This window comes from Notamacropus eugenii, chromosome 3, assembly GCF_028372415.1.
Source record: "Notamacropus eugenii isolate mMacEug1 chromosome 3, mMacEug1.pri_v2, whole genome shotgun sequence".
NCBI lineage: Eukaryota > Metazoa > Chordata > Mammalia > Diprotodontia > Macropodidae > Notamacropus > Notamacropus eugenii.
The window spans coordinates 429,059,100-429,122,651 of NC_092874.1; the positions used below are offsets into that span (position 1 = coordinate 429,059,100).

General features: G+C 41.1%; 1 long non-coding RNA gene across 3 annotated transcripts; it reads right to left on the reverse strand.

Moving 5' to 3' along the window:
• Positions 1 to 20,020: 20,020 nt before the first annotated feature.
• Positions 20,021 to 60,382, reverse strand: LOC140497425 (uncharacterized). Of its 3 annotated transcripts, none has more exons than XR_011964681.1 (6): positions 59,247 to 60,382; positions 51,449 to 51,562; positions 36,550 to 39,415; positions 34,396 to 34,587; positions 34,092 to 34,192; positions 20,021 to 20,289 (listed from the first exon to the last, which is right to left on the reverse strand). It is a non-coding gene; the product is annotated as an uncharacterized lncRNA (long non-coding RNA). The 3 variants fall into 3 exon arrangements; XR_011964683.1 differs by having other exon boundaries at positions 59,243 to 60,382; XR_011964682.1 differs by lacking the exon at positions 36,550 to 39,415.
• Between the last annotated feature and the right edge of the window lie 3,170 nt (positions 60,383 to 63,552).

Genomic DNA, 63,552 nt, shown 5'->3' on the forward strand with positions numbered 1-63,552 from the left:
GCTAGACATCATATTTCTAGACTTAAAATAAAACCACCCAGATCTCTTAGGACCAGAGGGCAAAATAGAAATGAAAACAACGTACTGGTCACTTCGTGAAAGAAAACCCCAACGGAAAACTCCCAGGAACATGAGAGCTCAAATCCAGAGCTCTTAGGTCAAAGAAGGAAAATACTATAAGCAGCCAGTAAGAAAGAATTTAAATATCAAGTAGCCACAACTAGGATCACACACTATTTAGCAGCCACTGATGCAGAGGGACAGAGCACAAGGGATATATTCCAGGAGTCAAAGCCTTACGACAATATTAATAATAGCTAATCCTTATATAGTGCTTGCTATGTGCTACGCTTAGCACTGTTGAACCAAGCACTTTACAACTATTATCTCATTTGGTGCTCACAACAGCACTGGGAAGTAAATGCTATAATTATTCCCATTTTACAGATCAGAAAACTAAGGCAAGCAAAGATTAAGTGACTTGTGCAGGGTCACACAGCCAGTAAGTGTTTGAGGCTGGAATTGAATTCAGGTCTTCCTGACTCCAAGCCTGGCGCTCTGTACACTGCCACCTGGCTGTCCTGAGAAGCTGTCCAGCAAAACTAGGTATAATGTTGCAAGAGAAGAAAATGGATTCTTAATGAAATAAAGCATTGTCGACAATAACAAAGCTGCAGAGAAACTTTTAAGTTCAAGTACAGGAATGAAGGGAAATATTAAAAGGAAACTATGAAGGAACAATGATAAAGGGCAAGGATAAACAGACATGAAGTGCTTACATTTAAATGTGGGGAGATGATACATGTGTGCCCTCTGAACTGTTGGCTCTTAGAGGGAATGTAAATAGACAAGGTCTGGGAGTGATTCTGCTCTGTCTTGTTGATCATAGGAAAAGAATGGAAAGGGAGAAGAGGAGAAATACACGGGGGTGGGGATGGGGAGGGGAAGGAGGGTTAGGGGATGTTAGGGGATATTATCTCGCATAATCAGGGTGCACAAGCAGACATCTCTGCAAACAAGAAAGAGACAGTGCAGGAAATGGCTGGCACTTGAACTTCACTGTCTTCTAAACTGGTCAAAGAGGGGATGATATACACACACACAGAGTTGGGGGCAGAAAAACATTACACTCAGCAGTGGAAAAGGAAGGAAAGGGGAGAAGAGGGGAGAGGGAATTAGAGGGAAGGTAGTTTAAGAAATAGCACCCACCTCGCAGGGTTGTTATGAGAATAAAAAAGGTAGTCATTGCAAAGCGATTAATGCAGCACCTGGCACATGATAAGCAGTACGTAAATGTCATTATATTATAATCATTATATTATGGTCATTGGAAGGATTAGCACTAGGCAAAGCAAATTCTAAAGATGTAGAAAAAAATGTATAACTCTTTTTGGAGTGACAATTGAGGGAATGCCCATAATTGGGGAATGGGTGAACAAGTTCTGATATATAAATGTTATGGAATACAATTGTGCTGAACTCTTGTCTGTGTGATGACCAGCTAGGATTCCAGAAGGCTGAAACATGCTGTCTACCTCCTGGTAACAAGGTGAAGAACTCAGTGCAAAATAAGACAAAGGGTTTTTAGGTCATTGCTAATGTGAAAATTTGTTTTGATTGACTGTACATGTGTGTAAGATATAATATATTTATACATATATGTGTGTTTATACAATACAGACATTACATGTATAGACTTGTGTTCTCAGTGGGGTTGCTTAATACCACCGAGAGGAGCATGTTCTCCTGCAACCCAGGTCAGCCTCAGTTTAGACAGAAGAATCTGGCTCGACCATATTGAAGATGACATAGTTAGTCATCATAACTTTACCTGCTGACATGTTTGTTGAACAAATGAAAGAAAGAGCAAATGAGAGAATGAAGAAATGAATGATGATGAGATGAATGGACAAATAAAGTAGAAAAAGTTGTTCTGTGTCATCATCCCACTTCTCTACCTTCTGCTGTTCCCTAATATTCACCATAAAGACCAGTTCTGGCTAAAAGGAATGGAAGACTTCCTCTTCTTCCAGAAGTACCTGCATTCTCCTAGGATTAAACAACAGAGAAATGAAAAGTCTCCTTGACCCAAAGGAATGAATCTACTAGCAGTAGATGTCTGTGGTCAGGAAACCCGCCTCTTCTCTTCAGATCCCTCCTGCCCCCAGATACTGTAAGGTGGCCACCTGCTTTGCCTGAAGGAAGGCTGGTCCTGTTCACTATCTTTTACATTACCAAATCTTCCCCTTTCTGTGGTATGGGAGACATGGGAGACCCTAGCACAGGACCACCCAGAATGGTGTGCCTCCATCAAAGAACTCTGTGATTCAAGCAAAATATCAGTAGCTCAAAGGAAAGAGGAAATGCACAAATTTAGAGACATCTCCACTACAAATGGTCACATGGACTATTTGTGCCAGACTTGGGGCAGAGCCTTCCAAGTTCATATTGGTCTCATCAACCACAGTTGGACACACTGCACATTGACCCCAGCATAGTGATGTCATTCTGGTCCTCTTCAAGAATGAAGGATAACAATCAATCTATTACCAAGTCATCCCTTTCCTGTGGTATGTCATGTGATTTTTTTTCTTGGAAGGGGGTCTCAGGGAAGCAGGAAAGAAACCTGATACATGTCTCCTCTCAAGGGCACATGCAAAAAATATGTTCTCAAGCACATGCATACAAATACTTGCACAGGTAAAGACATACTCACATTAACTTTTATATACACCGACATTCATGTTTGTAGATATATTTGTGTATACACAATGTGTGTCCAATGTGAATGCATATATAGAAATCAATAATATTTAGATAGGGAAAATAATGCATGTATATGAATATGGAAAAGATGTGTTTGTAGACATGCAAACACACACATGAACATGCATGCCCAATGAATGTATACATGCACATATGTCCACATAAAGCAGAGGCATTCATGCTCACACATACAGAAGACCCTGAGCCTATACAGATGTACACATGCCCACAGAGATGTTCGCAGACACACACGTAGAAGAAGGAACCCAATGCGAAGCAGTGGAAACGATTTCCTGGGGTGCGAGTGGAGTTTGTTTTGGCTGGAGGATCTGTCCCCACTCAGACACACAAGTTCTCTCTTGACCATCACTTTCCCTTTTGTATTCATTGACAAAGCTGTGTTTGTTTTTCCTGGGGCTGACAGAGCCCCACTCCAGTAGAAGCAGCTCACAAGAGGCCCTCTTAGCTATCATACATCTCCAGTTACCACCTGGCTACCTGGAAAACACACAGAACGAGGAGTCGGGAGACCTGGAATCTGGCCTTGGCTCTGGCTTTCATGAGCTGTGTAGGGGAAATGCCTTCAATTTAATTCAACAAACATGTTTTGAGTTGGAAGAGAGAAACCTTGGAACATAGAAAGTCAAAGCCCTGAGCCAAGAGACAGAAAAAAGAAGAGACGGCATGTTTGCTGCCCTTGATCATCTTGCCTTCTCCTCTCAACTTTCCCATTGGAAAAATGAGGGTGGTTACATTAGGCAGCATCTGACATCTTTCCTGGCTCTAATGTTCTAAGTCCAATGGTCTTTTTATGGTTCCTACTGGCTCTTACCTTCTAAGTTCCAAAGCCCTTTCTGACTCTGAGGTCCTTTCCAATCTCTACATTTATGTTCTAAGGTCTCTTCCAACTCTGGCACTCCATGTTCTAAGGTCCCATCTAGCTCTGACACTCCATGTTCTAAACCCCCTTCCATATTGGCCACTCAGCGTTTTAAACCCCCTTCCAGATCATCCAATCCACATTCTAAAATCCTTTTCAACTTTAATAGATTATATTCCAGCTCAGTCACTCCATGTTCGAAGGCATCTTCTAGCTCTGACAGTCTATGTTCTAGAGACTCTCCCTATTTTGACATTCTGTGAGTCTTTTAAGTGCATAGATAGGAGTATAACAGCTGCTACTGTTTGTCCTTCATTCTCAAAGAGGACCATGACATCAGAAAGGTGATGCTGTAACATGCAAGTGAATTGGATTTAAGTGAGGCAGGATTGTGCAAAATCACCATCCTCACTTTCTCCTCTGGAACCATCTGGGTCCAGTGGCAAGATATAGGTCAGAATTACTGGAGATGCCTCCCCTATATTACAGCACTTACTAGGGGGATGGGGATGGGGTAAGACAGAGGTTCTATAAGGGTCTGGTCCTTCTATGCGGAAATACTACAGCAGTGTCAAAGAACCTATCATATGTGAGACCCACAGGAGATACAAAAGATAGATTGACACAGTTGGAGACCCTCAAGACTTGGGAAGATCTTGAGAGGCCCTCTAGTCCAAATGATTAAAATTTAAAAGATATTAAATTAAAATAAACAGCCCCACCAATATAGAAATCCCTCTCTCTTTCTCTGCCCCACATGCCTGAGAGGTTTATCCAGCTTTTGCTTGAGGATCTCTGATTAGGAAGAACCCACTACTTCTCCAAAGCATCAGCCTATCCCATTTTGAGTTAGTTCTGACTGTGGGAAAATTTTTCTTTCCCTTGAACTGAAATCTAGCTCTGTTCCACCTCCACCCACTGCTTCTAGCTCTTCCTTCTGGGTCTAGGCAGAACAAAATTGATTCCTTTTCCATGTGACAGCCCCCCAAGCAAGCTCAAGGTCTGGGGTGGGGTTAGGGAAAAACAGTATGTATGCAAAATTATTGTAAAATTATAAAACAGACAGGATGTGACATGTAGAGTAAGATATCCACACAAAACACTGTGGCTTGGTGGAAGAAGGAGTGGAATACCAACAGTTGAAGATTTGGGGGAAGGGCATTCTGGGCAGAAGGAATTACATTAGCAAAGACATGGAAGTGGGAAAGCTGACATTGTGTTCAGGGCATTGGTGAGTAGATTATTTTGGTTGGAGCATAGAAAATGTATAGAAGAATGCGATAATGTTAGAAAGGGATATAGGGCTTTGAATGCCACAATTAGATATCTTGGCTTCCTGTAGAATGTAATGGGAAAGTTCTTAAGCAAAGGTCAGGCTTTAGAAGGGTGGGTTCTGCACATAGTGCTTAGAGCAGTGGTCATGTCCATAGAGCGAGACCTGAGGCTCAGGGTAGTGTCAAGAGCACTGAGTTTGAAATCAGATGACCTGAATTCCAATTCTAGCTTTCCAACTTGTTCCCTGAGTGTCTCTAGTACGTAATCTAACCTTTAGGCCCCACTAAATGGGAGGGGGTCTGTCAAGTGTCTTCCAGCTGGATGATCATTTTGGGTGTGAATGCTGATAAAGGAAAGCAAGGGGTCCGCAGAGAAGAATCTTCTCTGAAAACAGGTTGGGCCAGAGAGGAATCACAGGCCAGTGGGGACAGGAAATGGAGGTCTAGATTGTGGGGGAAGAAGACAATCAAACAATCCACTGATTTCAAAGTCCTGCCAACCTTTGAGATAGTTTCCAACCTAGAGACAGAAGTAACCAGATATATGTCACCAATTGATGAATGAGCCAAAGATATCAGCTGATGAGTCAAAGAACATACAAAGAAGGGAGGGAACAAACATGAGAAGTCTCCTCAACACCTGAAGGGTCTTGCAACACCTCCTGCTTACAACAGCAAGGATTTTCACCTTTGGGCAAATGCTTGTCAACAGGAAGGCTTCTCCAGGCACTCAAGGGCTTTGGAAGAGGCCCACCCCACAGGTGGATGTAGAATTGGGAACTAAAGAGAACTTTAGGATGGCAGAGTCAAAGAAGGGCAGTGTCAGCCAAGCCTGGCCCACCCTTTCTGGGGGCTTGTAATACCTCTTTCTGTCCAGCAGAAAGAGGCCTCATCAAAGGCTGTCAACAAGAATGATTTTCTCAATCCCCAAAGACCAGAGCCCTACCTATTGTAACTCTGAAACAGGAAGTTCTCTGTCCTCTCTTTTCCCCCACAAGGCTGGTTAGAGACTTTTCTACTATGCCCTGCCCCGCATAGGGAAATGAGGACCAGGAGGGATGAAGACCCTGTTTCTCAATAACTCAGTAATACCAACACAGCTACGTTGACTCACTGCTGGCCAGAATTTCTTCTCTGGATCGCATGTTCCTCCACCATAACATGAAAAGGCTGACTTGGATGAGGATTTGGGGGAACTAGGTCCAAATCCTGATTTTTCTGCTTACTCCATGTGTGCCCTTGGGTCTCCATTTTCTCCTATGTAAAATAAGGTCGTTGGACTAATTATGGTCTTCTAGGGTCTTTTCTAACTCTGTAGCCTTGTTCTCTGCCTAAGCTGGACATGAAATTGGATCAAGCAATCAGGTTATAGAGAGAGGCATGTTCTAAGATCTTATGGTTCAAGTCAAATCAAGATAACCAGCATTTATTAAGTAAGAAAAGGTATGACACATTATGTATGTAAGTAGAAAGAGGATAAATGAAAAAGTAGGTATAAGGTCATTGGGACTGTGGTATACAATTGTGATGGAATACTATTGTGCTGTAAGAAATGATGAGGGTGATGATTTCAGAAAAACTTGAGAAGACTTATATGAACTAATGCAAAGTGAAGTGAGCAGAACCGGGAGAAGTTTGTACCACAGTAACACCAATATTGTACAATGATTAACTGTGAATGACTTAGCTATTCTCAGCAATACAAAGCTCTAACACAATCTTGAAGAACCCATGATGAACAATGCTATATTCATCTCACTTCCAGAAAAAGAATTGATCTTGTCTGAATACAGATCAAGACATACTTTTCTTTATTTTTGTCTGTTTTCTCCTGCAACAACGTTAATATGGACATGTTTTGCATGATTACACATGTATAACCTATATCAAATCACTTACTGTCTTAGGGAGGGGGAATGGGGAAGGGAAAGGAGATGGGGAGCGAATTTGGAGCTTGAAATTTTTTAAAAATGAAGGATGAAAATTATTATTACATGTAATTGAAAATAAAACATGAAAATTTAGGAAAAAATAAGGTTAGTGCCTTTCTGCTTAAAAAAAAATAAGGTCATTAGGATGGTAGGAGATTTAGGAAAGGATTCATGTAGAAAGTAGTACTTGAGTTGAATCTTGAGGAGAGGAATTCTATGAGTCAGAGGTGAAGAGAAAGTGTATTCTGGGCATGGGCCACCACAGCCAGTATAAAGGCAAGGAGATGGAAGATGAAGTGTTACCTTTAAAGAGCAGAGAGAAAGTCAGTGTGACTTGAGCATAGAGTGTGAGCAGGGGAGAAATGAGGTTGGAAAGATAAGTTAAGGCTTCTAATAAGTGTTGGAGATACAACTGGAACCTAATGGGTAGTGTTAATGGGTAGTCTTTGAATCTTCTCCTCTCTTATACAGATTGCGAAATTAAGGAATGAAGTGGATGAGTAAATAGTTTGGTGGTGGCAAGTCCAAGTTTTCCAGTTTCTAGCCTACCTGTGAGACAGGCCATGCAGATGAGGAGAAGTTATGTTAGCTATTATATTTAGAAAGGTCAAGTTAAAAGCAGAAAAGTACAGCAGAAAGAAACAGTCAGAAGGTTTGGGCTTGAATCCTGCCTCTGACATCTACCAGCTGTGTGACCTAGAGCAAAGCCCTTTAACCTCTCTGGGCCTCAGTTTCCTCATTCATAAATAAGGAGGTTGCAGTAGATGACCAGTGAAGTTCCTTTCAGCTCTACCATAGACCCATTATCCTTGTCCCCTACAACACACTCAAGGTCGCACAGTTCTTATGTGTTTGAGTCAGGGTTCAAATGGATTTGTCACTCATTCCAGGTACATCACTGCTAGTTTAACACCATGATGCCTTGCCAACACACTCTCCTTTCCTCGTCCAAACTCAATTAGAATGTCATGACATTCCGTGAAAGAAGGTGGGAGATTTGGGGTGGCTGCTCTTCTATTTTATCTGGGTGATCTTGATCAAGTCACTGTAGCTACTATGGGCCTTGGTTTTCCCCACCTGCAAAATGGGCATTGTGTACTAGAGCGACTCCATGGATTAATGGCTAAGGCACTGGGCTGGGAGTCAGGAAGACTGGAATTCAGAGCTATAGCAAGGTGAATTATTGGTGTGGTCTAGAAGCATTCATGGACATCATCTTCTGTGTGATGCCTTCTCTGCTCAGATCCTCTACCTCCTTCTCTAGAAGCACGTTCCACTAGACCCTTACTGCGAGATGCTGGGCAAGTCATTTCATTTCTCTGTGCCTCCAGTTCTTCATCTGTAAAACAAGGGGATTGGGACTGAAGGCCTTGAAGGGTCTTTCTAGGTCTGTGTCTATGAACTTATATCCTTGAAGCAAAAGGTTTTGTTTTCCAAATGGCCTTGAGGTTTCAGCCCCAAGAGAGGAGGTGAAGTTTGTGGTCTGGCAGGAAAGATGGCAGCCATCTCCGCCATGCCACTTCTCAGGGGCTGTAGTCTCCTGGCCTCCCTGGAGCCCAGAGGTTGGCAAGAAGAGAATCTAGAATTCCATCTCTTCTCTCAGAGAGGTATTTCATCAGTTACCCAACTGTTCTGAAATGTGCTTTCAGCCAAATTGTGAAAGGCCCAGGAAAGCAGAGGCAAAGGGTGAGTTTGGCAATTCCTTCTACCTCCCCTTCTCCTTCCACTCTTCCCCCACCCCCATCTCCCTAGTGCTGGGGATGAGGAAATGGAATGGGGTCACCAAAGAGCTCTAAGGTGGCCACAGCATGTGTCTAAGGGGAAAGGGGATGTCTGTGTTTGTACTGACTGGAATGTACTTGCACATCTCAACACAAAGAGGTATAAATGTATGCACATACAACACCCTTTCCCAATGGATAGGGAGGGAGCAAAAGAAACAGAGAGACAGGCAGACAGATAGACAGAAGCAGAGAGGGATAGGCAGAGAAAATGGGGGGAGAGGGAGAGAAAGAGAGAGATAGAGATAAAGGATAAGGAGAAAGAGAGAGAGAGAACAGGAGGAGCAGCAGGAGGAGAAAGTCAGAGAAAGGAAGGAAAGGGAAAGGAAGGGAAGGGAAGAGAGAGGCAGAGAAAGACAGAGAGAGAGGTAGAGGATATTGAGAGAGGAAGAGAAAAAGCAGAGAGAGAGAGACGGAGACAGAGACAGAGAGAGACAGAGACAGAGACAGAGAAACAGAGAGAGACAGAGAGAGAGAAAGACATACACTTAGGTCCTGATTAACAAGAATAAAGAATCTGAAATGGTCATAAGTATTCAAATTCTCTTTATTTCCCTATTTGAAATTATACTTATACAAAATATGGTAACTGGTTCCAGCCCAGTGGAAATACACAGCATAGATTTGAACAATGAGATCACTTAACCCAGGCCATCTGCCTCTTAAGTCCAAGGCTCTTCCCATTATACCACATTGCCTCTCAAGAACCAAGGCATTTAAAAATTAAAAGAACTGAAGAAGTGAATGAGTTTCAGAAGCCTGGGTCTTCTTGGTGGCTCAGCTTAAGCCGCTGCCTCACCTGATTCCTTCCTACAAATGGGATGCCAGACTTCCTGGGAATGACAGTGTTGGCCTTGATTTTAAAGAGTAGATCACACTCATGCTTTTGTGAGTTGCTGGAAAATATTGATGCCCTCATGATACCCTTTCCCCTGAAAGGTGCTTACCAGAGTCTTCTGGCTTTGTCAAGTGGCTGGGATCAGAGGTAGGAGATATGGATTTAAGTCCTGCCTCAGACCCTAAGGATCAAAAGGGCTGGAAGGACCTCAGAGGGCATCTATTCTGATGTCCTCATTTTCCAGATTGGGGAAACTGATGCCCAAAGAGATGAGGTGAGTTGATTCACGGTACGTAGGTAGTTGCTGTTAAAGGCAAGATTAGAACTCAGGTTTCCTGACTCCAGAGTCAACTCATTCTAGAGATCAAAGACTAGTTAATTCTTTCCGAGGCTCTGTTTTATCATCTGTCAAAAGAGCAATCATACCATTGTCACTTGCTACGTTAAGGAGTTGTTGTGGGGAAAGTACTTTGGAAAGTTTAAAGTTCTTTAGAAATGAGAGTGACCATCAGGATCTTACGTTTATACCTCCTCACCAAGAGATGGTCCCATCTGAGCTATCATTTGAACAAACAGGAGTAGATATAAAGTAGATATAAACTAGGTGGTACAGTGGATAGAGTGCCAGGCTTGGAGTCAGGAAGACCTGAGTTCAAATCTGACTCCAGACACTGATTAGCTGTGTGACCCTGGGCAAATCACTGCACCCTGTTTGCCTCAGTTTCCTCATCTGTAAAATAAGCTGGAGAAGGAAATGGCAAACTACTCCAGTATCTTTGCCAGGAAAACCCCAAATGGTGTCATAAAATGCCCAACTAAAAGAAAGAGGAGACAAAGACTTCATCCTCACTTTGGCACTCCCTGAGTCTTGTTGCCCCACCTGTACAATGTGTGCTTTGAAACCTTTCTCAAAGACCAAAACCATTCACTGGATGATTCCCCTCAGGCAAGATAGCAGTGACTAGACTGTTGAACATGAAATTGGCAAGATCAGGGTTTGAATCCTGCTCGTCACTTGATAGCAAACCCTTTGGTCTTCAGTTTTCTCATCTGTAAAATGGGGATGATGATATTCATCAAACCTACCTCATGGGGCAGTTGTGAGGATAGAAGGACACACAAAGAGAGGGGATAGACTTAAGTCAGAGAAACTAATTAGGGGGTTATTGTAACAGTCTGGATGAAAGGTAAAGAGGGCTCACACCAGGGTGGTGATCATGGGAGCTGAGAGAAGGAGATGTAGAAGACATTATGGAAATAGAAAGAGTGAGATTTGACCACTGATCAGCTCAGGTGAGTGAGAGTGAGTTTTCAATAGTAACACTGACATTGCAAATGTGGGGAACTGAAGGGATGGTGCCCTAAAATGGAAGTTTTTCTGGGGAAAGATCTCAGTTCAGTTTTGGACATAGATTTTGAGCTTATGGGGATCTTAGAGATTATCTAGTCAAGCCCTCATTTTATCAATTAGGAAACTGATGCTCAGAAAGGTTAAAAGTAAGTGTATAACACAAAATTCAGATTCCTATCTTCTTGATTCCAGGGCCAGAACTCTATCCACTGCCTCATGGGACAGCAGCCTCTTTGTGCTGGGATGGAAATGGTTTGGGGGAATCTGTCCAGTTCCAAATGTCCAATAAGCCTTTGGTGATGTGGGATGGGAGATCAGGAGACCAGGATTATATGGGAATCATCTACATAGCCCTGGTCATTGAATTCATAGGGCCTGGTGAGGTCACCAAGTGAGGGCTGAGAGAGGAAAAAGGGTTTAGAAAGATATGAGATGATGAAGAGATGAGATGAGTATGTAAAGTGCTTTGCAAACTTTAAAATGCTATATAAATGTTAGTTATTATTTTTACAGCATAAGAGACCCTCTAAATGTGTATACTGCAATAGCTTAAAACTGTATTATGACTTTTGGAACTGTGTGTAAGTGTGTGTGTGTGCGTGTGTGTGTGTGTGTGTGTGTGTGTGTGTGTGTGTGTGTGTGTGTGTGTGTAGCCAGAATTATAGATATTCTTAAGGCATCAAATGCTTATGACCATGTAGTTAGCTCCTGTTCTGGGTCCTAGGAGTAGGATAAAAAGACAATAAAAGGAAAAATTATAATGTCCCAGAATCTCAAAGTTGGAGGTCAAATGTGGGACAATGTGCCCAAGTTTTCACCCAGTCTTATATGAAGAAATGCCGTGCTCCACAGCAGCTATGGATGTATTAAGACACAGTATGATATGAGATATAGATCACTGATTTTGGAGTCAGGAGCTGTGGCTTTGAATTCTGCTTCAAACCTTTACTAGCTGGTGCAGAGCCAAGATGGCAGAGTAGAAAGATGCACCTACTCTAGCTCTTCCCCCGCAGCCCATAAAATACCTGTAAAAAATAACTCTAAACAAATTCTAGAGCAGCAGAAGCCACAAAATGACAGAGTGAAAGAGATTTCTAGCCCAAAGCAGCCTGGAAGGCTGACAGGAAAGGTCTATTGCATGGGGCGAAGAGTGGAGTGCAGCCCACAGAACCCAGTCCAGCCTTGGCTACACAGCACCAGCAGGAACAGAACCAAAACAGACCTTGGAGTGGCATCCCCAGAAGCAGCAGTGGTTGTCAGATCCCTCAACCCACAAACTTCAAAAAGATAGCTTCAAAGGTCAGTGAGAAAGCGTTTTCACCTGGGTGAGAAGGGAGCATGGTCCTCCCCTAGCCCCAGTTCCAGATGGTGGCGGCAGCAGCAGAATTCACTTTTGGAACCTTCGGACCAAAGATCCTTAGGGAACTGAGCCACTTATCTGGGTCTCAGCCCTGAGTGGTGGTCCTGAAGTAAAGAGGAGTGCTGACTGGCATGGTGGAGCTGGTGGAGGCTCTGGAAAGAGAATTCTACTTACAGATCCTGAGCAGAAAAGCTTTGGTAGCTCCCAAACCAGAGTGCAGGCCAAGAGAGGAGTAAACTCCTCTCCCTTGTCTGTGCCACCTTGGAGGAACTGAGAACTTACAAGTCCCCCAAAGTATACCCCCTCTTGAAAAATGGCTCAAAAGTCAAGTAACTGACTGAGAAAATGCCCAAAAAGGGAAAAAATAAGACTATAGAAAGTTACTTTCTTGGTGAACAGGTATTTTCTTCCATCCTTTTGAATGAGGAAGAACAATTCTTAGCATCAGAGGAGGACATAAAAGTCAAGGCTTCTGTATCCAAAACCTCCAAAATAAATGTTCAATGGTCTTAAGCCATGGAAGAGTTCAAAAAGGATTTTGAAAACAAAGTAAGAGAGGTGGAGGAAAAACTGGGAAGAGAAATGAGAGTGCTGCAAGAAAATCATGAAAAGCGAGTCAACAGTTTGCTAAAGGAGACCCCAAAAATGCTGAAGAAAATAACACTTTTAAAAATAGCCTAACTCAATTGGTGAAAGAGGTTCAAAAAGCCAATGAGGAGAAGAAAGCTTTAAAAAGCAGAATTAGCCAAATGGAAAAGGAGGTTCAAAAGCTCACTGAAGAAAATAGTTCTTTAACAATTAGCATGGAGCAGATGGAAGCTAATTACTTTATAAGAAACCAAGAAATTACAAAACAAAACCAAAAGAATGAAAAAGTACAAGATGATGTGAAGCATTTCATTGGAAAAACAGCTGACCTGGAAAATAGATCTAGGAGAGACAATTTAAAAATTATGTGTCTTCCTGAAAGCCATGATCAAAAAAAGAGCCTAGACATCATCTTTCATGAAGTTATCAAGGAAAACTTCCCTGATATTCTAGAATCAGAGGGTAAAGTAAATATTGAAAGAATCCACCAATCACCTCCTGAAAGAGATCCAAAAAGAGAAACTCCCAGGAACATTGTGGCCAAATTCCAGAGTTCCCAGGTCAAGGAGAAAATATTGCAAGCAGCTAGAAAGAAACAATTTGTGTATTGTGGAAATACAATCACGATAACACAAGATCTAGCAGCTTCTATATTAAGGGATTTAAGGGCTTAGAATATGATATTCCAGAAGTCCAAGGAACTAGGATTAAAACCAAGAATCACCTACCCAGCAAAACTAAGTGTAATACTTCAGGGGAAAAAATGGTCATTCAATGAAATAGAGAACTTTTAAGCATTCTTGATGAAAAGACTAGAGCTGAATAGAAAATTTGACTTTCAAACACAAGAATCAAGAGAAGCATGAAAAAGTTAACAGGAAAGAGAAATCATAAGGAACTTACTAAAGTTAAACTGTTTACATTCCTACATGGAAAGATAATATTTGTAACTCTCGAAACTTTTCTCAGTATTTGAGTAGTTGGAGGGATTATGCACACACATACACACACACACACACACATGCACACATATATAGACAGAGAGCACAGGGTGAGTTGAATAGAAAGGGATGATATCTAAAAAAATAAAATTAATGGATGAGAGGAATATATTGGGAGGAGAAAGGGAGAAATGGAAGGGTTCGAATTATCTCTCATAAAAAAGGCAAGAAAAAGTTTTTTCAGTGGAAGGGAAAAGGGGGGGGCAAGAGGGAAAAAGTAAAGCTTACTCTCATTACATTTGGCTTATGGAAGAAATAACATGCCTACTCAATTTGGTATGAAAATCTATCTTACACTACAGGAAAGTAGGGGAGAAGGGGATAAGTTGGGTGGGGGGGATGATGGAAGGAAGGTCAAATGAGAGGAGGAAGCAATTAGAAGTAAACACTTTTGGGGAGGGACAAGGTCAAAAGAGAGAATAGAATAAATGGGGGCAGGATAGGATGGAGAGAAATATAGTTAGTTTTATACAACATGACTATTATGGAAGTCATTTGCAAAACTACCCATATATAGCCTATATTGAATTGCTTGCCTTCTCAGTGGGGATGGGTGGAGAGGGAGGAAGGGAGAAAAGTTGGAACTCAAAGTTTTAGGAAAGAATGTTGAGAAATGTTATTGCATACAACTGGGAAATAAGAAATATAGATAATGGGATATAGAAATCTATCTTGCCCTACAAGAAAAGAGAGAGGATAGGGATAAGGGAAGGGAGGGGTGTGATAGAAGGGAGGGCATATTGAGGGAAGGGGTAATCAGAATGTATGGCATTTGGGGGTGGGAGGAGGGGAGAGATGAGAAAATTTGGAACTCAAAATTTTGTGGAAATGAATGTTGAAAACTAAAAATAAATAAATATTAAAAATAAGATAAAAATAATAAAAAGAAGAAACAAACCTTTATGAGCTCTGGGACCCTGTGCAAGACACTGAAACTCTCTGGGTCTCAGTTTCTGCATCCTCATAATGGGGACAATAATCCTTACATGATCTACCCTATAGGGCTGTTGGGAAGGGAAAAGATCCATAGAGGCAATGGAAAACATAATGGCTCTGGGGTCAGAGGACCTGGATTCAAATCTCACCTCTCACACTTAACACTTGGTCACTTAAGCATCCCAGGCTTCTGCTTTCTCATCTGTCAAAAGAAAGGGCTGGTCTGGATAGCCTACCTTTTGGCTCTAGTTCTATGTTCCTATGTGACCTGGGGCAGGTTCCCAAGGCCTCAGTTTACCCTTCTGTAAAATGAGAGGTTTGGACTATATAGCCTCTGAGGTTGTCTCTTGCTCTATCTCTGTAATCTTGTGTGCTATCAAAATGAGCATGATTATAATTATTAAGGGGATGCAACTTACATTGTAAACTCTTTACAACTGCAAACTGTCACTTTATAGTTTACAATGCATTTTGCCTTAAAACAACCCTGTGTTTTGGTGGAGCAGGTATTTTTGTTCCCCATATACAGATGAGGAAACTGAGGCTCAGAGAAGGAACAGCTCCCAACTACATCCAACTAGTAAGAAGTGGCAGAGAGAATTTGAACTCATTAGTTCGAGTATCAGATGACATTGTATGGTGAGCCCTGAAAACTGTGAGATGTGAGAGGTCTAGGAAAGCATCCAAGGGGAGATAGGAATAGTTAGTCCTTAGCAGATGAGGATAGGACGAAAGGACGGAAGGTACTTTAAGAGTGGGCAAGATGGCAGCATAGTACGAACTACTTCTAGTTACGGAATCATGAAATACAGAATTCTGATATTACATGGAATGTTGGAAAGTTTAAGCTGAGAGGGACCCACTTATGTTACAGAGGAAAAGACTTAGATCCAAAACAGAGAAATGATAAGGCCAAGGTCACATTTCAAGGAAAAAGGAAGGATAGTTGAGGTACCATGTTGTTTCCAATCCTTTCTGGAAAGCAGGTTTTGAAGAGTAGGGAGATGGGGGGAAAAGTGTATGAAAGCTCTTTGCCCCCAAAGTGGGGAAGGAAAGTCTAGGGTCATGGAAGTTAGCTTCTGTTGACTTAACAGTTTTATTCCATTGAACCAGCCCCGTCTGGAGAGCTGTGTTCCTAGCATCTTTGTCCTGGTACAAACTGTACCTTATGAAACTCTTCCCCTCACAGGATCTGAAACAGACCCCTATCCCATTGAGAGCTTCTGCTGACCTCTGTCCAGCCATGACTTTGTCCGTCAATTCAATGGTTCCCCTAAAACACAATCCCTGCTGCCCATAGTCTGAGTGTCAGCAAATGGGGGGAAAGGGATTGCCCTTGCATTCTGGCCTGGTTTTGGCTTCAAGTCCCCAAGGTTTCTCAATGTGTTACGGGATGTTGCAATGTCCTGGGTCCCTAGCAACTCTAAACACCCTTGTCAGCAACTTTTTTAAACTGTCCCCAGCACTACTGACTACTGTTATAGAGTCCTAAAGAGCTCAGCAAGGACAAAAAGCCTTCCAACCCTACAGGAATGTCTCACAAATGATGGGATTTCAGCTACTGCTTCAGGCCAACGGGGAAGTATTTGGGGACCGTTATCTTCCTGGGGCCCATTGAATTGTAACATGAAATAAAAAATGATCGTGGCTCTGACACCCTTTACACAGAGAACAGACTCATCAGGCCACAAACCCATTAGAATGTCAAGGCTGGCCAGGAAGCTTAGAGAGCATCTAGTAACTAGTCCAAACTCCTCATTTTACAGGGTCTACCGAGGCCCAGAGGAGATGTGACTTTCTCAGTCCCACAACGAGTGAAGAGTAGAGCTGTAATGAGAGCCCACATTTCTTGGCTTCCAACTTGCTTCACTAGCCACCATTAGCAACACAGCACAATTAAGAATGAGAATCGAGATGGGAGACTTCCTACTTCAGCCCATCCGGTGACTACAAAATGTATTGTTTTCATTCAGGAGACAAATCATCCCATTCCCTTGGGCTGCAGTAATGCTTGGCTATGTTTTCTGTGAGTATCTGAGCAGCTTCCTCTCCTCTTCCTCTCAGGAGAATTGGGTCACTTTAGTTCTTGAGTAATAAACAGACGATCACTTTGTTTGAATACTTCCTGTCCCTTAAATCTGGATGTGCCATATTCTGTGTGCATGTGCGTGCATGCTCACATGCACTGTAGATTTATGGCAACTCTCTTAATTGTGGAAGAATAATTAGCCACACCTGAAATGTCCTTACCTTCACACTCAGTTACTGTGTCTTTATTTGGTTAAGCACCCCTGTCTGGAGGACAGGCTGCCAAGAATATCTGAGTCTCAGAGTTAAGATAGGACCTTAGATACCATCTCATGTAACACCCTTTAAGGTCTGCAAAGTGTTTTACAAGTATTATCTCATTTGATCCTAACAACCCTGGGAGGCTGGTGCTGTTATTATCCCTATTTTTACAGTTGAGGAAACTGAGGCAGAAAGAAGTTACTTGCTCAGGATCACAGTGCTAGTAAGTGTCTGAGGCTGAATTTGAACTCAAGTCTTCCTGACTCCAGGTACAGCATTATAAACACCAAGCCATCTAGCTGACACCAAGGCAGAGATTAAGTGACTTGCTCAGGGCCACACAACTAAGCTAGTATATGTCTGATGCTGTATTTGAACTCAGGTCTTCCTGACTCTAGATGCAGCGCTCTGTGCACTGTGGAATATCAACGGTAACTGTTTCCCTTTGGAACCCTGAGGTCTTCCCCTCCCAGCTTGATTTTTTTCTTTTCTTTTTTTTCTAATTAAAGGGGCCATCCCTTGACTCACTTCTAACACATACATACATACATACATACATACATATATATACACACACACGTGTGTGTGTGCAAATTTATTTATTTTTCAGTTTTCAACATTCACTCACTTCCACAAAGTTTTAAATTTCAAATTTTCTCCCTATCTCCCCTCTACTCACATCCAGGATAGTGTATATTCTAATTGCCCTTTCCTCCAATCTGTCATCCCTTCTATCACTGCCCCCCCCCCCATCCGCTTATCCCCTTCCCTTCTATTTTCCTGTAGGGTAAGATAGATTTCTATACTCCACTGTTTACATAACTTATTTCCTAATTGTATGTAAAAACAACCTCTAACATTCATTTTTAAAGCTTTGAGTTCCACATTCTCTCCCTTCCCCCCTCTCTACCCACCCTCATTGAGAAGGCAAGCAATTCGATATAGGTTATACATGTGTGGTCATGCAAAAGACTTCTGTAACAGTCATGTTGTGAAAGATTAGCTATATTTCTCTCTATCCTGTCCCATCCTCCATTTATTCTATTCTCTTCTTTGACCTGTTTGCTTCCCGTTACCCCTTGCCCCAATATGCCATTCCTTCTATTATTCCCCCTCTCTTATCCCCTTTCTCCCTGCTTTGCTGTAGGGTAAGATAAACTTCCATATCCAACTGAGTGTATGTGTTATTCCCTCCTTCAGCTAAATTCAATGAAAGGAAGGCTCACTTATTCCCTCTCACTTTCCCTTTCTTTCCCTCCATTGTAAAAGCTCTTTTATGTAAGATGATTAACTACATTCTACCTCTTCCTTTCTCTTTCCCCTAATACATTCCTCTCAACCCTTAATTTTCTTTTCTAGATATCATCTGTCCATATTCAGCTTAACCTAGGTCCTGTCTCTATACACACACACACACACACACACACACACACATATGTACACACATACATATTTCTTCCAACTATCCTAATACTGAGAAAGTCTCATGAGTTGCAAATATCATCTTTCCATGGAGGAATAGAAACAGTTCAACTTTAATAAGTCCCTTATGGTTTCTCTTCCTGTTTACCTTTTCATGCTTCTCTTGATTCTTATATTTGAAAGTCAAATTTTCTATTCAGCTCTGTTTTTTTTCAGCAAGAATGCTTGGAAGTCCTCTATTTCATTGAAGTTCCATTTTACCCCCTGCAGTATTATATTCAGTTTTGCTGCTGAGTAGGTAATTCCTGGTTTTAATCCTATCTCCTTTGACCTCTGGAATAACATATTGTAGAAGCTGCTAAATTCTGTGTTATCCTGATTGCATTTCCACAGTACTTGAATTGTTTCTTTCTGATTGTTTGTAATATTTTCTCCTTGACCTGGGCACTCTGGAAGTTGACTACAATATTCCTAGGAGTTTTCCTTTTGGGATCTCTTTCAGGAGATGATCGGTGGATTCTTTCCATTTCTATTTTACCCTCTGGTTCTAGAATATCAGGGTAGTTTTCCTTGGTAATTTCTTGAAAGAGGATATCTAGGCTCTTTTTTGATCATGGCTTTCAGGTAGTCCAATAATTTTCAATTTATCTCTCCTGGATCCATTTTCCAGGTCAGTTATTTTTCCAAAGAGATACTTCACATTGTCTTCAGTTTTTTCACTCTTTTGGTTTTGTTTTATAATATCTTTATTTCTCATAAAGTCATTAGTTTCCATTTGCTCCATTCTAATTTTTAAGAAATTATTTTCTTCAGTGAGCTTTTGGACCTCTTTTTCCATTTGACCCATTCTGCTTTATTCTTCTCCTCACTGGATTTTTGCATCTCTTTTGCCATTTGGGTTAGTCTAATTTTAAAGGTGTTATTTTCTTCAGCATTTTTTGAGGTTTCCTTTAGCAAGCTGTTGACTCTTTTTTCATGATTTTCTTGCATCATTCTCATTTCTTTTCCCAATTTTTCCTCTACTTCTCTTACTTGATTTTCAAAATCCTTTTTGAGCTCTTCCATGGTCTGAGACGAATTCATATTTTTCTTAGAGGCTTTGGATGCAGGAGCTTGGGCTTTGTTGTCTTCTTCCAGCTGTATGTTTTGATCTTCTTCATCACCAATGACATAAGAAAATACCTCTTCACCAAGGAATTAAGAATCTAAAATCTCTTTCTTTTTCTCCAATTTGCTCATTTTCCTAGCCCATTACTTGACTTTTGGGCTTTGTTAAGGGGAGGTCTCCAGAAGCAGCCTCCACTTCAGCAATGGTTGCAGCTGTGCTAAAGTTTGGGCTGGAGTTGGGGCTGGACCATGCTCCCCTCTTAGCCAGGTGAGAGACCCTTCCCACTGACCTTTGAAGCTGTCTTTAGCTTTTGTGGGTTGAGAAGTCTGGAATCCACAGCAGTCACCCATGATTCAGTCCCTGCTGGTGCTACCCACACTGAACTGCACTCCACTCCCAGCCCAGCGCAACAGACTCTTCCCATCAACCTTGCAGATTGTCTTGGGCTGGAAATTTGCTTCATTCTGTCATTTTGTGACTTCTTCTGCTCTAGAATTTGTTGAGTCATTTTCACAGTTTTTTGAGGAGTTTTGGGGAGAGCTCTAGCTGTTCCCTGCTTCTACTCTACCATCCCCACCATCTACTCCACTCAGACTCCCTCCTCTGACTGACTTCTTAAAGAGGCCTATTAACTGAATGGGCATTACCTCACTCAAAGTGAGAACCTGAAAACGACTTAGGCTAAAAGGGCAAGGGTCTCCCATGGCATTCTGGGCCGTCTCCAGTTATCCTGATGAATGTCTGGCCACTGGACCCATATGGCTCTGGAAGAGAAAGAGAGTTTGATGACTTTGCACAGCTTTCCCTCATTCAAATCAAAGTCAACTGCAGGCCATGTCATCATTTCTCTGATGTCATGGTCCTCTGTGAAAACAAAGGACAAACACAATGGTGCCACTTAGCTGTGCAGTCTAACTATAGGGGATAGTTTGAATATTGTTATCAGAAAAGAGTTGGATTCAAATTCTACCTCTAACACTAACTACCTGTGTGATCATAGGAAAGTCACAACCTCTCAAAGTCTCAGTTTCATCAACTGAAAAAAGGAAATGATCACAAATGTAGTACTTATGAGATTTAAGATTTCTTTCTTATGGGATTTCTTTGGTGAAACATGTGATATTGTATGTGAAATACTTTGTCAATTTGAAGAATGTCAGCTATTATTGTGGTATTATCTCCCTTCATGGTTTGAATGAACATACTTTGAATTTTTAGCCCAAAGACTTGGGTTTGAATCACAACTTACCCTGTCTTGAGCACGTTATGCAAGCCCCCTTCTCTGGGGTCATTCCTTCATCTGTAAAATGAGCACATTGAACTATAGGGCCTCTGAGGTACCTTTAAACTCTAAAATCTACTGGTCCTTGGGCTTATGTTTTCTCATCCAAAGCCAAGTTCAGCCAGTATGTCATATATTAAATAAGATGATGATTATTATATCTCCTACAGCCCCTCTGGGTGTCCCTTGGTGAGTGACTTCCCCTTTCTGGGCCTGAAGAGATCAGACTGGGTGAGTTCTAAGGGGTACATGCATATCTAACATGTTGGGATTCTGGGGTCCTCACATCATGGGTCAGAGAAGAAAGGTGTCACCATCACTACCACACTGCAGTGGCAGTATATGCGGGGCTGAACGCTCACTTACCTTGTCACCATCATTTCTGGAGTCATACCCTGCTCCTCCCATCCCTACTGAGCCATGTTGTTTAGGTTTGGTCAAAAAGGTATTAGAAGAACCCAGAGCGCTTCCATAAAATGAGAAGTTCTGAATTAGAATTCAGTTGTGTCAAAGTCAAATCAAAATGGGGCCACTTAGCTTCACACAAGGATCCATGTGGGTTGCATAAAGACTTCAAAAACATACATTAGCATTATCTGTGTTTTGTTACATTTTTATTTATTTTGTTAAATATTTCCAAATTATATTTTAATCTGATTCAGGCAGTACTCTGGAGTGTTGTGGCAGCCTGGGGGCCACATGTTTGACAATTCTGAATTAGATGTCCTCTCAAGTCCCTTCTAGCTCTAAATCCTATGATTTGAAATAATTTCCTATTACTAGACATTTTTTCTTCACTTATAAAATAGGGTTGGGAAGGTCACTGGGGAGGAGGAACAGAATCAAGTGATCCCGCTCTATCTGATTTACAGGTCATTGTAAAATTAGACTAAATGCTGCAAAGATGAGCATTTGACCATCAGAAAAATCTATGCAAATATAAGGAAAATTCCTTTATCATATCATAACCTTCCTATCATTCCATCTTTCTCTATGCCTTACCTCTCTTAACCTATTCTTCCTCCTCCCTATGACCTCCAGTCTCTCCATCCCTTTGGATTCTCCCAGGCTCTAAACTCTGCTCTAATTCCACTTTCTTTCCATCCCACTATGGACCCCTTTGTTAACTAGTTCAACTGGACCCTCTCCTCTCCTCTAGAATACCTTGCTCCATTGTCCTTTTGACACTTGGACCTTGCCAAACCTCAACCCTGGATCACACCTGAGATCTGTTTCTTTCACTCCTACCAGTGTGTTACTTAACAGAGCTAGCAGAAGCTATGCTAATGAACTAACAGGCTCTACCCCAAATATGTGATGTCTAAACAAATAAGGCAACTAGATGGAGTATTGAAGAGTGAGCTAGACTGGGAGTCAAGAAGATCTGAATTCAAATCTGACCTCAGACACTTAGTAGCTGTGTGACTGGGCAAATCACCCAGTCTCTGTTTCCTCATCTATAAAATGGGCATAATAATAGCACCTCCCTCTCAAGGTTGTTGGGAAGATCAAATGAGTTAAAAGATGTTAAGAGCAAGCATTAAAGGGCTATATCCAGATTAGTTACTAGTAGTAGTAATAGTAGCAACAGTAGTAGTAATAGTCCTACTACTAGTAGTAATAGTACTATGATTAGTATTAATGGTAGTAAACTCAACTGAACTCTCACAGTGGGGAAAACAATCCTTTTACTCTTCCTTAATTCGGTCTCTATCCTCCCCCCTCCCCAGCCAGAGGCTGTTCAAACCTTCTCTTTTCTCCTCAATTCTCTCATCCCTTCTCCCACAATCTGAGCTTAGGAATTTATGACATATTTTATGGAGAAAATAAAGAATATTCACCTACTGGCCATGAGCTATCTCTGCTCTTCTTTCCAACATCTCAACAACTTTTGACATTATCCCTCATTTTCTCCTTCTTTTACTCCAGTTTTTGATGAAGAAGTACTCCTTCTTGTCAAGACCAACCCCTTTACATGTATCTTTGACCCTATCCCTTCCCATTTTCTCCATCAGATTGTCCCCATTCTCACCTTGCCTCTATGTTCAGTATCTCCCTATCTCCTGATTTCTTCTCTATTGCCTATTGATATGCAAATGTCTCCTCTAGCCCCAGCTGTTCCCTTGAACCATCATTCTCTATCTCTTATTTCTTTCTCAGGCAAATGTCTAAAAGAAAACCTCAGCATGTTCATTGACTCCAATTTTTTTCTTCTCCCTTGTTTCTCAGAGACTGTTAATCACCTTCTCCTCCTGGATACTCTCCTCTTTTGGCTTCCATGATATTATCCCTCCCTTCTGGCTCTTCTCCATTTTCCTGACCACTCCTCAGTGTCCTTTGCTGAATCATTTTCCATTGCATGTCCCCTAACTTGAGTATTTTCCAAGACCTTGTCTTAAGTGTTCTATTTTTCTCCCTCTCTCTACATTCTCTCACTTGGCAACCCCATCAACTCGCATGAGTTTATAGGGATAAAAATCTCTATACAGGTAGCTCTCAGATCTATCTGTCCACATCTAACCTTTCTCCAAATCTCCAACTGGTAATCACCAACCACCTATTGGAGTTTCAGATTGGAGACACCACACTCAACATGTCCAGTACAAAACTTGTCTTCTCCCCAACCCATCTACTCTTCTTCCAAATTTTTTTTATTCTTTTGATGGCTCCATCACCTTTCCAATCACTTTGGTTCACAGTCTTCCTCACTGTCCCTCATATCCAAATCTTGTCAAATCTTGTCTACTTCCACAATGTCTCTTACACTATTCTCTTCTCTGTACTCATGTGGTCAAGATTCTCATCAAGGGTTTTTTAACTCTTGATTTGAGAGTTGGGGATTATGATAGCACCTACTTCCCAGGTTGGTAGATTCCAATGAGATAATAGATGTTAAGAACAAACTTTGAATGGCTATATAAACATCAGCTAGTAATAGTAGAAACTATGACAATAGCCTCCTAATAGGTCAAACCTTGACTTACTCTAATGCAATTCTACACAACTGATAAAGGGATTTTCCTCAAGTGCAGGTCTAATGATGTCTCTTTCCTTCTCAGTTAACTCTAATAGTACCTTATTGACTTTGGAATCAAATCTAAACTTTGACTTTTAAGGTACTTTGCAACCTCTCTTTCCATATCTGTCCATCATACATTGCTCCCCTTCCCACACTTTGTGGTCTAGCCATACTGATCCTCATATTTGTTACACATGACATGCCTTACCCTATCTCTATGCTTCTGCACTGTCTGTTCCTCATGCCTGTAATATGTTAACTTCTCATCTCTACCTTCCAATCAATCAACATTTATTAATTAACCTTCTTAGAATCTTTTATGCCCTTTAAAATTTAGCTTCCATTCCATTTTCTATATGAAAACTTTCTTGATTTCCTTCACAAGTATTTAGAGACAGCTAGTTAGATGTTACCATACATGGAACACTGAATCTGAGTCAAGAAGACCTGAGTTCAAATTTGCCCTCATGCATTTATTTGCTGTATGACCCTGGGCAAGTCACCTAATCTCTTTCTGCCTCAGTTTCCTCATTGGTAAAGTGGAGATAATAATAACACCTAGCTACCAAGGTTGTTGTGAAGAGAAAATGAGAGAATGCGTATCATAAAGTGCTTTCCAAACCTCAAAGTTCTATAAAAATGCTAACTATTATTTTCCATTAGATTATGATGATGTTTTATGTTGTGATTGTTTTGTTGTTTAGAAAAAAGGTAGTTCATGCCAGTGGCAAAGTTTGGACAGTGTCCTTTGAAGCACAAAGGCTTACATGAGCCTAGGGGAGCATCACATCATCCATCCCATGTTAGGGGTGAGTGATCCTCCTACAGGGGGCCTGGACCCTTGTAAAGGACTGTTCATTTGGAGAATGTCTATGGACTGTAAGGAAGGTACCACTGAAAGGACCTTCTAGGCCACTATGGATGTTTTGCAGGAATGCGAACGACTGGGGAAAAGAGTCATGAAAGAAGATTGAAGGAGCGCTTCATGCCACACATCGTCTCCAGCCTGATAGTCAGAATTGGACAAGCAGGCCAGGGGATTCAGAGTCATGTCAACAAGCACTTATTAAGGACTTACTATATGTTAGGTACTGTGCCAAGTACTAGGAATACAAAGAAAGGCAAAAATTACTCTGTGCTATCAAGGAGTTCACAGTCTAATGGAGGAAACCATGGAAGAAAGGGAAGAAGGAGAGAAGGAAGGAAAGAAGGAGGGGAGAAGGAAGGAAGGAAGAAAGTAAGGAAGGGAGAAGAAAGGAAAGAAGGAAGAAAGGAAGGAAAAAAGGAGGGAGGGAGGAAGATAGGAAGGAAGAATTTAAGTTCCTACTATGTGCCAGGTCCTGTGTCAAGTGCTTTGCAAATATTACCCTATTTGATTCTCACAACAACACTGGGAGGTAGATGCTATTATGATGGTCTTACTATTGAAGAAACTGAGCCAGATAAAGTTTAAGTGACTTGCCCAGGACCACACAGCTAGAAGTGTCTGAGTCCAGATTTGAATTCAGGTCTTTCCTGATTCCAGGCCCAGTGATCTATCCACTGCACCAGTTGGAAATAATCTTAGTGGGACCTTGCTGGACTATTATGCCCTCTAACTTGGATCTTCCCCTAAGACCTTTTCCTAAGCTCTCCCTTCTCTCTCTCTGTCTCTCTCTCTGTCTCTGTGTCTCTGTGTCTCTCTCTCTGTCTCTCTCTCTGTCTCTCTCTCTGTCTCTCTCTCTCTGTCTCTCTCTCTGTCTCTCTCTCTCTCTCTCTCCTCCCTCCCTCTCTCTCCCCGTCTCTTTTTCTACTCTTACTAGGTGTCCTCAGTAATGTTTTTAAATGCATAGAATTACAAAGGAAAGCAATCATACTGAAGTAACTTATCAAAATGTATATTTTAAGTTGAGGGGCCTCAGATGAAGAAGCCCTGATTTAGTCCAAACCCCACATTTCAAAGATGAGGAGCTTGAGAGCCAGAGCCAAGCTCCCTTGCCATCAGACCCAGGGATCTTTCTCTTCCAGGAGGATATTCCCCACACTCCAACTGCATTGTGGTGTGAATCCTCTGGACACCAATCACCTGTTGTCCCCTGTCACCTGGGCTTGACTGTTGAACTACCAGGGGTCTGCATGCTCTGTCCTGTGCTCCTTTCCCAGGCCTCAAAGAGTTAGCCCGGGCTGGGAGGGCAAGGGAGGCCCTGGGAAGCCCAGGCAGCCAGGCCTTTCTTTCCTCCTCTCTGCTTCCCTGTGGGCCTCTCTGAATGTGGCTCTGTTCTCAATTACTTTTATCAATGTCTTCAAAGGCCTGCCGGGCCCCCTTCCCTCCACCCCTGATGATTCCCGGGAGACACACACCAGATTTGAGATGGGGACAGACAGCGGGAGGGAGTGGGGCCCTAGGCTGTCTATAAAGTAGTAGAATAAACAGAAACAAAATGTACCAGAAGATGCTGAATGCCGAGGCCTGGGGCTGAGGAAATGGAGGAGGCTGCAGCCAGCCAGCTAGAGGATAGATGCCCTGTTTGGGATGAGGGTCGAGAGGTAAGGGGCAGGGGAGGGGACATGGAGAGAAAAACCTTATTAGAAACATTAGTGCCTTCCTCTCTTTCTCTCTTCTTCCTCCTCTTGGTTCTGGTTCCTCACTTTCTCTTCTCTACTATCCATGAAGGAAGAATTATAAAAGTTCCCATTTTCACACTTATTTGTGATTTACATGGATCCCAAGTATCATGATCCCCATTTTGCAAATGAGGAAACTGAGAAATAAATCCTCTTGCCTCAGATCATGAAGGTAATAAGCATCAGCTAAGAGAAAAGATCCAAAACCCATTACAGTCAGGATCAGAAGGACTTTAAAATGAAAGGGATCTCGGAAATCAGAGAATCATTGATTTGTAGCTAGAAATGACCTTGGAAATGCTGTAGTCCTGCCTAACACCTCTTCTCATTTCTATTTTTAAAAATAAGTTTTATTGATGCTTTCGATTTTTTTAATATCACAGTCATTTCCAGATTTCTCCCCTCCCACCCCTGAACCTGACCCTCATTTATAATGAAGAATAACAATTCAACAAAAATATAGTGACGATCTCGCCCAACAATGGATGAAACATCCTGCTCATCAGTCCCCTACCTCTCTGCCAAGAGGAGGGAGGATTGTGTCAGTGTCCATCCTCTAAGAACCTTCTTACTGGACAGATGAAAACAGTGAAAACCAGAGAGGTTAAGCCCTTCTCAGAGGTCACACAGGCTACAAGGAGTGAAACAAGGATTTCAACTCAGGCTGTGGGACTTCCAAGTCTACTCTGTAACACTGAGCTCCACAAACAAAAGACCCACTGAGATTTTGAACTTCAGTTGCTAGATCCAAAGTCCAAAAGGGATCAGTTAACTATTGAAGATGACCAGCTCTTCAGATTTAAAGTCTAGGGGCTACTCCAAGTGGCTTCTCCAATGATGTGTCCCACTCCTACCTTCTGATCCCTCCTACTTCAATTTTCTGTTTGAAAGAGACAATGAAACTACATGTGATTTTTGTTTCACTGTTGTCTAGTGTGAACTTGGAGAAGATTCCCCCTGGAATTGTTCCCATCAATTGCATCAATTATAATTGAAGAAACTGAGTCAGATAAGGTTTAAGTGATTTGCCCAGGATCACATAGCTATCAGTGTTCAATTGGAGTTAAATCAGATTCAGTTGAGTTCAGTTAGATTCAATACAACACAATGCAGAGGCAGGGAGTATAGCGTGTAGCACACTGGCCACGAAGTCAAGAAGACCTGAATTCTGTCTTAGTTTTTTATCAGCTGTGTGACCCCCAGATGAGGCCCTCTGAACCTCCCTATCCTTGTCTCGAAAACAAAAGGTTGGTCATAATAACCTCTGAGATACTTTCCAGCTTGAAATCTATGATCCTAATCATTCAATTCACTTAATAAGCATATATTAAATGCTTTCTGTATACTAGGTGCTGGGGAGTCAATGGCAAAAGAAACTATTACTACCCTCATGGAGATTACTTTTTAGAAAGAGGATACAAAATGGTGGTAGGCAGCTGGGGATGCCCCAGCTCAATTTCAGGAAGGAGAGAGTGTGAAATGGGAGGATTTACGAATTCTTCAGAAGTAGGAGCTGTGAAGGAAGCCTGAGAGACAGAGGTGAGGAGAGAGTCCGTGTCAGGTTTTGGAGATAACTTGTGCACAAAGTGCACAAGATGGAAATGGAGATGGCAGGCAGGCCAATCTACACACACTGTAGGGTGTGAATGGGGAAAATGTGAAGCAAGTATAGGAAAGTAGATTGTTAAGGACTGGAGACTGAGGATTAAGGCTGAGGATCTTGGATTGGAGAGGAGGGATCGACACTCCAGCCTGGAGGAAATGGGAAGTCACACAATTAGCACAACCATTCCTGCTTCAGCCAGGGATGCCAGTCTCTGAGCACAGTGGTGAGGTGGCCAGACTAGATAGGGTGGTAAAGTAATCTGGAAGGGACAAGAAGGTTGCACAAGTGTACAGGATGAGACTATCCTCTCTGGAAAGCTTGTGAAATGGTTAAGTAAGTCTTCTTCTTCCCTGTTTGCACAACCAGCCTCGTGCCAGAAATGTGGCCCAGGCTGGGGAGAGGAGGAGAGTTGGCTCTGAGTTAGCAGTGAAGTCATTAGAGGTTTTCTGAGGCCTCTTGTCTCCCCTTTTTTCTGTTCCCCCCAACTCAGCTCCTGGAATCCCCTCTCCCAAGAAGAAGTCCTGCTGGCCCAGGCCCTCCCAGCAGTCTTGGGTCCCCCCCTCACATTGTACCTCCTGGAGGGAAGCCTTTATTCTGCTCCCCTTGGGAATGTGCAATCCCCCTTCAAATAATCATATATACGTACATATATTTGCTGTACTTATCTCCGTATGCAACAGAAATGTTATATGTCCCTAATAATAATAATAATAGCAGGTATTTATACAGCTTGTTAAGGTTTACAAAGCACTTGGCAGATGCTTGCTCATTTGATCCTCATAATGAATGTGGGAGGTAGATGCTATTACTACCCCTACTTTACAGATGGAGAAACTGAGCCATGGAAAGGATAAAGTAGCTTGTCCCTGTCACCCAGCTAGTAAGTATCTGAGGCTAGATTCAGTCTCAGGTCTTCCCGGTGTCAGGTCCAGTCCTCTGTCCACCTCGATGCCCTGTAGCTATTATGATAAAACTTTGGGGCATGAATTTGTTGCAGAAAATTTATAAAATGAAATTCAACATGAGGAATGGTTCATCTCACTGGTCACCCATTCCTGCTTCTTCTCAACCATGACAGAATTTTTTAAAAACCCCACAACTCTGGCTGTCTTTTGTTAAGCAGAGAATGGTTTCCTGTAAGCTAGACAAAATATAACAGAATTCTAGAGAAGCATAGGACTATAAGACAGTCAGAAGGGGCCATAGAACAAAGAAAGTCAGAGCTGGAAGGGACCTTAGAACACAGAATGTCAGAACAGGAAGGGATCTTAGAACACAGAATGTCAGAGATGGAAGGGATTTAGAACACAGAATGTCAGAGATGGAAGGGATTTAGAACACAGAATGTCAGAGATGGAAGGGACTTAGAACACAGAATGTCAGAGATGGAAGGGACTTAGAACACATTATGTCAGAACAGGAAGGGATCTTAGAACACAGAATGTCAGAGCTGGAAGGGACCTTAGAACACAGAATGTCAGAACAGGAAGGGATCTTAGAACACAGAATATCAGAGATGGAAGGGACTTAGAACACAGAATGTCAGAGATGGAAGGAACTTAGAACACAGAATGTCAGAGATGGAAGGGATTTAGAACACAGAATGTAAGAGATGGAAGGAACTTAGAACACAGAATGTCAGAGATGGAAGGGATTTAGAACACAGAATGTCAGAGATGGAAGGGATTTAGAACACAGAATGTCAGAGATGGAAGGATACAACCCCCTTCGTTCTAAAAATGAGGAAATGGAGGGCCAGAGATATGAAATGATTTGCTCAGAGTCGCACAGGATGTAACAGAGTCAGGACTGAAAACCTAATCTTCGGGCTCCAAATGTTTTCCTTTTTTTTCTACCATACCACTGCTTCTAGAATAGTGAAATGTCTAGAAGGCAAATAAGATGATGATTTGAGGCAATGACCTGCTTTTACAGATACTCTGGACTTGGAGTCAGAGAAGGTGGAGTCAGATCCTGACTCGGTCACTACACAGCAATGTATCGCTCTTCTCTGGGCCTCAGTTTCTTCATCTGTGAAATGAACTTCCCATCTCTGACCCATGCTGACTTTGTGAACCTGAGCAAATTATTGAGTGTCCAGGAAAATCTCTAAATCTCCTTGTGGAGACAGTGCCAACCTGCATTGGCAGAGGGAGTTTTCTCACCTAGAAGTTCCCCATCCCCATGAAATCACAGTTGCAATTCACCACAAAAGACATTTCTACAAAGACAGCACTTGGGCTCTGGCTATTTTTGCTTAATTTTCTTTAAGGCTATTCCCTCAAGTTCTCTGTCCTGTCTTCACCTCCCCACCAGCCCTCGAAGCTCCCAACTCCAACCTCCTTGTTATCTGGTTTTAGAGTTTTACTTCTCAACTTATTAATTTCTTTTTTTGCCTTCCTTTTATCTAATTATCATATTTTTCTCTTTTTCTCCTTTTAATTAATTAAACAAAATCTCCCTTTCATCTCTCTTCAAATTTTTTTCTTAGCATTTTTTCTATTTTCTGCACCTTTGTCTAAAAATATTTTCTTTCTCTTGTTCTCTTCATTCATTCTCTTCCCTTTCTATATATTCTAGATTTTTAATCCTTGATTCATCATTCCTGTACTGATTCCTCCTTTAGTCTTTGTATTCTTCTTGAAATGAAAGCTTCTAAAATACTGTTTTTGTTTCTGTCTTCTAAATAGTTTTTATGTTATTGCCTTTTTATATCTTCCCCTCTCATCCTTTTCCCCCCCTTTATAATGCCTCACTCTTAGAAGTATCAATTCCTGCAGTAAAAAGAGAGGATAGAGGTATTGTCCCATGGTAGAAGTATTCCTGTGTCCCTGATTGTGCAGTTCATTACTTACTTTTGACCTTTCCATCATCAATTTTTCCCATTTGCTATGAAATCCCCTCCCTGGTCTATGGCATTCCACCCGTTTAGATGTTATTTGCCCTCAGGAACTCTGATTTCCCTTCACTTAAAACAGGATGCTGTCCATGGAAGCTCAACATTCTCTCAGAAGTCTTTCTAAGAACTGAATCCATACCTTGTAAGGTCCTCCATTATGGTATCTCTTTCTCTCCCCCCCCCCTCCTCTCTCTCTGTGTCTCTCTGTCTCTGTCTCTCTGTCTCTGTCTCTCTGTCTTTCTCAATTCTATGAGAGTGCTCTTTAATTGGACCTCCTTCCACCACAAAATCAAAATTTCTCCCTTTCTTTCCCCTGTGTTTCAGTTGCTCCCTTTGCCATCTTACCTATTCATCCATAGCCCCTCTTCTTGAGGGATTGTGAGACTACATATGATATTTTCCCTTCATTGTTTATCATTAATTAAAAAGAGTTAATCACAAATTCCCCTATATGTTCATATTCCCCTCTCCTCTTTTATGTATCCTCAAATTCTGGAATTTACTCTCACAAAAAACACTGATGTACCTGAAGTTGAGATTTAGTCCAGGGCGTTTCAGTCCTGTTCCCCCACAACCATTTCTTATTTTAATTCCATTTTATTTTAGTTAATAAAGTTAAATTTTAGTTCCACTTTAATTCCTCTGTACTTTTTGAAAGAAAAAATTTTAATCATCCTCTTATTATTTTCTTATTTTTGCTAATCTTGTCAGTTTTTTTTTTTACTTTTTTATTCTGGGGAAATTTGTTTTGCTACTTGTGCTTTTTTGGTTTTTGATCAAACTTTCCTTTGTTTCTGTTGTTGCTAAGCAAACAATCTGCTCATGTCATTTTTATAAGAATGTTTCACATGGCTCTCTTTTATTGAACATTCATCTTCTCTCATTGACAATTAGGTTAAGGTTAGCAGGGAATACTCACTTTGGATTGTATCTTGAGCTCCATTGCTCTTCAGAGCATATTATTCCACTCCCTTCTGTAGTTTCTGGTAGGTATCAATTAGTCTTGTGTAATTAGAATTCTCTTTCCTTCATATTTAAGTTCCCCATCCCCCAGGTTATCTGAAGAATTTGCTGTTTGTCATTAAATTTAATGTCATTAAATTTAATTTAATGTAATTAACGTCACTAAATCAAATTTAAATTAATTTAATTAAACTTAACCTTTATGTGTCTTGAAGTTTGTGGTATACATTGTTGTTTTTTTTTTCTTCTTGTGGTTTTCTATGGATTCTTTCCATTGATAGTTTGTTTCCTGAGGTTAGACATTCTGGACAATATTTGTGTTTTATTTCTTATAGTAGAATAGTCAGATTTTTTGACTTGTCATGTTCTCCTGGGAAGCCTATGATACTTAGGTTGTCTCTACGTGTGATCAATCAGTTTTTCATGTATAGAGGTCACATGTTCTTTTAAAGTTATCAGTTTTTGTTTTTCTTCTTCAAGGTTTTTCTGTGTTTTTGAATCATTATCTCCTTAATTTCTTTGCTAAGATTTGCCATAGTAGATGAAAGTTTCTCTGTTCTGTGGATTATTTCTGCTGTGAAAGCCATAAATTCCACTTTCATGTGCTTCTTAGCAATAACAATAATAGCAGGTATCATATTCCTACAATACTTTAAGGTTTGTAAAGCACTTTACAAATATTAGCTCTTATCCTACAAATAACCCTGAGGTGCAGTTTGCTATTATTATTGTTTTACATATGAAGAAAGTGAGGCAGCCAGAGGTTAAATGACTTGCTGAGGATCACATAGTTAGTAAATATTGAAGGTTAGGTTCAAACTCATATCTTCGTGACTCCTCCAGTAATCTATCCAGCTAGCCTGCACCCCTTCCTTTGGAGGAGCAAACATATGCAGGAAAGCCCTCTCCCCCGACCTGTCCTTCTACCAACTTTGCCCTAGGCCGTATTTAAGTTTGAATCTCCATCCTACATTCAAAAACACAGAACTTTTCAAACTCTCTAAACTTATGGCTGAAAGGACTGGAACTGATAAAAAAAGGCCTGAACAAATTCCAGGCAAGCCTGGTAGTTTGTATTTGTGTTTTTGTCCTCTTGTATCTCTTTCCCTCTTTTTTGTCTTTTTTCCCAGAGTTTGTTGTTGTTTTTCTTCTCACGGAACATCAAGGTCTTCCAATCTCTCCCCCTTCACTGTTACTATAGTTACAGAAAGGTACATGTTAACATTTAAGAAGGCCAAAGAGATCAGAGTTGAATTGCCCAAAAGTTAATATTTAATCTTCATTCCATTATTTGCCTTGAAAGTTCCAAGCAGAGTTCTGCTGGCTACCTATGAGAGGTGGCAAAGGCACCTACAGGAATAGCCTGGGTGCTAAAGATGAACTTTTTCCCTCGCCAAGGGACAATCCCTGTCTCCGATTAGCTCTTGACTTCAGGCATCATTTCCTCATCTTTTAGCCTCTGTTTCCTCACTTGTAAATTTAGGGGATTAATAATAGGTTCAACTTCAAAAGCCCTGGTAGTGGAAATGGGAAGGACAACGTTCTCTTGGCTGCCCATCTCTATCCGTTTGTTTTGAAGTAATAGAACAAAATAGGACTGTGGGGTGGTGAGGGAGGGAAGAAGAGGGCAGTAAAACATGAGCTCTTATAATTGGAGTACAAGCAGGTTGTTGTAGGAGTGAATAAATGCAAGGACCAGAATTGGGTGATAGGACAAAAGGCCCTAAATCCAGAGCACAGATTCTTAACCTGGGTATGTGACTTTTTAAAAAATCTTAATTACTGTATATCCTTTATAATTCTATATATTTTGTTTTATGTATTTAAAAATGTTATTCTAAGTAGTCTGTGGGTTTCACCAGATTGGCAAAGGCGTTCATGACAAACCCAAAATGATCAAGAACCTCTGATCTACAGCTAGAAGGGACCTTTTGGGTCACCTGTTCCAACCCTTTCATTTTATATGTAAGGAACCTGAGGCCCAGAGACTTTAAGTGATGTGCCCAAGGTCACACAAAAAATAAAAAAAAAGAGCAGACGCTTGAGTCTGGGTTCCATGATTTCAAATCTTGTTCTCTTTCCACTGCACCAAAGAGAAAAAGTCATCCTGGGTCTATCTCTAGAAGGAAAGAGGAAGGAGGAAGGGCTGGGCTTGGCAGTCGCTTTCAACATCTAAGAAAATGACCTTCTTACCTCTTCCACCAGGGCCCCAGGACTTAACACTCGGTTGATTCCTCTCCCATCACTTTCTTTCCCAGATCCATCTTACTCCCAGGCATATGACTGCAAATCCCCTACCAAGAGAATCATTTGATTATAACACGGATATAGGGACCAGATTAATAATAATAACATTTATATAATGTTTACTCTGTGCTAAATGTTTTTCAATTATTATCTCATTTGATCTTCATAAAAACTCTGGGAGGTAGGTGTTGTTATTATTCCCATTTTTACCAATGAGGAAACTGAGGCAAACAGAAGTTAATTGACTTACTTAGGGTCGTAGAGCTTGTTTGAGGCCATATTTGAATTCAGGACTTCCTGACTCCAGGCAGTGGGCTAGGGTCAAAGTCAAAGTCCCATGCTTCTTCCATCTTACATCTGGCCTCCAAGTATCTTCTTTGCTTATCTTCAATTTGTGTTCTTCTGGACTCCTTTCCAAATTTCCAGATTCCTTTCCTGCCATCTAGGGACACAGAACAGAAGGAAGAGAATGGGAGTTCTATAGGCCAGTAGTTTTCATAGAAGGTTTAAGACCAGGACTGGCAAACTCTCAAAAGTGATGGGGCCAAATTCTTGTTCTCACCCCTTTCCTTCTGGTCTGCTGGGTGGTATGGGTATGGGTGGATGTAAGCAGGAGAGATACTAGGGTGATGGGTGAGGAGCAGAGATTGGCTCTTAGAAAGGCATGGTAGCAGGCATTGTTATCTGTGAGGGAAGGGCAACCATGGATCAGGAGACACACAGAAAAAGCTTACTAAATGTTGATTGATTGAATGAATGAATGAATTCAACTGAATTGAAAAATATGTGAAAGGCCAGGCTCACTGAAGGCAGACACCATTTCTAGACCACCTAAGACAATGGCAGCTGGCCTTTAGTTGGTGTTTTAAAAATTCTGGTTGATTGGTTTTGGGGATTACTGTGTACCTTTCATCAGGGTCAGCAACTCCTGGTAAGGGACTCAGTTTATAAGTTCAGATCTGCATCATATTCTGGAATTTACAGCCTTGCAGTTACCTGGGGCCCAGGATCGCCCAACCTGGGCATCATCAGCCAGAATTGAATCCAACACTTCCTGACAATGACACCTGCTCTTTATCAAGTACAAGAATCCTCATAAAATGCTTAGCATAGTGGCTGGAGTGTAGTAGGTGCTCCATAAATGTTCCTCCTTGATCTTCTACACCAAGCTGCAAGCTGGCTGGCACATTGGAGATGTTTCATAAATGCCCACAGATCGAGTGATGGAATTGCTCAATGCCTTGTGGATAGCTGACGCTTAATAAATGCCTATTATTGTCAGCTCTTGAAGACAAGTGTTGGGGGAGAGAAGGGTGGGTGTCATTCCCTGATGAGTATGTATGTGCCCCACTTAGACATGACATGGTTCCTAATACCTGCTCTGAGCTTTATCACACAAAATAGCTGCCAGGCACCTGTCTTTGAAAAGGACATTTCAACCACCTTTGAAAGCCATTCAGAATCCATTAGGCCCAAGTGAGGCTGAGATGAGAGGTTTCCTGCTGAGAAGGCTGATTTGCAGGGCACTGAATGGAGAAGGTTATTTGCCTTTCCCTCTAATCTTCTCCTCCCTCAGGAACCATAACCCTTTGCCCTCATTGAAGACACCCAGACTCTTTTTTTCCTTTTGGCTGACTCATTCTCTTTGTGAGCTGCAGGCCCAGGAAAGACAGCTTTTTCCAGAAACTCCTTCCAGCTCAAACATTCTGTGGGTCTAAGAAATCTGTCAGCGCCACTGAACCACAAGGGATATTAGACATCGAGGCACAATTTCAGAGTTGGAAGGGACCTCAAGGGCACTCCAGTCCAACCCATACATAAGAAACACGGCGGCCAAGTGTTTGTCCAACTTCTGCCTGAAGACCACCACGGAGGGGGATCTCATTACCTCCCTGGAGACAACCCATTGCTCAAATTCTTCATCTATAGAATGAGAGACTCATCGAGATGACCATAAGATCCCTTCTGGATCTAGATATATGAGCCTATGGCCCCTTTTATACTAAATATATGGGCCTGAGACACTTTTGAATAGCGCTAGTCCCTAGGAAGTTCCCCTCCCCCCACCTTCATTTTACAAAGAAGAAAGCTGAGGCACAGAGAGGGAAAGGTCACACAGGGCATAGTAGGGTTATACCCAGAGTTGAAACCCAAATTTCCAAAGCTAAGTTTCTTTCCATGATCTCGTCCTGCCCTCCTCCCCCCCCCCCCCCCTCCAGCATCACAGCTTTCCCTGCCTCCTTCTACCCTGAAATAAGTTTGGGGGAGGATTTGGGTTAGGTTTTCAAACACCTGAGCTGCCTTTGTCCCCTCGCTAATGAACTCTGAGCTCCCGTTTCTCTTCCAAAACCAACATCCTCGGGTCCCAGCATGTCAGGGACTTTGTGTCCATGACAACCCTCACCTTCCATCCATCGCCCATTGAGGAAGGCCCACAGAGCTAACAGGGATGCACAGGCCAGGCTTCCAGCAGAAAGCGCGATCAAAGTCACTTGCGTACCTTTGATAATCACATGGCAGGCATGAAACCAAGTATATCTCAAAGTCAAACAGGATCTGAAGAACTCCCAGGAACAGTTGCCAGCCAGGGCTTTCCTAGGGGAGGTGGTAGGGAGAGACTATTCCTACTTTGACCACACAATTTAGTTCAGTGCAATAAATAGATCTTTGAGACCTAGACCCGTCATACAGACCAAAATTTCTCAGCACTAGAGATGAAAATGGTTTCTCATACCTTGTGACCTCAGTTCTTTCCTTTCACTCAATCTCATTTTTTTTAACACTTGTTTTTTGAAAAGATTAGATAAAACCGGAAGAGATCAAAGAGATTACTGAGTACAGACTTCTCATCTTACAGATGAGAGGCCTGAGGTCTAAAGATGGGAAGTGACCTACCCAAGGTTATATAGCACAGGATCTGGTACATAGTAAGTGATTAATAAATACATGTGACTGATTGGCTGATTTTGGGATCTCTTGATTCTTGACTATTGTAATGCTCAGTGGTCTCAATTCTCTCCCCTCAAGACAACGAAGTACACTTTAATAGAGAGTGACATAGGTAATTTTATGCAATATATTTCCTGAAAAATTACGAGTGTGTCTTTTTAAAAATAAATCTAAGTTTCTGCTATCTCTGACCTTACTCTCAGTTCAGAGAGGGTTTGTCTTCACTTCTGAGGGACCTGAGGGCAGTCATAGGAACATAGGCTTAGAATTGGAAGGGACCTTAATGGCCATCTAATCTAACCTGTTCATCTTACAGAAAAGGAAACTGAGGCTCAAGAATATTCTGTCACTTGCTATAGGTAGTAGCAGACCTGGAATTCAAATCTAAACTCTCATTTTGATAGCAAGTTCATAAAGTCATAGGTCTAGGGCTAAAAGGGACCTTAGAGGCTGGTTCAATAGTATCTTTTTTACAGATGAGGAAACCAAGGCTCAGAGAAGGTCATGGCAGTGTATAGGAAAGAGCCATGTTTGATGCCTCCGACTCACAGTGGCTAGAATACATGTGCTATCAGTTGATTTAAGAAGGCTTCTGGTGTAAAAGGAAGGGAATGAGACCATGCATTAGGAAAGACCTACATATTACTTATACCATAGAAAAGGGGCTGGATTTGGAGTTCAAAGACCTGGTTTTGAATCCTAGCTTTGACTTTTGAGACTTGTGTGACTTCTGCCATTAAACATTTCTGAGCCTCAGTTTCCTTTTCTGTGAAATGAAGGGGTTAGATTATCTAAGCCTTTGGGGTCTCTTTCAAGTCTAAATTTATGACCCTATAAACTTGGGGCAAAGTTCTTCACCTTTGTGACATTAGTTTGTTCATCCCTGAATTGGAAATAATAATATTGCATTCCCTGCCTCCCACCAAGGTTATTGTGAGGAGACGACCCTATAAACCCTCCACTCCCTGTCTGTCAAGTAAAAATAATCACTCAGAAATAAAGACTTGAACAAATGAAGGGATTTTTTGTGTGGTATTTTGGAGAATGAAGGAAATCTTTTGTCATGCTAATTATTATCTGCTGATCTTCTGGTCTGTAAGTTACTCTTCAGAGAGGGACTTTGGTGTAGGATGAAAGGTCTGGAGTCAGGAAAGAACTGGGTTCCAAGTCTAACTGATCTTTCCTCTGTGTAATGACGAATGATCCCCACTAGACAGAGGTGGAGATGGCAAGGGACTGAGAAAAAAGCATCCACATACCATAACCAAAAAAGTAGCTGCTTACATCTTTAGAAAGTACAGGAAAGTTAATGAAGCTCTTGAGCATTTCATCTGATGAGATGATACCCATTCACAGATGAGAAAATTGAGGTTTATAAAGTTAAGTAACCTGCCCAGGATCATAGAACTACTAGGTATCCAAGGCAGGATTAGAAACGGGACTCCTTGAATTCAAGTCCTCTGCACTATCCATTTCTATATGCTACTTAATAGGTTAAAAATCTCTTTGAGGGCAAGGACTGATTCATATATACATCCCCAACACATAGTATGGCACATAGTAGGTGTGTAATAAATGCTTATTAATTAATTTATGCTATTTCCATAAACAATAGTGATTTCTTTAAAACTTTTTTAAAAATCAAATTCTTTCAATTAAATCTTGTCGCAAACACTTCATGGGAGGGGATCATTGAAACAAATCATAGCATAAAATTCTTTCCAAAAAAAGAGAGATAATTACATTGCAAATTGCATGACTACAATCTTTTTTTCACATGCAAATAGTATTTTCATATAAATGTTTTTGCTTAAATTGAAGTACACTTGCACAGTCTTCTAGACAGAGAGAAAGAATTAAACACTTCCTTCAACTTTCCCACAGTTTCCCTGCAGTCAAGGAAAGTTCTGCCTAACCCTTGAGGACAGACAATGTGATCTTTCAATGCAGAAAAATAGAGCTGGAAAAGATCCTAAAGATAATCCAATCCATTCTCTTATTTCACAAAGGAGACGAATGAGGCACTTTGAGGAGAAATGACATGTTCTACATCAAACAGCAAGTTAGCAGCAGAACTGGGCGTAAACCCTGGGTTTCTTTACACTGTCCCATGCTGTTTAAAGAACCAGCAATTCAAGTTTGGCAAAAAGAAGAACTTCCAGCCTGAACGGTGTGATGAGGGAAGATGGCAGCCATTGGTGGATGTTGGTGGTGTTTCCTCTAAGACCTGAAGAATGCAAGTCTCACTTGCTCTTGATTCCTTGGAAGAAGGACTTGGCCTCCACAGGCACTTTTTTTCTAGATCTGAAATAGATTAATGTCTAGGAACAGAAATAAAATCATGAGATTCGGAACAGGATGGGAATTCAAAGGACATGTATCTGGTCCAAAGCCTTCATTTTAGAGAGTAGCAAACTGAGAAGCAAAGAATGAAGTTATTTGCCCAAAGTTACACCCATAATAAGTAGCAAAGCCAAGATCTGAACCCAGGTCTTCTAATGCCAAATCTAGTCTCATTGAAGAAGATGCAGACTTCTTCTCTCTGACTATAGAGAAAGGAGAAAAACTACAGGGAGGCAGATTTTGATTTAACATAAGAACTCTTTAACAATCAGAACTATTGAACAGTATAACAAGCTGTGTGTTCATCCTTCATTGCCAAAGAAGACCATGCCATCAGAGAAATAATGACATGACTTGCACGTGACTTTTGTTTTGAGTGAAGGAGGGCTATGCAGGTCACCAACCTCACTTCTCCTCCAGAGCCATGTGAATCCAGTGACCAGATATTTATCAGGATGACTGGAGATGGTCCAGGATGAGGCAATTGGGGTTAAGTGACAAGGTCACACAGCTAGTGTCTGAGGTGAGATTTAAACTCAGGTCCTCCTGATTCCTGCACTGGTGCTCTATCCACTGCACCACCTGGCTGCCTCTAGTATAACAAGCTACCTCAAGAATGGGTGAGTTCCCCATCACCAGAAGTATTTAAGTAAAGGCTAGTTTTGTCAGGGGTGTTGTTAATTCCTGTTCTGAATAGGAAGTTATTTAATATAACCTCTTAGAGCACTTCCATTTCTAAAGTTCTGAAATTCTATTTCTCTTTAATCAAACCTTTGAATGTCTTCAATTTTTATCTCTACTGTATACCTTGGACTCACCCCGAGTGAGTTAATCATTGAAGTCTCCAGTGTGTAACTGCTCTGTGGACAGTTTGTCTCATCAGAAATATCATCAATTGTTTGTATTGGGCTTCTGGTGACAAACGTCCTCTTACTTGCCTTAGTATCAGGTTTTATTCCCTCTGAGATAGCAACTGAAATCCCAGCCCTCCAATATCTGACTACATCTTGCCTTTGCTCCATCACCACCTTCCTTCCTCCTTCCAAAGCTCTTCTACCAAAAAATTGTCATTTCCAGTTCTTTTCAAGCAAAACTAGAAAACAACACAACTTACCATGTATTAGAATCATAGAATGTAAAGGATGGAAGGAATGGAATATGATGGCTGGAAGGAGCATTAGAAATCATCTAACCCAAGCCCCCTTCATTTCACAAATGAAGAAATCAAGTCACAGAGAAGAGATCCAATGGTTTAAGGTCACACAGCTTTTTAGTTGCGGAGCACAGACTGAAAACAAAGTCTCCTGAGACTCGGGGCAGAAGTCTCTCCATTATACCACTAAATCACTCAAAAGGTTCTATTTAGCACATGACTGTATTGTAGAGACTGAGAAAGGGAAACAGAGAGAGGTTCCCAAGAAACTTCATGGAAGGAAAAACTTACCATCTGTGAAAGTTACCCCAGAGTGGAAGGTGAAGCTTTGTCTTCCATTAAAAGAGGTCTTCAAACAAAGGCTGGATGACCACCTGGTGGATATGCTGTAAAGGCAATTCTCTTTCCACCAAGGTGGGATTAGATGGCCTCTGAGGTTCCTTCTCCTTCTGAGAGTGTGATTCTGTGAAATGGAAGTTGTCTCCTTGGAAGGTTGTAAACTTGTCCTGATGAGGTAGTGTGGTGTACTGGGTTGAGTGTGGGACTCCAAGTCAGACAGACCTCAACTGACATCTTGCTTCTGATGCTTATGAGTTCTCTCATTGAGCATGGCACACAGTAAAGGCTCTGCATTCCATGTCCTCCTGCATGACCATGGGTCATTCTAAGCATCAGTTTTCCCATCTTGAAAATGGCAATGATATTTTCACCTTATAAGTTTCAACTGGGATAACACATGTCAAAGACTTTGCAAATTTTTTAAAACTATGTGAATATTAGTTCTTACTATTATTTACCAGACTTGGGACCACAGCAGTTTGCTCTGTTTCCAAAAAAATCAAATCCAGCCTCAAAAACCTAGGATTTGTGGTAACTGTGAGGATCTCAAAGCATGTGACTCAGGCTTCCAAGAAAAGTTCCTATAATGATGCAAACAAAGGCCGCCTCAACAGAATATTCACACAACTTCTCAAGGAGGCAACTATGAAGGGGAAGGGGACGATATTTGTTGGGATGTGTTATTTTAGGTGTGTTTGTTAAGCAATCAATCTCATTATGAGTGGGGCTTGGGGGAGGTCATAGAAAGTGCATTTAACTTATAGTTAGAAGACATGAGTTTGAATTCCAGCCTTGATACTTAAATGACCTTGAGCAACTCACTTTCCTTCTGAGTTTCTTCATCTGTAAAATGAGGAATCAGACTGGATAATCTTATAAGACCTCTTCCAATCCTAACACTATGATCATTAGTCCTTTCCACTTCTGACATCCTATGATCTAAGGCCCCTTCTAAATGTGACATTAAGCTCCTTCTAGCCCTGGCATTATATGTTCTAAGACCCTTTCTTTGATTCATGGCTTTGTATTTTGAAAATAATAAGAAATATGCTGGAAAATATGAGTTAGTAATAAGTAACGGAAGATGCTTTAAGACTGCACAAAGGAGGCTCATGAATCTATAATCATAAATATTTTCTTCTTTCAAAGAAAGAATTGATTGACACAAACAATCAGTCAATAAGTATTTATGAAGCACCTACTATGTGCCATGCCCAGGGTTAAGCACTGAAGATACAAAAAAGATAAAAGACTCTCCCTGCCCTCAAGACACTTACAGTCTAATGGGGGAGACAACAAGAGAACAAATATATACAAAGCAAGCTACATACAGAATAAATAGGATAAATGGAATTAAGTGGGATTGAGGAAGGCTTCCTGTAGAAGGTGGGATTTTAGTTGGGACCTAAAAAGCCAGGGAAGTCAGTAATTTGAGAAGAGGAATGAGAGTGTTCTAGGTATAGGAGACAGCCAGAGAAAATGCCCAGAATCACCAGACTTTGAAAGCACCAAAAGACATTTTAAAAATTAAATTGAATATATTTTAACAGACAGGAAAAACTTCATCTCTGAGGTAGGAGGCCTTCATGAATCAACTGTCTATATATAGACATTGTCATGTGACTATCAGATCAGGGATCAGAATTAGAAATAAATAATGAAAAAAGGTACTGGATTTAATTGAAATATCTCTATTGAGAGACTTATTTAAGCAAGTTACTGATAATGAAAAATGAGTAATAAGTAACAGAAAGGACAGAGTTATGTAATATAATTTAAAATAGAAATTTTACTGATATAAATTAAATGTCATAAGAAGAAAAACAAAAGATCCTAAAGAGTACCTTAGTCAGCAGCAGGCACTTGACCTATTTGTCAAGTGGGAAGAGAGCAGCCAAAGGCAACACTGGTTTAGAATAGAAACTCATTTGTAAAATCCTAGGATAGAACACGACTGAAGATTATGACCAGTATTGCCTCATAAAGCCAAGAGAAGTAATGACAGGTTAAAATCTGTTTAAAGAAAGCTTGGCAAGAGACCCAACTGGACAGTCTTTCCAGGGGCATTTAAAGATGAAAACAGAAGGAGGGCAACAACCAGTAAAAAAATGGTAAAGATCAGCAAAGATTTTTTACAAGAAACTGTTTTCACTATTGAGGACAATAGAATCACTGTACAGACTTGGACGCTAACAATAATGGCCCCAAGTATGCTTGTAGAAGTACAAAGGAAGCCAAAGAGAACAAAAACAGGAAAAGCAGCCACAGTAACCCAAGTCCATGTAGAGGAAAGTTGGGTAGAGGTAATGTAATCAGGAGGATGTTAGGATCATAGACTTCAGCTGAGTAGGATCACATTAGACCTAGAGTCAGGAGGACCAGAGTTCAAATACAGCCTCAGTTATAGCTATGTGACCCTAGGCAAATCTATTAACTTCTGCCTACCTCAGTTTCATCATCTGTAAAATGGTAATAATAATGATAATAGGACCTGCCTTCCAGGGGCAGCTAGGTGACTCAGTGGATAGAATGCCAACCCTAGAGTTAAGAAAGAATCATCTTTGTGAGTTCAAATCTGGTCTTGGACTCTTATTAGTTGTGTGACCCTGGGTAAGTCACTTCGCCCTGTTTGCCTCAGTTTCCTCATCTGTAAATGATCTGGAGAAGGAAATGGTAAACCATTCTAGTATCTTTGCCAAGAAATGGGATCACAAAGAGTCAGACATGACTGAAACAACAGAACAACAAATCTCCCATCATTGCTGTGAAAATCAAATTAGATACTCATGAAGTACTTTGTAAATGCTAGCTATTAAATTAGTAACGATATCTAGTCCAACACCTTCATTTTACAGATGAGACCCAGGGAGATTAGGTGATTTGCCCAAGGTCATACAAGTAGCAAAGTATCAGAGGTAGGATTTGAACCTAGGACCTCTGAGCAAGCATGCTTTTCATTAGTCTACTATTCAAAAGGCATCTGAAGTAGGGAAAGATCGCGATGTCTCTGAAAATACTTTAGACCTTATTAATTCACCATAAATAATCATCTACTTTCCAATCTATAGAAAATCTCTATAATAATTGATATATGATATACACATCAAGGGTACCTTTACTGAGGGAAATGGTAGAGATCTGAAAACTGCTTGCAAGAGATAGTCCATCATGAGCTATGTCTTTACCATCACACAATTGACTGAAAGATATAATGAATACAAGATTGACTTGGGAAAAAACATGCCATTTGGTAGGTCAAAACACAACTTTAAAGTCTGTCTTCTAATAAAGTATTTCCCATCCAAATCATTTAAGATTCTTTAAAAGACAAAGCAACAGAGTTCACCTTCTTCAATGAATCTTTGATAACAAATATCACAAGAAGTATAAAGTAGAAGGATGCTGAAATGGGCCTTAAAACAGAGAATGTTAAAAGTGGAAGAAAGTTTAGCTAATAAACTGTTAAAAGTCTAAAGGACCTTAGTCCGTAGAATGCCAAGGATAGAAGGGACCTTATATTATAGGATGTTAGAGCTGTGGGGAGTGTAATATATAGAATGTTAGGAGAGGAAGGGACCATAGAACATCAAACGTCCAAGTCGGATAAGGACCTAGGATATAGAACATCAGAAATGGGAGGAATGTTATAAAAGAATGTTAGAGTAGGAAGGAGAAATATAACTAACAATACTGATGTCTAGCAAAGGCACACAAAACATACCCTTAAATCAAGTATTTAGGGCAAATTCAGCTAGAGGGTGGGGGAGAACTTGGGATACAAGATAAGAGAGAGAGAGAGAGACGGAGACAGAGACAGAGAGAGAGGCAGAGAGAGAGGCAGAGAGAAAGAGACACAGAGAGAGAGGCAGAGAGACAGAGAAAGACAGAGAGAGAGAGACAGAGAGAGAGAGGCAGAGAGAGAGACAGAGAGAAAGAGACAGAGAGAGAGAGGCAGAGAGACAGAGAAAGACAGAGAGAGAGACAGAGAGACAGAGACAGAGAGACAGAGACAGAGAGAGAGAGAGGCAGAGAGAGAGAGGCAGAGAGACAGAGAAAGACAGAGAGAGAGACAGAGAGACAGAGACAGAGAGACAGAGACAGAGAGAGAGAGAGGCAGAGAGAGAGACAGAGTCAGAGACAGAGAGAGAGAGGCAGAGAGAGAGCAGAGAGTCAGAGACAGAAAGAGACAGAGACAGAGACAGAGAGACAGAGAGACAGAGAGAGAGGCAGAGAGAGAGACAGAGAGAAAGAGACAGAGAGAGAGAGGCAGAGAGACAGAGAAAGACAGAGAGAGAGAGACAGAGACAGAGACAGAGAGAAAGAGACAGAGAGAGAGAGAGGCAGAGAGACAGAGAAAGACAGAGAGAGAGACAGAGAGACAGAGACAGAGACAGAGAGACAGAGAGAGAGAGGCAGAGAGAGAGACAGAGAGTCAGAGACAGAAAGAGACAGAGACAGAGACAGAGAGACAGAGAGAGAGAGAGGCAGAGAGAGAGATTGAGAGAGAGAGAGAGAGAGAGAGAGAGAGAGAGCACTCTGTATTTCTGTATCCTTAGAGTTGTCTCTTTCATTCATCTCATTCAGGGTTCTTAACCTGGGGGCCATACATTTTCTTTCAATGTTTTGAAAACTGTATTTCAACATAACTGGTTTCTTTGCAATCCTAGGTATTTTGTCTTCTGCATTTAAAAACATCATTCTGTGAAAGGATCCATAGGCTCACCGGAGTGCCCAAATCCATCTATGATATACAAAAAGATTACGAAGGCTTGATCGCATTTATCCCCATTCCTTTTTATAAATGAGGTTACCAAAGCCCATAATACATAACAAGCAGAGGGTTCAAAATGAACATAAGGCAAGGGAGAATTCCCATCAGCATTCTCAAGGCTGGCAGGGCTGGGGCAGCTCTGACCTCCTCTCCTCACAGAGATAGCTCATGCATCATCTGTCAAGGAGAGCTAAAAAGAAGTCAACAAATTTGCCCCACCGGAAGGCCGTCTAGAACATTGAATTGCCAGCAACCACAAACATTACGAGAACTTTCCTCAAACAGCATTTTTGTGACGCCAGTCCTCGGCCCCATACCAAAGCTAGAAATTATGGCACCGAGGGCAAGGAGCAAGAACCATGCTCAGGATGAGCAGCAGGAAACAGACTTTGGGCAAGCAACAGGGAATCAACTTTGTGATTCATGATGGGAAAGCAATATAGTAAATGATAAAGAAAAATTCACACTGGAGGAAAAGTTAGTTACTAACATGACTTCTATGCTGCTGGAGTATGTTTGGCATAAGATTTTGGAGTGGGTGAGAGAGGGCTAGAAGACTTAGAGAAGTTCAGGGAAGTCCACTGAACCTCAGCTTCCAAAGACATTAAGGATTCTAAAAGGTGGATGTGAGAAAGGTATACATTTCAGTCCTAGGGGCCAGCTTGTCAAGTGTGAGCTACAGTGAAGCCAGTAGTCTGCACTTGAGAGTTTCTAAAGGGGAGTCATGCATGGCAAGATGGAAACATAGGTTGCATCCAAGTTGTGAAGGGCTTCTAATGCCAAACAGAGGACTTTGTATTTGATTTTCCAGGGAGGGAATGGGAAGACACTGGCATTTATTGAGCAAGGAAATGACATGTTCAGACTATAGGAAAATCACTTTGGCTAATGTGTGAATGATGAACTGGAGAGGAGAGAAAAATTGAATGGATGAACAATCCCCATTGTTTCGATCATGGCATTCAGTCGTTTGAGCAGTTCATTGAGTAAATCCATCCATATCTAATTTGGGGCAAGAGCTACAAGTGGACAAAAAGCCCAGCCCCACATTGAATACCAAAAAGAGAGCAGACCGAATTGGACTAGGGAAGTTGACCAGGACTTTCAGCAATCCCAGGTGCTCAGTGACCAAAAAGTCCAACCATTTAACAGCAATATTCTTCTGCCTTTTAGTCAGGACTAATAAGCACTTGCTAAGCACCTACTGGTCTAAAACATTAGGAATGGTTACAAAGAAAGGTAAATGACAGTCCCTGTCCCCAAGAAGGCTGTATTCTAATGGAAAAGATAACATATAAATAACAAGATTTGTGATTCATTATGTAAAAATAATATATACAAATAATTAAAAATGAGATAGCTATTAGATAGAAGTATATGTGTATACATTCTGAGATGGATGTAGATACAGATAGTTATACATATAAATATAGACATACATATAGATAGATCTACCTATCCATACATATGTTTATATCTGCCTATATCTATCTTTACATGAAGTAAAAGGAAGTTTTTCTTCTTTATATGTATCTATACCTATCTCTCTGTATTTTTATCAATCTAGATCTAGATCAATATAGATATAGATACACATAAAGTAGAAGAAAGGTATCTATCTGTGTCTAGAGTACACACACACATATACTTCTATCTAATAGCTCTCATTAATTAGATAATACTCTAAATAGATAAATATAGATACACAAAAAGACAAAGAAAGGTATTCTCGATAAAGAAGGTACTAGCTCCTGGAGGGATAAGAAAGGGTTCATTCAGAAGTTAGGGTTCTGGCAATACTGTAAGCCTTAGATTATGGAAGTTACAGGGAACTATTATCACACCTGGCACGTAGAGTCCAGAACATTACAAACGTTATCCATGTTATCCATTATCCATAGCCCAGTGGAAAGAGAACTGAACGAGAATCCAGAAGACCAAGGTTGAACTTCTGCATTTAATAATTAAGTAACTTAAGCAAGTTACTTAAGTGATCTGGAGCTCAACGTCCTTTACACTGAAGATGAAATGATAATAATTTTGACCACTCAACAGATGAGTTGAGTAGAGATGATACAGACACAAGATCCTTAAGAAACAGGGCATGATCATCCCAGTGATAACTCACTCTTGTGCAGCAGCTGGAAAGTGCCCAGGGTACTGGGGACAGAGAGCATGCCGTGATAAACAGTAGTCATGAAAAGCATTCTGGGGCCACACAGTTAATGTATACGCAGCACAGGACTACTGACAATCCCATACCTTTCTATTAAGTCATTTCTAGTTTTTTCTTTCTTGTATTCTCTCTAAATCTAAAATATTCCCTTGGGTAAGGTAAGCAGGGAATGTAGGACCATCATTCTCATTTTGCAGGGAAGGGGATGAGGCTAGGGTGACATGATCCCAATTTCACATTGGTTAAGGAGCAAACACCCTCTGCTCTACCCAGATGTCCTCTCTAGACAGAGACCCATGCATTCCTCAAAGCCTTGGGCTTTCCAGGAGAATGGTTTAGCTCTCCTTGCCACTGGTTTCCTCTAACCTCCCCAGAGGAAAGAGTCTGGCAGCCACAGTTCCCTTCATGTAGATAGAGTGTACAAAGAACAAGGTCAAAGGCCCTGGCTAACGCCTCCTGGCCCCCCGCAGTGTTCTAATTACCTATGGGGCATGCTGACCAAGGCACCTATCTCCCCGGTAAGAGGCCAAAGTAAACACATTTCTTAGATGAGTATTAAGAGGAGGGAATGTTCTATACTGAGGAACAGAGGTCCTTGTCAAACACCTCAGGGTGTTTAACAGATTATCTAGTGTGGTGGAGTGAAAAGAGGGCTGGATGTGGCCTCAGAGAACCTGTGTTCGAATGCTACTTTGTTTCTTGGACATATTTGTCTTCTCTGGATCTCCTTCCTCCCCTCACCCCAAAATGAAGAAATTAGACTATTTGATCTCTAGGGCCCTTTCTAACCTGAAGTTCTAGGGTCTTTAGACCCTAGAAGGGCCTTATTAAGTGTTTGCTGTGTGCCAGACTCTTCAGAGAATAGGAAAGAGAAGGAACAGAGTTCATATACCACACAGCCAATAAACAGGGCAGTACATAGTGAGCAAGGGAAGCTAGGTGGTATAGTGGAGAGACGACTGGACCTGGAGTCAAGAAGACTAATCTTTCTGAGTTCAAATCTGGCCTCGGACATTTACTAGCTAGTTGTATGGCCCTGGGCAAGTCACTTCACCCTGTTTGCCTCAGTTTCCTCATCTATAACATGAGCTGGAGAAGGAAATGACAAACCATGCCAGTATCTCTGCCAAGAAAATCCCAGATAGGTCATGAAGAGTCAGACACAACTGAAATGACTAAACAACAATAATCTAATCAATATTATACCTAATCAAGATGATGAGAGCTCAGAGAAAGGGGAGAGCAGAACTGGGGCAGTCAGACGAGACTTCAGAGAAAAGATGGCACCCAAGTCTGGCCTTACGGGATGGCAGAGAGGAAGACACAGAACACAGCAAAATTCTAGACTCATGAAAAATGAGCCCTGGAAGAGAAATCAGAAACCATCTGGTCCAAGCCTCCCATTTTACAGTCAGACTCAGACTCAGAAGGAATGTGACTACTCACTGTGTTAGTGGTAAGACAGTGTCAAGGATACAGTGTGGTAGACCCTTTGACCCAGCAATACCACTACTAGACCTGTATCCCAAAGAGATTTAAAAAGAAAAAAAAGATAAAGGACCTATATGCGCATAAATATTTATGGCAGCTCTTTTTGTGGTAGCAAAGAATTGGAAAATGAGGGGAAATCCAACAAGTGGCAAAATGTAGAAAAACATTCCTAGTTATCATTGCTCTCAAAGTCCCTGAGCTTAGAGTTTGAGTTTTGATGGCTTATAATGAGGGGAAATTACAATTGTTTCCTGTTCTGGCCACAAATCTGGAGGGTCTTTCCTTCCTAGATTGATATTTGTGATGGTAAGTTGGGCCATCTTTTGTCTCAGTTCTTACCTAACTTTTTGTCATTGAATGGCTGTTGCCTCAGACAAACAGAAGACTGGGAAAGACCTTAATTTAGAAAGTCCAAGGTCACCCATTGCATCCCGGGGCATTGCCAGTTGTCTTGACTTTTGCATTGCCACTGGACTTTGATGACTGGGGAGGAGAGCTTGAGATTGACACAGCTCTGCCTCACTTAAATCTAATTGACACGCAAGTCAAGACATCATTGTGATGTCATTGGTCCTCTGAGGACAAGGGCCAGAGACAACACTATGATCGTGATCAAATACTATTTGCTATAAGAAACAACAAACAGGATGCTTTCAGAAAAACCTGGAAAGACTTAAGTGAACTGATGCAAAGTGAAGTAAACAGAACCAGGAGAATGAGCAGTAGTACTATACAATGATCAACCATGAATTACTTAGCAAACTCAACAACACAATGATCCAAGTCAATTCCAAAAGACTTATGATGAAAAATATTATCTGCAGGGAAAGAACTGATGGAATCTGAATGCAGATTGAAGCATACTTTTTTTAAACTTTATTTTTCTTGGTATTTTTTGGTTTGTGTTTTCTTGTGTGTTCATGCTTTGCATGACTGCCTATGTAGAATCTATATTAAATTGTTTGCCTTCTAAAAGAGGGAAGAGGGGAGGGAGGGAGGGAGGAAGAGAATTTGGAATTCAAAAATTTTTTAAATGAATGTTAAAATTTGTTTTTACATATAATTGGATAAAATACAAAAATTTAAATAAAAAAATAATGAAAAAATATAGTATTCTAACACTTAAATTCTGATTATCTGGGATTCCATAGGTGGTCCCATAACAGAAGCTACCTGGGAGTTGAGGAGTGGGAGATGGGGTAGAAAAAGAAATAGAGGGGAGAAGCTAACACCCATCCCAGGCTCAGAAGAAATGCTGGTAAAGTGCATGAGCTCTTAATATTTTTGGTGTCATGGACCTTTTGGCCAGTCTGGGGAAATCTAAGGATCCTTTTTCACAATATTGCTTTTAAGTAATTGAAGGAAATGCTAAATTTCAGTTAGAAATGAGTGAAAATAAAAAGATAATTTGGTTCCAAGGTCACAAACCTCCTGAAGTCTATCCACAGACTATGGACCCAAGGTTAAGAACACCTACTATAATGGAAAAAACAATGAATTTGGAATCAAAAGACCTGGGTTCATGTCTCACCTTTTTGGCTATGTGGCCTTGGGCAATTCAGTTCAATCAGATAAACATTTATTAAGCATTTACTGTACGTAAGGAAAATGATGCTATGACTTGCAAGTGAATTGGATTTTAAGTGAGAACTTGGAAAGACTTCAGCTTCAAAAGGCCAAGGTGTCCAACTGCATTCTGGTCCACCTCCAGTCATCCTGATCTATATCTTGCCACTGGACCCAGATGGCTCCAGAGGAGAAAGTGAGGCTGCTGACTTCGCACAGCCCTCCCTCACTTAAATCCAATTCGCTTGCAAGTTACAGCATCACCTTCCTGATGTCATGGTCCTCTTTGAGAAGGAAGAACAAATTACCCACAACTGTACATAAGGCACTATGTAAGCACCAAAGATTCAAGAATAAAAAAGTCCCTACCTTCAAGGACCTTACAGTATAGACCATAAAACTTATAAGCAGTTGAATAAATACAACATAATTTGGATGCTGAAATATTTGCATTTTATCCTAAAGACAATAAAGGGTCACTTAAAATTGTGAACAGATGATTGAAATGGTTAGACCTGCTCTGTAGGAAGATTTTGATATATTTAGGAATTGAAGAACATCTCCTTTTGCTCCTGGATCACGTGCAGACTTTACATCCTCCAAGTATCCCCTATGACCTTCTTCTTGCACTGTAGGAGAAGAGCAGAGAAGGAAGAAAGAGGGAGAGTATAATAATAATTAATAAACTCTGTTTATTAAATACCTTCTACTTCCTGCTAGTCACTATGCTAAGCACTTCACAATTGTTGTCTCATCTGAATCTCACAACAACCCTGGGAGGTGGGTGCTATTATAATCCCCATTTAATAGTTGCCCAGAGTCACATAGCTAGTAAATGTTTGAGACTGGATTTGAATTAAGGTAATATTCTCCAATATTTTTTCATCCTGTTACTGGCTGGGCTGTCCGTCAGTAGGAGACCAACTAGAATGGCACAAAAGAAAACCACAAAACCCATTACTACCTGATCTGATATTGACAGACTGATCAGCCAGTCAGTGACATCTGTGGAAAGAGAAAGCACAAATGGTCTCTCCTTCTACAATATATTTTTATGTGACCCACCTATTAATGGAACCAGTGACAACAATAATAAAAAAAATCCTGCATGTGTCCCTTTGTGAGAACTGAGTCACTTCAAATTTATCAGAATTGAAGAAAAAGGCATTAGGCCCTTGTCTGAGGAGCAATATCTCTCATCCTGAGAAAGTTTTTTCAAGACTCAGCCTGAGCTGAGGTACAGAGACAAAAAAGCATGGAGCACATTTAGGAAACTGAGTTCATTTTGGTTGAACTGCAGGTAGGGGAAGAAGAGTAATTGGAGTAAATAAAAAAAATTAAAAATGGGTTGAAGGTAGACTGTCCTGGATGATGGATCACAAAACTCAAATTCCATCTTGTAGGCAGAGGGGAGAGAAGAAAATGTCCAGAGTAGGCAAGGAAAATAATCAGAACTGGACTGTAGGGAGAGAACTTTGGCGGTAGCATGTAGGATGGCTTGGAGAAGGAAAAAATGTGAATTTTAGCCATATTGAGTTTGAACCTAAGAAGAGGTGGACTGGAACTTGGGAGGTATGAAGGTTGTGAATGTGTGTGTGTGTGTGTGAGAGAGAGAGAGAGAGAGAGAGAGAGAGAGAGAGAGAGAGAGAGAGAGAGAGAGAGAGAGACAGAGAGAGAGACAGAGAGAGAGACAGAGAGAGAGACAGAGAGAGAGAAACAGAGAGACAGAGAGACAAAGAGAGACAGAGAAAGACTGAGAGACAGAGGCAGAGAGAGAGAGGAAAAGAGAGAGAGACAGAGAGAAAGACAGAGAGTAACAGAGAGAGAGACAGACAGACAGAGAGAGATCTGTGTAGAGAAGATAATATGATAATTGAATTCTGGGAGATAATGAAATTACCAAGTGAATTTGGAGTGAGACCAAAAGAACTATGACAAAGCCTTGAGAAATTTCCATTGATAAGGGGCTTGGGATGGCTTTACTGAGAAGGAATTGTCATAAAAGCACCTTCAGGGAGAGCAAGATCTTGGAAGCCAAAGTCATAGAGAGGATCTAGGAGGTTCAAAGGGAAGGAGAAGGAGATGTGTTGACAATCTCAAAAGCTGCAGAGAGGTCAAAGGAACATGGACCGATAATAATTTGTGGGATTTAGCAGTTATGGGATTGTCAGTAATCTTGGAGAGAGCAGTTTCAGTGGTAGGATGAAAAACTTGACTTGAGAAGGGAGAGAAAGGTGAGGAAATAGAGTCAATAAACACAGATGGAGTTTTCTAGGAGTTAAGTTATGAAATGTAGGAGAGACATAGAATAATAGCTTGAAGGGATGGTAATGTCATTAAGAATGAGAAAGACCAGAACTTATTTCAAGGCAGCCAATAGACAAGAAGATATTAAAGATAAGAGAATGATTAAAGGGGTGAGTTTCTAGAGAAGACAGGAGGAGATAAAATCAATGGGTCAAGTAATTTGACCTTGGTAAGAAGTAGAACTGCCTCTTCTCATATCCTGGAACAAAGGAGGAAAGATTTAGAAATAGTGGAAAAGACTTTGGAGATGGGGAGTTGGAAAGAAGAGGGAGTTCATCGTAGATGGCCTCAATTTCCCAATAAATGAAGAAACAGAGTCCTCTGATGAAAAGGAGAGGGAAATGGTGGCATTGAGGATATAAGGAAAGAAAAATGGTTTGGGGAATATGTCAGAGAACTTATTAAGGAAGAATGAAAATATGGTTGCACAGCAGTGAGAAACTAGTTGAGATTTCATAATACAAGTTCATAGTGGACCCAGTCAGTGTGATTATGAGAATCCTTTCAGTAGCATTAAATAGCCTTTGGATGGGGAGTAGAGGTAGAAGATGGCAGAGGTAACTGTAGATTGAAGTCTGGCAAGACAATAATTACAATGGTGTGATAAAGTGGAAAGAGGGTCAAGAGTAAAGGAGTAATGTATAGTTGAACTGATTAAATATGAGGTCAAGACTGAAGGGAAGAAACTGCAGCTGGAGTAAAAGTGATAGACCGGGAAAAATACAGACAGCTAAAGTCACTAGATAGTGGTGAGAATACAGAATACTTTTTAAGTACAGTGAGATAGAAAGAGAGAAGTGGGATAAGAGATTGGAATGTAGGTTCTTTGTATCCCCATCACAAAACACAATCCCTGGCACAGGGTGGGTAAATTGAACTAAATGAACAGAAAGAAGAATTTCATAGATCTGCATTGGAGAGATAGCACAGTTATGGGTGAAGGTGAGATCAAGGGTATGACATCACTGCAGGCTGTCAGATAAAGTGAAGATGTCAGTCAGAAGAGTTGAGAAGTTTAATGAACTGGGAGGCTAGGGCATTTGAGGGAACTCTATGAATACTTTCTATGTGGATGTTCCTTCCAATAATACAGATCAAAACCATCCATTCCTACCCATCCTATGGGACGCTCATCTATGTTCTTCCATAAATTTGCTGCATGTTGGTGGCCTACCCAACATGCTTTGCATCTCTTAGCATTCTGGGGATATCAATGAAACATTTAGGCTCTCCGTCAATCATCACTCCCTCTCAGTATATGACTAACCTATCTTTTTTATTATTATTATTCTGGCCACACATTTATTTAATTTCCTTTATACTCATTCTCCTCCATAATTTCTAACATATGAGAAATGTTCATATTGAAGTATTCAAGTAATGTGGCAGAAGTTAAGTAGAAGGAAATACTGTCAAAGAAAAGAATCAGAATTTGAGAGTTGGAAGGGACCTAAGCAGTCATCTAGTGCAACCAATACCCCAAAGGAATCCCTACTTTATAACATATAACATGCCAAACACACCCAAGAAATTTCTTCATGAAGAGCTCTAAGGAGGGTGAACCCACCACCTCTCGAGACATCTTATTTCATTTTGGAATAGCTCTAATTATATATAGGTAGGTAGGTAGGTAGGAAGGTAGTTAGGTAGATAGATAGATATAGATATAGATAGATAGAAAGCTCTAATTATATATAGGTATAGATATAGACACATAACTCTAATTATATACAGACATAGATACATAGCTCTAGTTATATATAAGGATAGATAGCTCTAATTATACGTAGGCATAGATAGATGGATAGATAATGTAGATATAGATATGTCGTTATAGGGCAGGGGAAATTATTTAGAAGCTGATAGAGGAGTACAAGAAAGTTCGGGATTGCATGATGAAGATGGAGTAAACATCAGAGTGGGAAAGGTTTCCAGATTTCAACACTATGTCTTAGCCACAATCTCACATTCAATCATCTTTTAGCTTATGGAGCCTTCTAACTCTGAAACATTCCTCTGTTCTGCTGACCTCCTTCTCCAACTGGTAAGTTTTTCCTTAGGCCTCCATTTGGGGAGAGGTCCAGGTCAGTCAATTATTGCCCTTCTATCTGACTTCTCAGACCTTAACATCACTTCCACAGCAGATACTTTTCCTTTTCCTTTCTCCATTTTCAGCTCTCTTTTACCTTCATTAGAAGATAGGCTCCTTGAGGCAGGGTCTGTCTTTTTTTTTGCTTATTTTTATTCCCAGCACAGTGTCTGGCTTGTAGTAAATGCCCAGTGTGTTGGAGGCTGTGAAAAAAGATTCACTCAGTATGGGAGAGGGCAGTCAGAGATGTATTGTTCCCTGGAACGAGCAAGGTTTTCATGAGGGTAGGAAGACTGGAAGAGAGAAAGAGGGGGACATCTACAGTGAAGGGAAGTTTGTTAGTGATCCAAGAGGGTTTGGAGGAAGGGGTCCAGAGAGAACAATAGAGAGGATAAGATGGGGGCTCAGGAAGGGTAGGGTTGAGATGGACAAGATTGAGACAGTGGAGATGAGTAGCATAGCAATGAGGTTTTCAGCTCAGCAGCAAACCACTTGGAGTCACAAGAATCAGAGTTGGAGGAGTTAAATGTTGACTAGCCATAGGAAGAGCACAATAGCAGATAATAGGGGCTTCCACCCTCCAGGATCCTGTGGTGACAGAGAGAGATATCAGCTTGGACTTTCAAATGCCAGGGCAGAAAGCGCTGAGCTGGGATGAAGATCAAAGGTCAGGTGGAGCATCTGGGGAGGTAGATGCCTGGTGATCAGATCCCCAAGGACCTGACTAACTTCACTCAGAGCCATGCCTTTGCTTCATCCTAAGATCATAGAATCATAAGCTCATAAATTTAGAGCTGAAAGGTGTCTCAGAGCTCATAAAGTCCACCTTTTCACTTTATAAATAAAGCATCTGAGACTCAGAGAGGTTAATGGATGCGTAGCCAGAAGAGACTCTCTTTGTGGAGTGATTACTTGGCTCCTGGCATCCAGGATACAGCTGAGAGAACTCTGATGGTCCCCTCTCATCAATGTGACCTTAAGAAGTATTTTTGCCATTCTGGGTCTTAACTTCTTTATCTATAAAATGAGTAGGTTGAACCACATGATCTTAAGGCCCCTTCTATTTCTAAATCTCTCTGGTCCTCTGATTCTAATCCTGTGCATGGTCCTGGCAGAGAAGTCTGCTCCAAGTGGCCCTGGTTGTGCTGGCAAGAGGCCTGGTCTCTAGGTGCTTCATGGTTACAGAGGACAGGAGCAATTGGGCTTTCATGATGGCTTGGAGAAGCAGGTCAAAACAAATAATAGTTTTACACATGGCTGTAGGTTCTGGAGCAAACTGGTAATGAAGTATGGCAGTGTTGTCAAGGTATCCCCCAGGGCAGAATACGTGTACGCCTACCCATGCAATGCCAGGGTAAGAAGTCCTCCCAAGCTCTGTGGGTAAAGCATGATCCTCCCAGTCCCAGTGATGCAAAAGGGAGGAGAAGGTGCTGGGTAGGTATTTTAGTGATAGAGAAGGGCCACTGTGCTTGGATGTTTGGGAGCTGGGGAGGGCAAGACATTTCCTCTCTGAGTCTCAGTTTCCCCATCTATAAAATAAGAGGGTTGGACTACACGATCTCAAGTCCCTTGTAGAAAGGGGAAAGGTGCAGTGGACAGAACTCTGGGCCTGGGGTCAAGAAGACTTGAGTTCAAATCTAGCCTCAAACATTTAATAACTCTGTGACCCCAGGCAAGTCACTGAACTTCTGTTTGCCTTAATTTCCTTAACTGCAGAATGGTGATAATAGTAGCACCAACCTTCTGGAGTTGTGAAGATCAAATGAATAGTAACTGTAAAGAGTGCCTAGCCCAGTGTGTGGCACTCAGTACGTGCTATATAAAAGCTTACCCCCTTTTCTGTCTTCCTCGCAGTTCTCACAGTCTGATCCTATGATCCTGTGTCCTTTTCCTTAGTGATTGTGGAGATTCCATATATCATATATGGGTGATGCTTTCCCTTGTATAGGGTTACAAGCCATCATTTTTCAGTCTAAACCCCAGGAAGTGGGGGAACTGGACTCAGCTATCCTCAATCTGTTGATGACACAAGTGTGGAAGACCTATGGTTCCAAGAAGCATTAACAAGGGCATCTGGCAGGAGGTGCCAACTCTGAACCAAGAAAGGACTTGAATGGAGACTCAGACAAGAAGAGTCATATGATGAGTCTTCTCCTGAGGCAATATGGTAGGGCTAAGCCCAGGGTCACTGGATATATAGAGGGCTACTAAGTCCATGAATACATCTACCACTATTGGGCCCAAGCATGATGGTTTTCCACATAGGAAACCCAAGCAAAGGCTGAGAGTGGACCTCAGTTAAATCTTGTTTAGAAGAATGAGGGAGGTGGGTTAGCCCCAAATACTTGAGTTTCCATGGGAGTGTGAAGTTACATTAGCCTAACCCCTTCGTTTTACAGATGAGAGGTCAATAGAGGTCAAGGGTGCAGGTGGGGATTTGAACCCAGGCTCTCAGACCCTAAATCTAACATACTTTTCACCATATGACACCATTTCCAAAAAGAAGCTAGTGTATTCATCATGCTGAGACAACTAGACTATAGAAACTCTTGCCTGACCTTTAAAATAGTCTAGTAGGCTGAAGAGAATGCTGGCCCTGGAGTCAAGTGACTTGGGGTCACATTCTATCTTGGATAACTTACTAGTTATATGGCCTAGCTTGCCAGCTATGAGGAATTTATCTCTCTGCGCCTCAACTTCCTCATCTGTCAATTGGGCATAACAGCACTCATACTACCTACCTCCTGTTAAAATTTATAGGTGAGTTATCAATGCTTGTTGAGTTAAGCTGGGTTGCATTGGACCTTCCCCATTCGGCTACTTCCATCCTGCCATTGATACATTGAAGACCTTTGCTCTTGCACCTTGGACCCTAGTCCTATCTCTGCCCCCTGGTTTGCTAATGACCTCCTACAAGCTGCTCTGATGGTGATCCTTGTTACCCCTTCAAAAAGTTGTCTCTGACCAATCATTATATGTTACCACTGAAGGCTGTCCCTCTAGAACCAGAATCATCATTGCTGTTAATGCCAAGGAGGGAGCTGAGTCAAAACTTAGGGTCACCCAGCTCCAGGCAAACTATGGATATCTATGGAGCTTTGCCATTCCTCAGCATTGCACTCTCAATTTCATTCTACAGATATACATTAAGCACCTATCAGATATAGGATATTGTGCTAAATATTGGAGATGATGAAATGTTTTGTAACATGAAGTTATTTTTAAAGTTCCTACTCTCAGGTGGATTACACTTTAATTTCTATAAAAGGAGTCCATAAGAGCTAGAAAAGGAAGAACTGAAGACTAGAAGAGGAACGTTCTTTTATGTTTCTCAAGGTCGTAGATCAAGTTAGTGGCACAGCTGGAATTAGAAACCAACCCTCCTGATTTCAGATCCAGTCCCTTGTCCATGGAAGGAGAAAGTCAGTGTAGTTAAGGGGGAGAGTTTATCCCCCTGAGCTGGGATGTAGAACATCGAAAACACGAAGGGGGAGGGGATTGTAATCATTAACCTTGGGCAGCTGCCAGTTCCTTCTGTTCTAGAGTCACCTGCTTTTTGATGTCAACACCCCCCCTTTCCTCTCTGCCCAGCACAACTAGACAAAGGAGAGGGAGACCTCCCTGGCATTCCCACTGTGGGAGAGCCCCTGGAGGGCAAAAGAGGCATAAAGAAATTCACCTTCATAGACTTATGGAAGCTACTGAATGTTGGAGCTAAAAGGGACCTTCAAATATAGAACAGAGAGTGTTAAAAGTAAAAGGGACCCATAAATAAAGAATGTTAGAATATAGATTGTTTGAACTGCACAACTATAGACAGATCTTAAAACATGGAATATCAGAACAAAATATTAGGGCTAGAAGGGGCCTTAGGGCATAGAATGCCAAAGCCAGAAAGAATCTTAGGACTCACCTACCTCAGCAGCTTCATTTTTCAGGTGAGGAAACTGAGGAATAAAGGCATGAAGCTAGCTACTCAAGGTCACATGGCTTGTTAGTAGCAGAACCAGGACCCAAACTCAAGTTTCCCAACTCCTAACCTAGTGCTCTTTCCACAAGGCAGTCTCTCTCTTGAGCTCTGATCATCTTGACAGCTATGTGACGTCTCTGTTGTCCTTTCTAACTCAGTTTTTATCTCCAGCAATCTTGCATTTGTTTGGCGATGAAGAAATGAGGGACAACAGCAACCAGTCATTGAGAAATGTCCAACATACGCACGCTGGAGGTCAGGCATTGATTGTCCGGGGGCTATACCATCGAGACGCACGTCTACTTGCCTTGGAACGATAGGACTATAAACATGATAAGCCTCTGGGGTTCTAGGTCACTGAAAGGGGACTTAAGGCAGCAGAATGAGAATGAGATTGCAGATCTCCTCTTGCTAAGGTCCTGGGGCTTATGTTTATCTGTGTGGGAGATAGCAAACCGAAGACTTGTATTCAGCCACACTTGAATAAACTTAATAGCAATGAAAAAGACTCCAACTGGCTATTCACAGGTCATCATCAAGCCTAGCCAAATTCAAGGCAAACCTCTGGACAAATGAGAAGGTTATTGCCTGAAGTCTCACAGATAGGAAGTGACAAAGTCAGAATTTGAACTCAAGTCCTCTGACTACATATTGTCTTTCATGAAGTCCAAATTGTACTTGAAAAAGAGCTAGTACCCAGGCTATCTCTCAACTATTCTTCCTGATTTCTCCAAACCAGTCCTCTCTGAGCACATCCATTTCTGGTGAACACACAAGTCTTGTAATGCATGATTTAATGGGTTCCAGCACTTTGCACAGTTTTTGGCACTTAATAAATATTGTTTTCATTCATTCATTCTCCCTTGAGTTATTGGCCCATCCAAAAATCTAGTTTGCCTAAGGAAGAACAGAAAGAACTACACACAGCTCACTTGGGGCCAGTAATTCTAGTTGAGAGATATCCTTGGAAACTAGAAATAAAAGATTCTGTGCTCTATCCTTAGGGGGAATTTTTTTTATAAAATAAGAAAATTAAAATGTAATTAAATTTTAATTTTTAATAAATTCAAAAACGTTTTAAAAATATTTGATGGACTGTAACATGGAGGAAGGATTTCCCTTGTTCTACTTAGTTCCAGAGGACAGAACCAGCAACAATGGGAGGAAATTTTGAAAAGACAACTGTAGGCTCCTGTGTCTTTCCCACCAGGCACTAGTGTTAGACACTGGAGAAACAAGCCTTCACATCAATGAATCACAACAGCCAAGGTCACTTCTAGTTTCCAGATCCTGGGATCGAGGATCACTTGATGAACATAAAATTGTATTGCTTACAAAGGGCTTCACGATCCAGTCTTCCATCATCTCTCTCCATTAAGGATTGCATCATGGTACAGAGGGGACTCTGAGTTACTGAAGGCTATGCTAGTAGGGTGGCTCTGAGATTGGAAAGACTTTGAGAAGAATCCTCCAGAAGGACAACGTCTGGCATCCAAGAACCAGACTTGCTATGCAGATAAAGGCTTGTCACCAGAAATCTGATCACCCAGGGATAGAGTGGCTGGTTTTGTTTTGGCTTAGTTTCCCTACTCAATTCAACAAACATTTTTTTCAGTGTCTACCATGACTCTGTGCTAGTCCCTGCAGACATGAAGACGCACCACAACTTATCTTCTACTTGGAGAACATGATATATACACAGAGAAGTAGATACAAAGTATATACAAGAAAAGACAAATCAATCAATCATCAAGTGTTTATTAAGCATCTACTCTGTGCCAGGTCCTGTGCTAGATGCTGGTGATACAAGGACAAAAATGGAACATTGCTCTCAAGGAGTTTACATTCTATCTGAGGTGACAACACATACATACACGTAAATATATTTACAAATTTCCAAAATAATTTCAAGCACTATAACAAATAGGGAGACTCAGGAAGGGCCTCATAAAGGAGGTGGAATCTTAGGGCTGCTGTGAAGCAAACAAGGCATTTAACATCCGAAGACATCATGATAGCAGTCTGTATGAATGGAAGGAGAACCCATATGAGTGAAATTGTGATTACTAAAGTTGTGATGTAACTCTAACCGAAACAGTGACTGTCCCTGCTAGTATGGAAAGAGGACTGGTTTTTAGATGCATACAATTTAGATCTGAAAGGATCCTCTGAGACCATCTAATCTAACCCCCTCTTTTCAATATGGGGAATTGGAGGTCTATAGAGAGGAAATGACTGACCTATCAGGGTCCCATCACTGAGAGAGAGGTAGTGTGGCATGGTAAATAAAGAGCCTTCTGATTTAAAGCCAGAAAAATCTGCATTCAAGTCCTTCCTCTGACCCTAAGCGACTTAGACTCTCAGAGTCTCAGGCAACTCTCTAAGACTCTGAGGTATAGAGGGGTCGATCTACATTAGAAGGGGCATTTCCTCATTGATATATTCCTGTGACAAAGAAATCTTAAGTCTACTTCCATTCTGTTCTCATGTAACTGGTAAGAAATAGAGGTGAGATTTAAACATCTCTTCTCAGAATCCAAATCCAATTATTTCTTCCATTTAAAGTCAGTAAGAAAATCTGAGGCTGACATTTACTGCTGCTACTACTACTACTACTACTACTACTACTACTACTACTACTACTACCACCACTACTACTACCACTACCATTATTACCATTACCTCTACCACCACTACAACTATTACTAGCTACCACTAGTAGTATTACTATTACTATCATCACCACAACTACCATTGCTATTTTCATTACTACTACTACTACTAGTATTACTCTCACCACCACTACTACTATTACTACAACTACTATTACTATTATTACCACCACTATTACTAGTATTCCTACGATTACCACCACCACCATCACTACTATTACAACTACCACCACTACTATTGCTATTACTACTATTATTAACACCACCACCACCTACATTTATTATCTACGTTTGCTAACAAAAAATCCTATGTAGCATGCCCTATGGGTATCCCCATTTTAGAAGTGAGGAAACCCAAGCTCAGAGTTCTAGTACCCTTAAGTTTACCTAGGCTTACATAGGTGTCAGCACCAGGATTCAAATCCAGTTTGCCAGGAGGCAAGTCTATTGCCTTTTCCACCACGGTGTATTGTTTCTTATTCCCCTTGAAAGATAGAAGAGGTTTAGACAAACAGAAAAGGTGGAAATGGTGTCCAGAGGTGTTAAACTCATGGCCAATGAACTGCTTGTAACCTGTGACGCTCCCAAATGTGGCCCCAACCAGAATAAATGTAATTGGGAAATGTTTAACAAAATAAATAGAGAAAAATACAACATAGATAATGTTCATTTGTGACCTACTAAGTCAATATGTAGCCCACTGAGATCCATTTCTATTTGATGCCATTGGCATAGATAAAGGTGTGGTGATAAATCTGGACAGAGCCCTTGTGGGAAACAGGAAGACCAGCCTAGAATGACGAAAAGGGGTGCCCAAGGGAGCAAGACTTGATCAGGCTGGAGAGGCAGATTAGGACCAGATGGCAGAAAGTTTCAAATGTCAGGCTGAGCAGTTTCCATTTTTTGGTGTAGCCTCAGGACCCCTTTATCCCTAACAGGGTCTGGCATCCCACTGTAAAGAGAAAGAACTTGTCTTGGATTCTTTCATCTTCCACTCACTCAAGTCTAAACTTCCAGTGCAGGGGTCTGTTTCCAGCTTCACAGCTGAACAAATAAAAGAGGAAATACACAAGCACCCAAAGTATTTAAAATTTCCTTTTTTCTTTTTATTGGCAAAGTAAATATATTTTATGAAGGACAAAAGAAAATATACAGAATTGTAACTTATATACACTGGCTTCATAGATTTTTTTTATTTCAAATTTACACAAATTTTGATATGTTATTAAAAGATATTTTATATAGATGCAACTATATACAGTTTATTTACATACATTCATAGGATGTGAGATAAACCAGTCAATACAAGCTAGTTCATTGTACATTAATTTCTAGAGAACAGAAGGAATGCATCACTAGCATAAGGTAGTATCTGGCGCTCTTACGTACAGCGTGCTCTTCATTTCTATAATGCTCTAATGCTAGAATTGCAGTGTTTTACTTGGGATTTGTCCGGGACACAGAGAGAGATGGAAGAAAGCCAACTGATAGTTATCTTTGAACAGCAGCGTCTTAGTAAAGATAGCCCCCATCCCATTTTCTCTGACTACTGAATTCTATTTGATCCTACCATTTCTTACA